We start from the raw sequence: 69,409 nt of genomic DNA, 5'->3' as shown, positions 1-69,409 counted from the left end.
TGGGACGTTAAGCCCTTGGTTCAATTAAATGGGTTAATATGCTTTGTCTGATTCTGATGAATAATAATACTATAATGTGATAATAGCAATAATGGTGCTATTAGCTGTGGTTATTACACGTGCCTGCACTGTTCCAGGCACGGAGGGGAGGTACATTCCCACACACTCAGGCCTCATTTTCCTCTCATAAAATCCCATTCTTCAAAGCCTCCCAGCCCGACTCCCCTATATCCATTTTCAGGACAAATTACCAACACTTAAAAAAAATTGGTCCATTTTGTGTGAAAGCCAAGTCCAAATTACTGTTACTTTCCCCTTTATGTTTTGAAGTTTAAAAATGGGTAGGGGAGGGGAGCTGAGGGGGACACAGGGGATGGAGAGAGGAGGAGAGGAGGGAGAGGGGGAAAATGTATGATCGAAGAAGAAAAAACAAGTCTTCTTGTTTCAGTAAAAATGTATTTCTGGAATGATGTTTCAGTTTACTCAGGCAGAAAAATTAGAAATGGTGTGCTTATTAGGCAGGCTAAGTAAGCATGACTATTTTTAGTAGTGTAGTAAAACCTTGGTAATTTGGACCTCTTTAATAAAGATTCCATGATCATGCTGGCTGGCAGGCACACCCTGCATGCATGTGTGTGCATGTGTGTGTGCGTGTGTGTGTGTATGCGTGGGCTAGGTAGCAGTGCAAAGAGGTTGCTGTGTTGGAGGATTGGGGCCAGGGATTGGGGTGCATTGAGGGGACAGAAGGGACAGGGATGGACTCCGTGCCTATGACAGCTGTTTTAAAAACGTGGGTCATCTTTTCCTAGCAAAAAAAAAAAAAAAGCATTACAAATTCTTCTTCTTTCGAACATTCCTCTTGGCACCTATTAATTTGACATCCGTTTAAAGAAGAATGTATTGAATGCAAAAATTTCGTTTCTGTAAAAATCTGGCCTGCCCCCTAAATGAGGCTGAATCCTGAGGGTTGACAAGTCATTTCAGGTAGGTGATGACTGATAACTTTGTGATGAGGATAGGCACCTGTGGGCCGGCCACTCCCTGTCCTACAGATCATAGGTCTTTGTATTTTTAAAATAATATTTGTTCATTTGTTCACGTCATCATTACAAAAGTAACACATGCTCAGTGCCAAACACTTAGGACAAAAAAAAATGCCTCATATCCCACCACCCCAAGGTAGGTGGTATTAACGCTTCGTGTACATTCAGATACTTCCCTGTGCATATGTAAGAGCAAAAATGGTACTGTGCTCATATATCCATATATATATGTATATATATATATATATACACATACATATATACATACATATGTATATATATTCCTAGATACATTCATGTACATATTCATATACATATTCATATACATACTCATATACATACTCATATATCCGGGGAGGACCCTGGAGTGGGCACTGTGCTGCAGGACCACTGCCTGGGGACCAGGAGTGGGCAGCAGAGTTTGGGGGAGAATTGGGAAACCAGGCTCCACGACTCCCCACTGGCCAAACACCCCAACCCCAGGCGGATGGGCAACCCCCAACCCCAAAGGATCTCTAAACCTCCGTGCCAGGATGCACCAGGTACCTGGATAGGGTGAGGATGGGCGAGGTGGGAGGACAGGTGTGGCACTGCCCACACCTCGACGCTGACCCCGGCTGCGGACAGATACTGCTGGCATGTGACAGAGGCACAACAGGCACCGCCTCACAGACCCTGCTGCCGCCACTGGACGCCATCATCGCCCCACACCCCAAGGACCCATTCCCTCTCCGAGGCCAACGGGGCTGACCAGCGGGCCCCATCCTCGCTTCTGAGTGCACTCCTGCCCAACACCAATCAACCCTTGCTGCATGAATATGCGAATATGAATATATATAAATATTCGCTACTGAGCACAACCCCACACAGCACCAAGGAACCCTTGCTGTAGGAATATGGGAATTTGAATATATAAATAAATATATATTCAAATATTCATTCCTGAACGCACCCCTGCCCATCACCAAACAACACTAGCTGAATAAATATGTGAATATGAATATATATGAATATATATGAGAACACATATATGAATATATGAGAATATGTATGAATATATAAGAATATATATGATATATGAGAATATACATATGAATATATTTGAATATATAAAATATATATGAGAATATATATTAATATGTATATGAATGTATATGAATATATACATGAGAATATACATGTGAATATATATGAGAATATATATGAATATTCATATATAAAGTATATATGAATATATATGAATACATATGAGAATATACATATGAATATATATGTATATATATAAGAATATATATATGAATATATATCTCAATATATATGAATATATATGATTATATGAATAGGTACATGAATATATATGAATATATATGAGAATATATATGAATATATATGAGAATATATATATGAATATATATGAGAATATATATACGTGAATATATATCCATATATATATGAATTTATATGAGAATGTGAATATATATGAATTTATATGAGAATATGAATATATATGAATTTATATGAGAATGTATATATGAATATATATGAATGTATATATGAGTAATATATATATGAATACATATGAGAATACATATGAATATAAGCATGAATATATATGACAATATATGAGAATAAATATATGACTATATATTCATATATATGAATACATAGGAGTACATATGAATATATATATATGACTATATGAGAATATATATGAATATATACAGGAATAATATATGAATATATGAGAAAATATATGAATATATATAGGAATAATAGATATTCATACATATGAATATATATGAGAATATATATATGAATGTATATAGGAATAATATATAGGAATATATATAGGAATAAATCTATGAATAAAAATGAGAATATATATGAATATATAAGAATATATTTGAATATATAGGAATATATGAATATACATGAGAATATATATGAGAATATATCAGAATATATATATGAATAATATATATATGAAAATGTATGTGAGTATACAAGAATATATATGTATATATATGAGAATCTATATAGAAATAATAGATATGAATATATATAAATATATGAGAATATATATGAATATATATGAGAATATGTATGAATATATAGGAATATATGAGAATATATATGAAAATATGAATATATGAATATGTATGAACATATATTCTAATATATATTTGAATATACATGAGAATATATATGAACATATATGAATATATATGAGAATGTATATGAATATATGTGAATATATTAGAGTATATATGAATATATAGTCGAGTATATGAAAATATACAAGGATATATATGAGAATATATATGAATATACATATGAATGTATATCTGAATATACATATGAATATATATATGAATGTATAGTACCTATGAATATATAGTATATTTTTCTGACAGTGGCAGACCTATTGTTTAATTTTATGCTAAATTTATAGACAAAAATCATCCACAACAGCTGTACTCTCTTGGGTGCATAGTGGATACCCAGAGGAAGAGGGTGAGGTGAGGGCCTGGTTGGGAGTAGCTGTCACTGGGGCTTCTGAGCGGTTGTGATAAAAGATAGCTGTAGGGAATCGTTTTCCAACAGACAGCAGACCACCTCCTGCAGTGGTCTCAGTCCCTCAGGGTCCTAGACACCAGCCTCTGGTCACCACTCTGCATAAGGTAGGGGCATAAACACAGATCTACCTGTTAAAAAAAAGGTAGTAGTAAAATACACATGAGACGTGAAATGTACCATTTTAACCTTTTTTACATTTTATTTTTAAAAATATATATTTATTATTGAGTGAGATATAGAACACAAGCAGGGGAGAGGCAGACAGACAGGCAAATCTGAAGCAGGCTCCAGGCTCTGAACTGTCAGCACAGAGCCTGATGAGGGGTTTGAAACCACCGACTGTGAGATCATGACCTGAGCTGAAGTCGGAGGCTTAACGAGCTGAGCCACCCTGGTGCCCCTGTAAAGTTTATAGTTCAGTGACATTGCGTACATTTACATTGTTGTGCAACCATCCCCACTATCCATCTCCAGAGCATTTCTTCATCCCCAAATAAAGCTCTATTCCCATCAAACACTAACTGTCCATTTCCCCTCTCCCTTGTCCCTGGCAACCGCCATCCTATTTTCTGTCTGTATTAATTTGCCTACTGTAAGTACCTCAGATAAGTGGAATCACAATACTTGTATTTTGTACCTTTCACTTATTTCACTTATTTCACTTTAGTATAATGTCTTCAAGGTTTGTCCATGTTGTAGCATGTGGCAGAAGATGCCGTCTGTTTTAACGCTGATTAGTAGTGCTTTGTATGTTTGTTGATCCATCTGTTGACGGACGGTTGGGTAGCTCCCTGGTTTTGGTTCTTGTGAGAAAGGCTGCTCTGAACCGGCGTATAAGTATCCTTTTGAATCCTTGCTTTTGTTTCTTTTGGTAAATACCCAGATGTGGAATTGTTGGATCACATGGGAATTCTAAGTCTTCTGTTCTCAGGATCCGCCATACTGTTTCCACAGATGCGGCACCATTGACATTCCTACCACCAGTGATCACGGGTTCCAATTTCTCCACATCCTTGCCAAACCTAATGTTTTGTTTTTGTTTGTTTGTTTGTTTTCCGTGATGGATGTGTAGGGGTATCTCACTGTGGTTTTGATTTGCATCTATCTACCTAATGACTTGTGATGCTTAGCATCTTTTCATGTACTCACCGGCCACGCGTTTATCTTCTTTGGGGGAAGTGTCTATTCAAATCCTTTGTCCATTTTTGAATTGGGTGGTTTGTGTTTTTTTGTCGATTCCCTTTTAAAAGCCGTGCCCAGAGCTGCTTGTGCTGAAAGGGAGGAATAGGTGGTGTAGAGGAAGGAAAGAAGCAAGAGAGAGGAGACAAAGGAGCAGGGAGAGGGAGAAGGGGCCAAGAAATGTTTTGTGGAGTGAGGGGGAAGGGAAGGTAGCTCCTCAATTCTTGTATTCAGGAAATATTTATTGAGCATGACCGTGCAGACACTTCTCCAAGTGCTGCTGGGTACACCTGTTGGCCTCTGCATCCTGGCTCTCTGTGACTGCAGCAACCGTGCCTCCAGGAGGCTGGGCTCATAGAAGCCAGTGCTGTGGGCACTGTGCTCAGGCTAGGATCTGAGTCCCTAAAACCTGTGCCCACTTGGGCATGTTACACGACATCTCCAAGCCCCAGCTTCCTATCTATAAAGTGAGACTAAGAAGAGAAATAAAATATGTACGGGATAGCACAGAGTGAGATACAGCCACATGACCCAGACAGCCAAAATGGCTTTCCTCCACCCCAGTCCCAGTGCAGCTTCCTGCACCTTGACTTGCTCCTCTGCAGTAGCTCTTTTCCCAGGGTCAGCACCCCCAGCCTGGCTGGGCTCTGGCGGCTGCATCTCCTGAAGTTCTTATAGCCATTCAGTAGGTGGACACCTGCTCTGGGCAACACCAGTCAATAGGGAGGCATGGTCTAGGGCCCTGCAAAGGCAACACAGGAGTGTGAACAGTGGGGTTCCAATGGTGAGAGGTGCCAAGGAGGCAGGCTAGCAAGGGCTGAGAGGCAGCCTAGGAGGGCTTCTAGAAGGAGGCAGACGAGAAGCACGCATCTAGGAAATAAGTTTGTAATACTGCATGAGACAGAAGTTTGGATTGAATGGTTGATACTCCAGGGCCCTGCCTTCGCCAGAGAGTTTCCCTATGCCCTCATGTGCTCGCTCCATTCTGCCGCCCTCATCCTGGGGCTTCCTCAGTCCCCCTGTCACTTGTGCCATCTGCTGCTGTCCCCTATAGCCAAGTGAGCTCAGTGAAGGCACGTCCTGGGGCCTGGGGCCTTTTCCTTCTCCCTCCCAGAGCACCCCTGAGCTCAGCTTCTTGTCAGGAATCTACATGAATTATAATTGTTTATCTCTCTGCCCCTCCCCCTGCCGCTGCCCAATACAAATATCAAGAGAGTGTAGTGTGCAGTAGATACGACCATGGACCTGGGTCAGAGGATCCAAGTGAGGTCCCAACTCTGTCCTTCATTAACTGTGCCATCGCAGGTGAGCTATTGATTCCCTCTGAGCCTCAGGGTCGAACAGTGTAAGGGCAGGGTGCCTTTCCTGCCTGTGAGGAGTGAGCACTGTAATTGTTATAAAATGCATCATGGGCCTGGCACTCCGTAAGGGCCTGACGTTAGTGGTCAGTAAGATAGCAGAACACAAAAAGAAGTGTCCGGGCCTCTTTATCCCATGATGCAGGGAGCCCTTAGAGGAGAATTCTGGGGTGACTGGCCCCTCTGCTCCCCCGGCTCGTGTCTCAGAGTACTGACTGCCAACGTGCCTCTCCTCAGGACCAGTGGATGGCAGGGATTGGACACAGTTCCTCTGGGCCTCCCAGGGCCTGGCCATAGGACACCGGGCTGGGTTCCTGAGGGTCCAAGTCCAGGATGGGTCCCAGGGTGGGATGCAGTGGGGAAGACATTCAGCGGGACAGTCAGTCATGAATCACATTCACAACACCCAGCAAACCTGGAGGGAATACCAAGTTGGGCCCCAAACGACACTTTCAGAAATGACCTGTTGAGAAACTTAGAGAAGCGTTTTTAATGTGGAAAGTGGGGAACAGGGCCCTCAAGGGGAGAGGCCGGATGTGTCATTTTAACAACAACATCACCAACACCATCAGTAATAACTATATGCCAGCACCACAACCAATGCCTTATGTGTTATCTCCTTTAATCCTTTAAACAACTGTGTGAAGTGATTGTTATTCCCTTTTATGGAAGAGGAAACAGGCTCACAGACGTTAATTGTCTCTTGTCCAAGGCAACTCAGTAGTGGAGCCAGAACTCAAACCCTTGCTCTCAAAGACCACACTGAAGCTTCCTATGGATGCCAGAGCCAAGAAACTGGCCCAGGAGATGGGGAGTTTCATGGGCATAAACCACCCTTCCTCTCATTTCCCACGCTGGCTCTCCTGTGATTGAGGCCTGCTGCTATCTGCTGCAATCTCACAGGAGAGCAACAGACTCAGGCATGTGGAGCCGAAGGACAACACAGAGCCACCTCCAGGGCCTGGACTCCCTGGGCAGTGCCCCCTTCGAGGCAGACCTTCCAGCTGTGACTTCTTCACCCTTCTAGATGACTCTGCCAGCTGCACTCGGGGATGCTGTGGCTCAGGCGGAGGCCTGCAGCCTGGCTGGGGCCATAAAGCTAGGGGAGGTAACTCGGTTCCTCAATGACCAGGCACTCTGGAGGTTGTGCACTTGGCTTTGGTGGCCCAGGGTGTCTGCAGACAAGTGCTGGGCACCAGCCTCTTGCCTCCTGTTTCTAATTCATAACCTCTCTAAACCTGCAGCTGCCCTTTGGGGCTTTCAGGACCAAGTGAGACCAAATCTGCTTTTCTGTTTCCTGGGGTTAGTCCTGTGTGGCCAGTAGAAATCACTTATCTCTTCAAGGTCAAACTCTGCCTTCTGCCCACCATGTTGCCCACGGTGCTTGGCATGAGGTAGTCCAATGCAGAAGGCAGAGTGGGCACTGACTGGGCTTGGATCTACTCCATCACTCCTGCTCTGGACCTTGGGCAAATGACCTGACCTCAGGGACTTCATCAGAGAAATGGGATAAGGAGAACTCTTCCTCATAGGGTTGTTGTGTAGGTTAAAGGGCCAATCAGCGAGGAGTGTGCACTTAGCCCTGGGCCCTGGACCCCAAACGGGCTCAATAAATGGTAGCGCTTACCCATTAAGACAGAGACAGAGCCACCTCTCCAGAGCAGCCTTGCCAGACAGAGCGTCCTGTTAAAAGCAGGACTCTCATTTTTTTTTTCTTATTCACAGCACCCTGTTCTCTTTCTTCAAAAGCACTCAGCTCAGTTTGTAATTATACACATTTTTGTTTACTTGTCCATGAGAGCAGGGACTGTCTGTTTTCCAGCACTCGATCCCTAGCACCGAGAGCGGGAGCACAGTAAATGTTGCATCAGTGAATGACACCCCCTCCCCAATCTTCTTCAGGCAGAGCAGAACTAGGACCTTCTGTTTTGTTTTGTTTTGTTTTGTTTTGTTTTGTTTTGTTTTCAGAGGATTGGGCTTCCAGAATCCCATATATTTCTCAGCCTCCCTTCAGAGATGATTCTGTAGCTGGTGCACCTGGGAAGGGCTGGCTACTATCTGCAGCCACAGGAGAGCTGGGGGGAGCCCGACGCAGGATCTTACACTCACCTTGTTGGCCATGGTTCTTGCTGGATGATGAGGTCATTCTGGGATTGCTTCTGCCCTGCCGCCTATCTGCAGCTGTTTGGTCTGTGGCCCCAAAGCCACACTGAGTCTCTACCAGAGCCCCTCGTGGGCTGAGTCACCTGAGGCGGGGCCTGACTTCCAGGAGAGGCCTCTCTGCCTCCCTTTTTCCTCCAGTCCCATCTCCTAGGTCTCTCCTGCCTTCTGCCCTCAAGAGAGACCAGGGCCCCCTAGCCTTGGCAGATGTGTGAGGCTGGGGGAGGCACTCTGAGTCCAGATGTGATTATGTTTATGTTTCCAGAGAATGAGGGGTCAGAGCTCTGGACTGGAGACGTTGGGGGAGGGGTGGTCTGGCTCCAGCCCCCTGCCCCAGCCTTCCCTCCACCCACCTCCCTCCTCTAGCCTGTGTATCTGGCCCTGTCCTTCTCAGAACCCCACAATGCAAATCCTACAGCATCATCCTGGGCCATCCTCCACTCCTCATCTTAATGTGGGAAGACCAGAGGAAAGATACTTTGGAATCTAAAGACTATTGACTCTCTGTGATCTTGGCCCAGTTGCATGACATGATGAAGTCTCGGTTCCATCATCTGTATGATAGGGACAACACTCCTGACCTCAGAGGCAGGGCTGATCTGGTTTGCGAATGTGTGCACAGGGCTCTCCAGCTATTAGCTCACGATCAAGCCCGTGGCTGTGCCCCACTCCCATCAAGGGCTTGCCTGGGTCCAGCTCCAGGGCAGCACCAATCCTAGTCACAAGGTGATTCTAAAGCAGAATACCAACCCCTCCTTCCTCCCCCGTTGCAGCTGCAAACATTTTGTTTTGCCATTGGAAGTGACTTACTTAAGGGAAGCAGAATTTTACAGGCAGTTTACAGGCTGGTCTTGTTCAGTAGTTTCCAAAGCCTGGGGAGGGTGGAAGTGCCCGCAGCCTCCTTCCAATAAGTTGGGGTGGAAGGGAAGTGAGAAGTTAATTCTGTGTGATGGTCACTTTCTCCAGCACAGCTTTGCCGGATGCCCCTGAGTGTCATTTCAGGAGGGAAAGGCTGAGGGAGGCCCTGGCTAGACACCGGCTGATCCTGCACCCTCAGTCCGCCTGGAGCAGTTAGGGCAGGGCTCCAAGGTGGGGGTACTGGGCCCACAGGAGGAAAGGCAACTCCCGGACCAAAGGGGCTCTCAGTGGCCCTCACCCCAACTCCCCCGGTGAACAAGGGCCACGGAGCACCCTGAGGGCTTCGGGGGTCCCCGCAGACATTGCTTGGGAAGAGCCTGCAGAGCCCGGCAGCCGGGGAAGTGGGGGTGCTGGCTAGGACGGCTGAGCACAGCGCTGAGGCCGAGCGGCCCAGCGGGCGAGCGCCTGGTGGGCGCGGACTCGGAGCCCGGAGCGCCGAATGGCGCCCTCTCGGGAGTCGGGCAGAGCAGGTCGGGAATTGCGGTGGGAAGAGAGGGCACCTCCCTCTCCACTGAAGGGCGGCTGCCTCGGCTCCTCTCTTTAACCCTCAGGACCCGCGGTGGCGGCGTTCCCTTTCTAACCCGCCTCCCTACCCAGTGGAATGAAGCAGTCGGGGCTCGGCAGTGGTTAGCACGCTTGTACTATGGTTTTAATAGACGTACATGGACAAGTCGATATAGACAGATTTATAATTCTATACAGTCAGTCCGACATACACAGGGACGCTGTAAACAGGGGCGCGGGCCGGAGAGCGGGTGTGCAAAGTGGGCGCGGCGCGGGGACCCTGGCCGCGCCCCGAGCTCTCCCGGCTCGACTCTTGCACGGCGGGCGGTGAGGAGGGGGCTCTTCGCCGGGCCAAGGGGGCCACCTCCTAGCCCGGGAGCGGAGCGGAGGACCTGGGCCTGCGGCGAAGCTCGGAGGCCGGGTGCTCGGAGACGAGCCCACCCCGTTCTCCTGCCACGTCCGCACCGCCAGCTGCGTCTCCTTAGCCTTAAAAGAGGACTCCGGGGCTCTGGGCGGCCGACGGCTCTTCCGGGCGCGCCGCGGCCGCGTGCGGCTCCACAGCGAGTCCCCGATCCCAGGCTGGGCACCGTCATCCCCGACCCAACGGCCGCTCCAACTCGGATCCGAATCGAGCTAAGGTACGCTCGGCCGGGGCCAGCTTGGAGGGGGCACCTCGGTTCGTACGGGGCCGGGGCCAGCCTGCCCGGGCTCCGCACGTCCAGTCCGCAGGCGCGGCCACTCAGTCCGGGTCCAGCGCGGCGGGAACGCGGGCTACGAGGGCGTCCTCTTCGGACCGCCCGCCTCCCGCGCCGCGTCCCCTCCGCGCAACGGCCCGCCGGGGCCCGAGGGAGTCAACACACACCACCCGCGCCATCCCGAGGGAAATTGCAACTCATCCATTTTTTTTCGCAGCACTTTTTCTCCGACGTCTTTTTGTTTTGTTTCGTCTCGTTTGGGAGGGCAGAGTGGGGTCCGGAAAAGCAAACACACAACCAGCCCGGAGGTGGGGAGGTGGGGAGGAGGGGGCTGCGCGGGCGCGGGGGCCGCGGCGTGGCGAGGTCCTCCGCGCCGCCCCCGCCCCGGCGCCGTGCCGGCCGCGGGCCCGCGGGGCCTGGCGGGGGCGGTCAGCTGTTGTACTGGCACGCATTGAGGCCCGAGGCCGGGCCCTGCAGCCCGCCGTAGCCGAACGACGAGTGCTGCTTGGACTTGAGCCGCAGGCTGGCCAGGCTCGAGTTGCACGTGTCCCGGTAGACGCTGTAGGGCGAGGCGGGCGTGCCGTACGGGCAGGCGCCCGGTGACATGGCCGAGTTAAGCGAGGAGCCGGTGAGGTTGTTGATGTTGTTGAGGCCCGAGTTGGGCATGCCGGGCACGGCGCCCGGGCCCATGCTCGACGGCATGGTCATGGAGGAGATGGAGCTGGGCGCCGAGAACATGGACTGCGACGACAGCGGGCTCATGGAGTTGAAGAAAGTGAAGCTCTTGGTGGAGAGCGGCGCTGGCGCCAGGCTCTTGGCGGCCCAGTTGTTGTAGGAGTAGCCGGCGGCGTACACGTCCTCGTAGGGCTGCACCAGGCCGCTGAACTGCGGCACGTAGCCGCCCTTACACAGGTCCAGCTGCTGGTTACGCTCGCGCTTCCGCCACTTGGCTCGCCGGTTCTTGAACCAGACCTGGGGGAGGGGGCAAGAGAAGGGTCAGGGCTGCCGAGCGCGGGAAGTCCCCTCCACCTCCACTCCCTCCACCGCCCCCCCCCACCCAGCCCTCCGCCGGGTTCCTTCTCTCCGAATTTCGTCTCTTTTCTCCGATATTTCCGCCCCTGCAGCCTCTCCTTAATGGTTCCTTTCCTGTCCCCAGAAAACATTCCTCTTTCCCCTTTTCTGATCTAGATCCTCTCCCCCCGAGTTAAATCTATTTTCTCTTCCTAATCCGGAGCGATCCTCTTTTGTTTTAGCAAATATTCGTTTGCTTTCTTCCTCTCTCAACCGGTCCATCTCCGGCCTTCTCCTCCAAACGGGTCCCGGTCTGTCTCCTAAATATTCCATTCTTTTTCTTCTCCCTCGAATACAAAAGGTATTTCTCTTCCCTGAAATATAAGATCTCCCGACTCCCTTCATTCTTCATTCTATTTTTCACTCCTCAGATAATCTGTTTCCATCTTTATCGGGAATGTTTGATATGCCCATTTCTCCTCCAAACGTTTATTTTCATTTGGTCCACCCTGCTATCTGAACTATTCCCCCCCCCAGTCCATTTTCTCCGTTATCCCTCATTTTTGATCCTTTTGATTCTTCCTCAAATATTTAAGTTTCTTCCCCGTCTTTCCAAATATCTGACCATTACTGTTTCTTAAATAGTCAATTCTTTATTTTCCTCACATGTTTGATCCTTTTGCCCTCCCTTAAATGTTTCTCTCCTGCCGCCTAAATATATGCCAAATATGTTTCTCTGCAAATATTTAATTTCTGTTCACTTCTCACTAGTTTCTCTCTAATATCCCCTCCACTTTCTCCCACAATTTAGTAAGAACCTCTTCTTTCCCAACTCGTGGTACTTGCCCATCCTCACCTATCCTCCCACTGTATGACCTCTACCCTCCTCAGCCCTCCTCCAACCCTGGGCTGAGTTTCCTGAGCTAGGCTGTGGGTCCCCTGCATCTCAGCCTTTTCCAATCCCCCACACTGACATTGCCTGATTCCACCCCCACACCACTCCTGCCACCATAAACCCAGGCAGGATTAGTGAGTTCAGGATTACTGAGTGCTGTCTTCACTCGAGTCCCACCGGGCTGGCTAGCCTGATGGGAGGGGTGAGAACTTGGGTTATAGGAGGGAGTCAGTAGGCCAGGTAGCACTCTGGGCTGGCTTGGGACTTGCTCACAATATCTGATTAAATATTTGCACACCCACAGAAGAAATGATTCTCTTGCTGCTCTGGCAAGAGAACATCGAATCTCTTGCTTTTACTGGGAACCAAAGGGTGAGGAGAGGGAGTGTGCAGACATCATGTGGTCATGGGTCAGAGATCTTACATCTCCAAAGGGACCCAGCCTGAGGGTCACTCTGGCACCAGAGCTGCTCCTCCTTCACCTGACCCCAGCCCTACAGGAAAGGGCATGAGGGAAAGGGTCGAGCTCGGCACTGGCTGAATGACTGGAGAGGAGTCAGGTGGGGACTATACTGAGATTCAGGAGAAGCAGGCTGTGGTTGGGATCACCGCCCCAGGAAGTGTTGAGACCCCCAAGCATAGGTACCCTTCAGGCCTCTCCCAGGTTGCCAGGCAAGATCTGCCTTTCCCTTTCGTTTTCAGGGGAAGGCGCCAGCAGCTCCGGAGGTCCTCATCGGCGGGGAACCCTCTGCGCAGTGTAGGGTAGTAACATCCCAGAGGGCCCTGGGCCCTGGGCCCTGCAGGGCAGGGGAATGTCCCTTGGGGCCACGGATCTTGGGGTGAGGCTGCAGGAGAGCCCGAGGGTCAGGTAGGACTCCAGGCGGGCAGCAGCCAGGGTCACTAATCACCAACGGGCTTAGCAGCAGCGGGGGCCTAAAGTGGAATCCTCTCCGGTGGAGGGAGGGAGCAGGTCTGAGTGGTGCCAAAGAGACAAAGTCTGAGCGCGGGTTTAAAGCTTTCGAGGACTTAGGACCGCGGCAGAGGTAGCCAGCAGCCCTTCTCGCAGGTCCCCTCAGACGCGCACCCTGCGCTCACCCTCACGCGAGGCTCGGTGAGGTTGGTCCACACAGCGATCTCCTCCCGCATGCTCATGTCGGGGTAGCGGTTCCTCTGGAACGTGGCCTCCAGCTCTTGCAACTGCTGGCTTGTGAAGTGCGTGCGCTGCCGCCGCTGCTTCTTTTTCTTGGCCGGGTCTTCCGCACCACCGCAGCCTGTGCCTCCTGCACCGCTGTCCTCCGGCCCCTTGACTTCCCCGCTGCGCTCCTTCTCTGAATCGGGCAGGACAGGCCCCGGTCACCTTGGGCTTCTGCCCTTTTGCACCCCGTCCCGGCTCCACCGAAGCGCCTGCCATCAGCGCTGGCGGCCCTCCCTCCCGCCAGGGGCCCTAGGATTGTCCCTATTGGAAAGAGCCCTCTGGGCGCCTGATCGTCGGTAGTCACCTTTGGTCAGCCGTGCCCCAGAGAAGAGCCCGGGAATGAGAGGCACAGGCCTAGGTTCCTGCCGGGCTGGGCCTGCTCTTGTGGCTGGGCTCAGGCTTAAGCCTTACTGCTTATGTCACCCGCAAATATATGACAATTTGAGGGCTCTTGGGCGTCTAAATCTGGGGGTCTCTGCTTTCCTGAACTAGGATCACATCTTTCTAGCCCAAAGGTAGTGTGTCCATGGAGCACGAACCAGGCTGTGGCCTGCAGCCCCTGCACTTTCTTCTCCCCAGGGCTGTGTGGGAGCCACACTGGGCAGGCACAACACAGCTGTGTTCTCGGCCTTAGCTCCAGGCCTCAAGTCCCAAGGCCCAGAAAATCCCTCAGGCAGCAGCCCAGACCGACAGACTCTGTCTAGGTGACCTGGGGCTCTAGTCTCTCTCTCTTTCAAGCTACACAAAATATATTCAATCATAGACACGTTGAAACAAACGAACAACAAAAAAATGAAAACAAAACACAGAAGCCCAGATAAACTCAATTCTGTGCCTAACACCATAGAAAGGGTCACAAACTCTTAAAAATAGGCAGATAGGGACACAGGGCAAATGCAAATTAAGAAGCCAAATACCTCCATGCAAACACACCCTTAACTAAATACAGTGCTGCATGTGTATAAACTCCAGGCAGACACAGGCATTTATTTCTCTGAGATTAAAAAAAAACCACCACCACCAACTTACTGTACTGTTGTAGATAGATTTTTTAACCCCTTCCCAATAATCCCCTTCTAGAGATAATTTTTAAATCCCAGGAAAATACAACACTATAGTTAGGTAACTGAAATTACCAAAATAACACCACTGCAAATGGATTTTGAAAAAATCCTGTAGAAACGCGCCATTTTGGATTGACTTTTAAAAATCTCCCCAAGAATAATGTTGCATGTAGCTATTTTAAATTCCAGAGAAATATGCCTAGTGTAGTGATTCTTTCTATATTGAAAAATACGGTCAAAATGTTAAATATATCCACAAAGATTTGGTTTTAAAAAGCAATCTATAACTTTATATTTCTCTGGATTTTAAAAGTAAAAACCAACCAAAGGCCACGCTTAAAACTTTTGAAAACAAAAGTACAATCCAGCGTTGATTGTTTTTAAGTCAAGCAAACAGAACCTCTCAGAGAAAGTCACTTAGGGATGCAAAACAGAAATAAATAGAGATTAAAAACGTGTAGAGAAACACTCAGCGGTGGATTAAGAAACGAACACAGCAGAGGCGCCCACGGCCCGGGAAGCAGAGAGCTCTGCGGCAGCGCCGAGTTAGGACGCCGAGCCCGGGAGCCAAAAGGAGACCCTGGAGGCCGGGACCGGCCGAGGATTAGTAGCGCCACTGCCCGCACCGCCCACCCGCCGGCCCAGCTCGCGGCCAGCCCGGGGGGGTAAAAAGCTTGAGCTCGGACAAAAAGGCAGCGCGGAGGGAGACTTGCCCGAGCCGAGTCGGGGCCCTGGCTGGGCGGCCTGGCGGCTGCCGCGTCCCGCGGCCCACGTGGGGCCCGGCTCCCTCGATAAGGGGGTCCTACTCCGAGCCGGGCCGAGCCCCTCGGCCCGCTCGCCCTCGCTGTCCTGTGTCTTCTATTTACTTGAAGTTGTCCCCCCCCCCACCCCCCGCCTCCCAGTGTGTTTTTCTGACTTTTCCCGCCACCCATTCTCTTCGATTTCTCCCTCTCGATCGTCGCCCACTGCCTGTCGGGGTGTCTGTCCCATCTCTGTCTCTCTGGGCACTTTCTGTCGCCCGCCGCCCCATTCCAGTCTCGAGGGACTCCTCTCCTGCGGTCTGAGAGGCCCATGGGCACCCAGTTGCGCAAACCGAATTTTTTCCCCGTTCTGTTTGCTGCGGATCCAGAGGGGCTGTCAGTTCGACCTTCCCTCCCGTTGTAGGTTCGAGCATCTGCCGGTCTCTTGGCGCGTGGGGACCGGGTAGAAGTAAAGCACTGAATTTCGATTTATAAAGCGTGTAAATTTCCGCGTACACCCCCCCACCCCAGATCGAGAACGGGGAAAGAAATGGTCGTGACGCCCCTGGAGCGTAGAGGGAGACTGACGGCGCGGCGCGGGGGCCAGGCCCTGCTCCCCGCTCCGTGCGCCCGGCTCGGCTCCGTGCGCGCCTCGCGGGGAGCAGCGCTTACCTGGCAGCTCCGTGTCGGACGACTCGCTGGCAGAGTTCTCGAGCGGCTCGCGGGGGTCGGCGGCGCGCGCCAGGTGGAAGGCAGGCCCCATGTCGTGCGGCGGCGGCGGCGGCCGGAGTCCCTCCGGCAGCCGCTCCAGGCTCATGCCCCCCTTGAAGGCGTCCATGGAGGCGGGGACCGCGGCGGGCGCTCCAGGGGCCGGGGCCGGACGCGCCCGGCCGCCCTGGCTGCGACCTGCGGGGACAAGAGCACAGCGCCTAAGCGGCTGCCCCCCAGGGCTGCCCACGCCCGGAACGACGCCGCGCCCGCCCCATGGACTGCCCGGGGCTGCGGGGCCAGGCGGGCGGCAGCGGCAGCGGTTTCTCGCGACCGGATACCCGGCTTCGCGTTCCGCGCTGCGCTCCCGCCGCTCGGGCCTCAGCCGCCCGCCCGGCCCCGGCTCCGGCTCCCGATCCGGGGCCGGTTTCTAAGGCTCCGGACGGCGCCGGCAGAGGCTGTCTTAAAGCGACAGTGCGCACCGCCAGGTTCCAGCAGTCCCTGCGCCAGGGGTGGTGGGTGGGGTGGGCCTGGGTGGGAGGGGGCTGGGGAGGGAGGGAGCCAGCGAGCGAGGGAGCGCGGGCGGAATCCAGCCCCGAGCCGCCCGCCCTCCCTCGCCCGTGCCCTCCCCCTCCGCAGCCACCTTCCCGCCGCCTCCCCGCCCCCTCCCCCCCGCGGCCTCGCCGCGCCGCTCCCTCCTTCTCCGTTGACGCACCGACTTCTCCCTCGGCCGCACAAAAGAAACGCATCTGGCCTCCAAGTCCCGCGCGGCTCGTGCCCACCTCAAGCCCCAAATGACTTGTTTTGTTCAGAATCGACTCCTGTCTGGGCCGCCTCGAAGTCCCCAGCCCCTGGCGAGAACAGCCCAGGATGAGAGAATGTTCTCGGAGCAGGATCGCACCGAGCGGGCGCCTCCGAGCCAGCGCCAGGGCGGGGGCAGAGCCCGGGGCCCGTTCCGGCAGCTCCCAGAGGCGTCCTCGTCTAGGGGCCGCCGGCCCCTCCTTCCTCGGCCTCTTCTCCCGGGACCTGAGCCCGGCTGAGTGACAGCAGCCTGCGTTCTAATGGGCCCCCGGATGCTGCCTGCTAATTAGCTTGGACCCTGTCCTCCAAGGCTGCTTCTCAGGCCTCCCCCTCTGCACCGCAGTCAATTTTCCGGGATTGGGATAGAACTGATGGCTTCTAATCAGACGAAACGTTTCTGTTGGCTCCAGGCCTCTGGCGAGTGCAGCAGGAGACCCCAAGAGCCCCGCCAGGCCCACAGCCTCTCCTGTGGGGCCCTCTCCCCTTGTTTTGCGCCAGTCCGGCCAAATCAGCCAGGCCCAAGCCTTGGCAGCCAGGGGGTTGGCTTCTGCCACCTTCAGGGCAGGTTTGCAGCGATCTGCGGCCTCTGCATTGGCTTCCCAGAGCTGCAGACACCTGGCCTAGGCCAGGTGCCTGCCGTTTGTCAACCCTGGGCCGGCAGTCCCGGAAGCCTTCTGCCTTCAAGTCTCTCCCTGGTACGGTGGTAGCTAAGCTGCAGCGCCACTGGGGCCTCCATGGGTGCAGGCAAAGAAGTTCCCCTCCTACCCTTCAGAATGATCCCCTCCTACTTCAGTGAAGTTTGTTGAAGGATTTTGCTCAGCAATTGTTAGCCGGCTCTGAGACTGCAGTCTTGAGCAAATAGACGGCAGATGGGGTGGTAGGGTGCGACCCTGACCTGTTCCTCTGGCCAGAGCTGGACCCCATGCTGCCCTCTGCTCCTCACCTGCGGACCAGCTCCCAGATGGGAGCAGCGCTGGGTAGGACAGCACCTGGGGGAGAAGCACTGCCCTACACTCCAGACCCAGCACCTCACCCCAGGGCCTGTTGCACTCCCCATCTCTCCTGGGAGTCTCTGCTTGGGACTGTGCAGGCTGAGGATCTGGGATGTTCTGCAAGCACTGCCTTCCATCCCTCACCCTGGCTCCTCATCAGGAGATCCACAGCCTCAGGCTGAGTTCTTTGGTGAGGACTGCAGGGATGCGGTGGGTACAGGGTGGAAACAGGCCTGCCTCTCACTCCCTGAGTGTCAGCCCCAGGCCCCCAGCTCTGGGAGCTGGGAGAAAGCACAGCTCCTTGGGATCTGGCACAGCCTCACTGGGTGCCTGTGACTATAGGAGCAGGGGCTGGGGCTGAGGCCAGAGGGAGGATGTATCCCACGGGTTTGAGTTGGGGAGGCTCAGCGACTCTTGCCCTTTCCTCCCAAAGGGGAGTTTCTCGAAGTTGAGCTCCCCAGGATGAAAATAATCTTGGGTGTGTGTAGGTGGGGGAAGGGTGGCAGGAGGGGGACGTGGGAAGTATGGTTGTCCAACATTTGCCCTCAGCCTCAACTTTTACCGTATTTCTTGGCTGAGTCTCCTGCAGCAGCAGGTACCTCTTTTTGCGACCCAGCCTGCCTGGGTACAGACAGGACACTGGAGCAGACACATACACACATGTAGTGCGTACCCACCTAGGTGTGTGCTGTTCACACATATGCACACATGCTCCCTGCACATCGTGCACACACAGCCAGGCTCTGGGTCCCAGAACACTGCTCGGAACCAGATCGGGCTGGTAGGGGACAGGAGGTTTGTTCTCAGCCCGCCAATGTGGGAAGTATAGTGTTCTTCTGGGTGGGGACCTGGAATAAATGTTCTGCCTTTATTGTTCAGAGGTGTTCAGAGGCTGAGGGCCACTGCTTTTCACTATCCACGGAGTGTAAAGAGTCAGGATTTTCATAGATGGGGACTGTTTTGTGACTCTGTAGCTCTAGCTGTTCAGTCTGAGGGGCTTGGATCCCTCACTATTGCATTTAATGTAGTTATTGAGCACCTGCTGTGTGCTCCTCTGGACCCAAGCCTCTGGCAGTGTTTTGGACAGTCACATTAGTCCCTATATTTGGAAATCTTGATGCCTGCTATGTGGATGGAAAGGCCTTCAGACTATTGTGGGTGAAGCCCCAAATCCCCAGAGGCCCTGGGCCCCAGAGAGAGACTGTGACTAGTAGGGACTGCCCGGGGGAGTCTGTTCTGCTGGGCCCAGGGAATGGCTGAATGAGAGGAGCCGATGAGGATGCTGGCCGGATAGGGTGTTGGCTGGAGAAAGGACCTGGGCACTTTCTTCTTCCCCAGCCTCACCCTCTACTGGCCACTATCCCCAGCAGGGAAGGGTCTTTCTTCACACTCACAGATACATCACACACACGGGACAGCAGGCAGCTCCCTTGCGGGAGTAAGAGCAGGGGTTCAATGTTCTCCCAGCTTTGCTGTGTGACCTTGAGCAAGGCTCCACCTGCACTGTGCCCAGTTTCCATGTCTGACACAGACTGGGCAATCCCTACTTGCTGCTTCAACTTGCAGCTCACTTGACGATGGGGACGCGAGGAGAGGAGGGAAGGGGCTTACTGGGGCTGGAACCAGGTGTCCTATTCCCTATCCCTTTGGGCCATGCGGAGCTAGCAATGATTCTGTGACTTTCAGGAAATTTGGAGGCTTAGAGTCCTGGCTGGGTTGAGTGGAGGCGTCTGGCCTGTTGTAGGGTTTGAAGTAGTCACCATAGGGACCTTTCCTAAGGCTGGGCTCGCTCAAAACAGATTCTGTGCCCAAGAACGGGTTAGTAGTTTTATTTGGGAATAGTGGTTGGAGGGTCCTCATGGGGGGCATCCTTCCACGCACTTATATGGGGGTACGCTGCCCTAATCTCTGCACCAGAATCAAGGGATTTTAGGAAAAGGGAAGGAATGTGCCGTGGCTTGCCCTCGAGGCCATCCATGACTCTCTGGGACATTCCAACCCTAAGCCTCTTAGGCCGTGGAGAAGTTCAAACTAGAAAACCCAGTTTTGGAAGTGCATCTGGGACCACCTACCTCCTTCTGTCTGTTTTACTCCCCCCCTCCAATAAAAGCTCTTGCTTCTTTGAATATAAGCAATTACTGGGTGAGGGGGGAAAGGGGTGCTCAGGTAGGGGCTGGGAACCATCTCACCGGATTCTTTAGGCTTCCAAGGACCCCAGCCTCAGCCTTCCTGTTATTTGGGGTTCCCCAGCCTGTCCTGGTGGGAGACCTGGGATGTACTCAGGCAGGATGGCCGAGTGGGGTGCTTCAGGGAGCATGCAACTCGGAACTTTGTCAGCAGCTGGCAGGGCTGGCCTCATGGCTCACCCGAGTCCGCTCACTGGTCGTTCTCTGCTTCCTGAGAATAGCTGAGCGGAGGAGAAGAGAAGGCTGGGCAAGTGGCAGAGACTGGTCACACAACTGGGGGAGCCTAGGGTCAGCTTATGCTGTTACCACAGCTTCCCAGGAGTGGCTTTTCCGAGAAAAGCACACTCTGAACCTGGCTGGAAGAGCAACAAATTCTGTCTCTACCTTCTTGAGTCCTGGCAGCCAGGTCTCCATGCCCCCCGTCCACGTCTTTTCCTTTTCCGAGCAGAGCTGAAGAAAGGGGAGGGAGCCAGCAAGCCCCCTCCCGTGTCGCCCCTGCTGCTCTAGAACCGTGTCTTTGGCCAAGTGGACAGCAACCTGGCCTTGCTCTAGCCTCGATCGCTGTCAGAGGCCCCTGGGGTGCCAACGGGACACCCAAGCCTTAGTTTCTCAGTAAAGTGGGCTCAAATATTTTTAGATTCAGGGAATTCCTAAATCGGGAAACCTTGGAACCAGGATTCCAGCCTCGGGTTCCCTTTTCTGCGATTCCGGTCTCGGGGCCATCGCTTTACTACCGCCGAAACGGCTCAGATTTGGGAGGCTGGTCAATTTCAGAATTCCGAGACCCGGTTCTAGAGAAGCGGCTGTGTGCCCGGGAAGCCTGCGTCAACAATCAAACCCCGGAGAAGCCGCGGGAATGTCTTTATTGGATTTTGCGAAGAGCATTTGGGGTTCCTCTCTGGGTAAGGAAAAGCCCGACCCGTGCGGGCGAGGGCAGGCCGCCGTGGGCTGGGGGCGCCTCCGAGCACGGGCGGCGAAACGTCGGGGTCCTCGGCGAAGAGAGCCGGGGCTCCGGCCGATGTCTTTTGCTTTTCTGCGGCATAGCTGCCCGAAGGAACCAACGAACGAACGAATGAAGCGGTATTGTTTAGAAAAAATACCCTCTTGACACGAAGCTGCGGCTGCAGTCCCCGGGCGTGCAGAGGGGCCCGCGCTTTCGCTCGTTCTGGGGCCCCCATTCCGGGGCGCAGCCGGGACAGCGGGCGGCCCTTTCGGCTGCCCAGTGTCCTGGAGTTCCCCAGCGACCTGCGCCGCCACGAAAGGTTGCGAAGGGCGTGGGGAGCTATGCCCTTCGCAGGGCTGGGACTCGCGTCCCCGGGGCTGCTGCCCTCTTGGGGTGCCCGGGGCCGAAGCGTGGGGTGGGCTCACCAGGTAGGCAAGGTAGCGCCTGGCGACGGCAGCTGGGACTGCGCGCTGGGCGCAGGAACGAGCTCCTCGTGCTGCCTCGATGGCGCCTGGCCTTTCCCGGGATGCGCTCAGTTGCGCGCCACCGGCTGGACCTCACAAACGCCTGGAGCAAACAGTGCGGAATCCGCCACCGCCTCCCTGCGCCCCAACACCGCGGAGACCCAGCGCTCCTAGCCCAGTGACTCTTACCCCACGCGGGTTGCGCTGCGTACTCGGCTCGTCGGCTCCGGGCTCGCTCGCCACGGACTCTGACTGAGGTTTCGACTTCGGCTGGGGCCCTGGTTCCAGCTGTGTCTCCGGCTGTGCGCGCAGCTTCGGTCCTCGCTGGTTCGCTACATCGCAGCGCGCAAGGTCGGGGCTGCCTCGGCCCGGCCCGCTCCTCCCGCCACCGCCGCCGCCGCCGCCCGTCGCCCGCGGGGAAGGCGGGGACACGGGCCGGGGAGGCGGGAAGGGGGGAGGGGAAGCGAGGCGCTCGCCTGGACCAACGGGGAGGGGCGGCGCGCAGTCCTGCCGGCTAGGGGTCCGGGCCTCCCTCGGGTCGCAGGCAGGGGTCCGCGCGGCTCGCCGCCGGGGTCCGAGGCCGGGGAGCGCGCCCCGGGACTGCTAGCGCGGAAGGGGGACCTGGCCGCATGCGGACGAAGCCGCTGAGGGTACCGGCCTGGCCTCTGCGCTCTTTCCCACCTGGCACACGAGGGGTCCAGCCCGACCTCGGCTTAGACGGGCCCTGGTCAGAGTTTCCCCCCGTCCTGCCTGACGCCAGTTTTAAGATTCGACCTTTCCCCTTTCTGCTCAGCCTTCGGGAGGAAGCTGGTCTTGCATTTTGGCAGGGAATGTCCGCAGCGCAGATTTTGGCAGCCAAGGAGGTTTGAGGACAGACCCCAGAGTTTCTGGGGAGGGGCAAACGCTGACCCCTGCCCTGCTTGGAGGATACCCCCCCCACCCCCCACCCCTCCCCACTTCTCCTCCTCCGGGGGCTGGGCTGATGAGCAAAGAGTAGACCAACCCTATGGAGCACAGACAGTTCTGCGGCCACTTGTTCAGCCCCTCGCCTGCACACCCTCCAGCGATAGCCCTGTTCGGCCCTTGCACAGGGGAAGACTCCATCCATATGGCCCCGTTCGCCTTTTCAGGGGAGATGGACAGGACTAACGGGAACTGGGTCCCACCCGTGTTGCCCACGGACAGATAACCCCTCACAAAGCCTTGTGGGGAAACCAATTGGCCGACCAGGCTCCTGCCTTTCCCAAGCCCCCGGTCTGAGCCTGCTGCTGCCAGGCCGTGGTGGTAGGGACAGGGGGTCGGGCGGATCAGTACATCAGGCAACCACCCCGGGGACAGGAGTCACTGAGCCTGTCTGTAGACGGCCACCGGGCTCTGGCGCTGCCGCCTTGGCTCAAGGTGCCGGGAGATGGCAGTGCGGCGGCCCGCATCTATGTTTCATGAGGTGCCGTCATCGGCGGCGCCTCCCTGCCTGGTTCTAGCCGACAGCTGCCGCCGGAGAGGCCACGGCCCCGTGCCCGCTTGCTCTGACGCTCTGCTTGCCCGCAATCTCCAGGGCCACCTGGTCAGGGAAATGCAGAGACAGGAACCCTTCCCAACTCCCAAAGCCTACCCGACCCAAGCTCGCAGATGCCTCACGCTCAGGCCCCGAGAAGTAGCCTCTGTGCCCTGTCTTGCTGTTTGGGGATTCCAAGTCTCCCCTCGACTGTCAACAGAAGGAATACCTCTCTGGTGGCTGTGTATGGTTCTGGTGCACACAGGGTCATAAGGGTTAAGAGCTAAGTCCCCTGTGTGCAGGATTTCAGACCATGACCTGGGGGTGGCCTGGCAGAAATGCAGTCTCCCAGCTTGGACGATGGACTTTGGGAATTCTAGCTTCTGCTTCTCCACTGCCACGATATTGGCTGTTTTATGTGTGAAACTGGTTTGCTGGCAGATTTGGCCCCAGAGGCTGCTAAGCGGAGACACTTCCCACCTTGTCTCAGGCAGCCTCCCCACACACCCAAGGTGTCCCTGCATCGTGGCCATAAATGCAACTGCCGGGCCTTTACTCTGCATGGAGGGTGCAACAGTCACCTAGCTGGGTGGGCAGGGGTGGGAGGGGCGCTTACACTCTGGCACCTGCCCTGGGATTTCAGACCTTCTTACCCCTGCACATCAGCTGTTTTCCAGGTTTTCTTCTCCAGCAACCACTGGGCGCGCGAGTGTGATTCTCCGTATGCCCTTGTTTCCAGGCAGACCCTGTGGTACCATAGAGCTGCCCCTGCGACCTGAGGGCCAGAGGAAGAATCTTGTCTGCATCTTTTACCAGTCATGTGGCCTTGGGCAAATGATATAACCTCTTCTAGCTTCAGCTTTCTTACCTGTGAAGTGGGAATAAGAAGCGTTTTCATTTCATTGAGCAATCTGTGAGATGATGGGGAGGACTGTCGCCCTGTGTGGGGATGGGCAGCTGGGCTGGATGTTCATGGTGAAACCTGGCATGTTGCTTTTCTCCTTAAGATGCTTTGCTCATTTTTGTTTCCTTCTTTGCGGTCTTGTTGTTTCAGTCAGGCAGAAGAAGGCTCCTTCTCTGATTTAGTAGACCTGCCCCTCATACCCCGCTTGCCATCTAGGAAGTCTCAGACCAGGGAAACTAGGCAGGTAAATGGGGCGGGACTGGGGCCTGAAGTCCTCAAAGTTCTTGGTGAACTGGGGTGGGGTGAAACCCTTTTGTTATGATCTTATTTTCACTTTCTCCACAAAGAATTTTCCACAATTTCCCTTTAGGTTGTGACATCTTGGGGGCACATACTTTCCACTTTGGAGGCAGAGGGATCAGGCAGTCAGAGAGAGGAAGGTTGGAGCTGGATCAAGGGAGAACAGAATTACTTCTGTTCTTATAGTACTTACACAGTCTTTGTACCTGAGTATCACGTTCGCTTTGAGCTTTCCTGGTACCTACCCAAAAAAGATCAGCAGAACTGCTGGTGCATTTGCTTTGTTTTTCCTTCCAAACTGATATACTTCCTCTAAACAAAAGTTTTTTCCATAGCATGAAACTCTGACATGAATTTGTCACACGGGTTCATGTTAAACACAATGGGCAAATGTCTTCAGCCCCATTTATGCAGAAAGGGATACATATTCTTCAAGCAGTTTATTATCTTAATATCCAGGAAAAGTAGGGAGAGTGTCCTTTCTCTTTATTGCTCTTATTGCAATAGTATTGGTATCAACATTTGTGTAATGCTTGATTAAAACCTGTTGCCCCTACCAGGGTCCTAAGCTCCTTAAGAGCAGGGCTGAGTCTCTCTTGCCAAGCATAGGACCCTCCCTAGGGTGGGCAAAGGGATTTGATTGTGCTGATTGGCTGGATGCAGCTCACATGCCCACAGCTGAACCAATTACTTTGTGGGGTAGAGTGGCTCAAGGCTGTGGTTGGCCAGGCTAGGGTCACAGTCTCCACCCCAGGAGGGTGGGAGGGGGAGCTCCACCGTTTTAAGGAATACTCACCACTCTACCCCAAGAATACTGGCTGCTGTCCTGGAACAAGTTCTCTGAGCTCCTTGTGGCAGGGAATGGGTTGGTTTTCAAAGAGGTCCCTGCCCTGTGAAGGTTCTCAGAGGGGTGCTCGTGGTGTTGGTAGGGTGTCCACTGCAATGTGATAGGGAGGCATTGGTTCTGTTGGGAGAGTTTGAAGTCCGTCAGGATTGTTCCTGCACTCATCTGTAGAAAGAGTTGGAGGGCTACCAGAAAGTCTGAGGGGGAGCTTAGAGTCTATTGACCCTTATATAAGGATGGATATGCAGAGCAAAGGAGGGACCTATTTATACTCTTTTTCATCTGTGAGGAGAGAATTAGAGGCTCCAAAGGCAGAGAGGAATCCCTACAATCAGGTAAGATAGAGGGGAACCCCTACGTTTAGGTATGATATTGATTTATTTGAACATAATTATATTGTACTCTGAGCATCCTGGCAGCCAAAGCAAAAATAGAAACCATTGGGACATCTTAAGTATTTTCTTTCATTGCAGACCTCCCGGCATCTGCATGGAGTAGTGGAAAGAGCCCTGACCTTGGGACCTTCCTGGACTGGCTTCTATCAGGTCAGCAAGTTTAGAGAGCAAGTATTCTGTGCCTGTGATTGCAGAGGTACAGAGATGAATGGCTCCTGCTTGTTTGGGCTGAGCCAAGGAGGCAGACATACCAACCCATAACCATGTTTGGAGCACAGTGCTGGAAAGGAAAACTATAGCCTGATGTTGAAGGGCCTTGAGTGACATACAGGCCTTGAGATTGCCTGGAACAGTTTTTCCACTCCCCATTTCTCACTGGAACAGCACTAAAGTGGGAAGGCATTGAATGGAGGAAGAGGAAGCTGGAGAATTAAGTAGGAACCAGACACCGCAGGGCTTCATAATCCTTGCTAAGAGGGTGGGACGCTATCCCGAAGGCAAAGAGGAATAGACGGCAGGTTTAAACAGCGGGAGATCTGGTCAGATTTATATTTTACAAAGATCACTGAGCTTGGAGAGTGGAGGATAGGTATGAGATGAGATAAGAGCAGATTAATTCGGCATCATCACTCAGCCACTCTGTCCATCCTTTTACGTGTCTGTCAGTCCATCCATCTACCATGGCACAGGAGGCCACGGTTTGGCCTGAGAGCTGTAAAGGTGAGAAGTTATGACCCCTGCCTGCCTGGAGCCTTCCCTTAGACCCCTCACATCACCCTCTGCAGGCCTGGTCTGTCCGTCCCATCCTCACAGGCTTTGTGGTTGGGGCCTCGGCAGCCCTCCAGATGTCTGCTTGCTGCACGGGGAGACAGGGTGCCCAGGGCCTGAAGGGGCGCAGCCACTACTGCAGACAGACGATCTGGGGAGCCAGCTCAGGGCACAGCACTGTCGGAAGCTTTTAAAATAATTACCCCTGCCTGCTTTGGCTGACTGGCTGATGGCAGCCTATTAGCCCTGAGTTGGAAATTCTGAATTGTTTCATGACAATTGAAAACATGATTGGAGGCCAGGAGGAGCTGCCCATGAAATATTGATGTTTCTCAGTGTTGTGGGGCTGTTCCCCCTCAGCTGGGCAACCCTGGGTGCAAAGAACTGGTTGCTGCAGAGCAACTGTCCCTGGGCTCCGCAGGCTGACTGCTCCGAGGGGAGACGGGAGTGTGTGTTTGTGCAGGGTGGGGAGGGTGGTTTGGGGACCTGTACCTCTAATGCCTCACTCCAAACTATGCCCCCCCCCATTCCAGTTTCACTACCAGGGCCAAGCAGGAAAGAACTTGGGGACTCGAGATATTCTGCGTGTTCATGTCTGGCCTAGATTCTTCCTGGCACTCAAGGCTCATTTAGAGTCAGCCTGGGAATCCCAGTTCTGCCCCTTAGCATTGTGAGTCGCACTTTCTCAGCCTTTCTGTGGGGGATACTGAGTTCCTACCTCGCTGGGCTGTGAGGTATAGGGAGGCCCTTGTGTACGTGCTGGTGTCAGTTCAGGGCCAGCTAAGGGAGTCCCTTCCCTACTGGGTGCCCAGGGCTTCATGGCCCTTCTCCTTTGTAGAGTGCTTTGAAGTACTTTGTGTTTTCCCTTCTCTGTAAATTCTAAATAAGTAGTGCTCAGAAGAGGAGTGCTGGTCTGGCAGGCACCTCTGATCGATGAGGTGCCCTGGAGTCTTGGGGAGGGATTCTATGCCCAGCCCAGGCCTTTGCTCCTGGAGGTGAGGCTCTTCTGTAGCAAAGGAAACTGGTGGGTAATGGCTGCCTGGATTCCTGCCCTTAGAATCTGCCCAGGACACCAGGGCCTCTGTCTTTATGAGCCCTTGATTTGCCAGGCACAGTACATGGTTCATTTTCTTTATCCTGGGAGGTGGTATTCACCCATTTCATAGATGAGGACAGTGGGGGCCATAGTTCATTCCTTCCTTCAACAGACAGTATTTAAGCACTGCCCTATGTCCTGGCACTGAGGGACACAGGGGTAATGGACAGTGCCAGTGCAATCCTTCATGAGGCACTGGATCTAAAGATGATCCAATCCTAAGAAGTATCCTACAAGTAGGGCAGGTTAGGAGCCTTCGGAGCCCGAACAGGGGCAGCAAACCTAACCCAGGGATCACAGCAGATTTTTTCTGGAGGAAGTGACCCTCCCACTGAGCTGTGGGGTAGCAGGAGTTTGCCGTGGGGCTGGGGTGGGGCAGGGTAATGACAAAACTAGCGAAGGGCAGGCTCAGTGTGGATGTTCTTATGCATCTGACGATGGGCACAACTCATATCCACCTGCTCTGCTGCCGTGACGGTAGCCTGAAGAGGCACCACCAAGAGCCCCACAGCTCCAGGGTGCTGGGTTCATTGCCTATGGGCCTCTCTGGGCTTTATTGTCTTCATGTGAGTAACAAGAATTTAGATTAGTTGTAGCAGCTGGGCACATTCGCAAATGCAACTTTACCAGGACTCCTAGGTAGATAAATGTAGCAGTGCCCTGGCTGAGGGTGGGTATACGTGTGGGCTCGTGTGCCCTCCTCCTGTATCCCCATCTGGAGGAGCCTGATGAGGAGGAGCTCCAGGGCTGAGGCTCCCCTGAGGAGCCCCAGGGCTCCCTGGACCACAGTTTGCAAGCAGAAGGGTAAGGAGCCTCTCCACGGGGCTGTCCAGTCCTAGCCTCCTGGACCCAGGGGGTGGCCAAGAAGCTCCCTCTTGAACCCTGATGGCAAGACCCCCATGGACCTGCTATTCCTTGTTCCTTTTCAGTTTCCTAATAGCCATTTGTGCTTCATCCCAAGCATCTATTAAATACCTATTGGATGTGTACAGAGGGGCTAATGTTTTTGAGCATCAACTGTATGCTAGGTCCACGCGGGGCTCTTCATATCGGGTCATTTCCTCATCACAGATAGCTGTCAGCCCGTTTTACAGATGAGGGGGAGGAGAGCTAGGAGAGGTTCAGTGATTTGCCCAAGATCACGAATCACAGTGACACTACCACCAGCCTCCATGGATGGATTAAGCGCCTGGTGTGTGCCAGGCCTTTGCTGATACATTCCTGTGCATTAGCAACATCGTCTCTCAGAGCAAATCTGTAAAACAGGCCCTATTTCCATCTATAAAGATTGAACAAGTGCAAGCCTGGAGAAGGGAAGGGGATCTGCCTCGGCCTCTGGACTCTGCCCGCCCAGCCTCTCCCTCTGCCCTGCCCTGTGCTGTGGGGTCTGAGGCAGCTACCCGTGTGCCCCCAGGTGGGTGAGCTCCCTCCCATCTTTGTTTCCGCTGTGAATACAGGGAAACTGAGGCCCAGAGACTCACTTCCCTCAGAACATCTCCGCCCTCTGGGACCCCCATCTGGCACAAGCCTCCCTCTGCTCCCTTGACAGTGACCGTGAATTCCAAGTCTGGCTTTTCTGCAGAGTACCCGCCTTTCTGGGGGCTGTCTGCCCATCTGGCAGCATTGGTCAGGGCACATTGACCTTGGCTGTCTGAGCAGCACCATCCTGAGGAGTTCAGGACACATAGAGGGAGAGCTGGGGGTGGGGGCGGTGAGCCAGTTGTGGCTGCTCCTACGATCCCTCCCCTGTCCTTCGGTTGGGTTCTAGCTCATACTCGGCACCCCCACCACAGGGCCCTTCCTCCCCTCTCCAGACACCTCAAACTCACTGCCACTTAGGTGTGACTGTCCCATGGACAGGGCCTGCATGTGAGCTTTGCCCTGGGGGAGAATGCGTGACATTGAGGACAGGGTGGCATTTCAGACAAGGTGGAGGGAGGCTGGACTTTTGGTGGATGGAGGGACACCCCCCTGCTGTACCTGCAGGTGGAACCCCAGAGGATTGGGCTCCCTCTGAGCCTTAGGGGCAAAGCTTGTCTGTGCACAGAGCCCAGATCTCTGCCGAGTAGACAAACACACAGTGAGGGGACGAGTCTTGACAAATGTTTGCCAAGTCCCTGGCTGACTTGGAAGTCAGGAGTGAGCTTGTTTGGCAGAACAAAGAGGAGAGCAGCCTGCAAAGGGCCATAAATAGTGAGGAAGGAGAAGCAGCCTGGCCTGAAGGCTCCATGGGAACTTGTCCTATGCTTGTGTCCTCTGCTGAAGGATTCCCGCGTCCTCTCCCAGAGCTCTGGGCCTGCTGGCCACCGCCTGGACCACGCGAGTGGCAGCTTCCTGACCCTTGAGCCACATCTCTATGGGAACCCTTGGGTGCTGGGTCACCTGCTGGGAGGTCAGTGTGGCCTGCACATCCCAACGTCCCCTCCCTCTACGAACCAGGAAGTTTGGTTATAGTCAACAGTGGCAATACTTCCGAGACAGAGCCGGTCTGGCATTAGACCCTGGGAGATTGTGACACCTGGATGTACCCAGGCTGAAGGGATACAACCCCCTCACCACTCTGGAAGGGTACAAGGTGACCTCCCTCTATCTGTCCACAGTCCAGGCGGATATGGCCACCCATTTTTTCAAGGAGCAGGGCAGAACAGGAGAGGTGGAGGGTGGAGGGCAAGATACCCTACTTGGGCCTCAGTTTCCTCAGCTCAATATGAGATCCTTATCTTTGGCTAACCTCCAACCCTTGGCTTACTGTGGGTATCAGGTGAAGGTCAGCAGGCCTGGGGAATGGAAGAGGCAAGATTTTCTCCAGAGCAGATGGGGAGGCCGTGTGGGATAGGTGGACACATGCACATGGGAAATATGAGGGCTGTGTGGGAATCTGTAAATTAGTTTGGTTCAGTGTGACCAAACCCAGAGGATGATGGGGGTGGGATGGGAGCTAGGCCAGGACAAAGGATCCCCTGAGGAAATGGGGAGCCCTGGAGGGTAACTGAGCTGAGAAGTGCTCTGAGCAGGGCTCTGCTCTAGGATGGTGGGGAGGGGGCAAGAGGCAGGTGAGGCAGGTCTGGAGCGAGAGGCCAGAGGTGGACTGCAGAGGGCCCCTGGCTCTCCTCTCTGGGCTGGGGAAGAAGGTCCCAAAATTGGGGAAGCCTGGTTGCTACCTTCACTCAGATGATCTGGCCTGTTTCCCTGGGCCAGGCTCCTCTCTTTCTCAGTAGAGGTGGCCCAGAGCCCCAGGCTCTGAATCCCCAGACCCCACACCAGGGACCTGGCCTGAGCGTCTAGGGCCTTTCTCTGACTTCCCATGCTTGCCCATTGATTCTGTTCCCCCGTACCCACTATTCTCCAAGGAGCCTGATCCAGGGGTCCCTAGGAAGGGGAGGGGTGGGCAGCAGGCCTGGTAGACAAAGTCTTGGTGCTGAACTTTCCCTGGGCCCACCTGGAGTTACTGTCTAAGCTTCCCTGACTGTGCACCTCACTTTGGGGGTGGGGCTGGGGGCCTCAGGACCTAAGGGGGGAAGGGACTCAGTCACCGTCATATACTCTCTTTCATTCAGCAACCTTATGGGGCTCCCACTTGGATGGGGTCCATCTGTGTCATTGGCGAGGCCATGGAGAAGCCCCCTTCAACCTTCAAGGAAGGGCAGGAAAGGACTTGGGCAGGAGGTAGGCTACTCACTGCTTCAGGAAAAGGGGCAGAGGCCACCTGGAAGCCTAGTTGCGCACCCTGTTGGCGGGATAGAGAGATGCAGGGCCCTGGCTTTTGTGGGGCTGGGTTCTGGGTCCATGTGTCTTCTGGGTTCCCCCCTGTCTGCTCATCACTCTCTGCTGGGGCTGGGGTGGGGCTGGGGGGTAGGAGGGTGGGAGGAGGGAAGCAAGGTGCCTACCTCTTTGTTCAGGTGTGGAGATTTGACCAGTGTCTGTGATGCTAAATCTCTTGAGCTCAGTCTCTAGTCCTCATCCTGATTTGCTTTTGGTGTGTGTGTGTGTGTGTGTGTGTGTGTGTACGCGCGAGTGTGGGGGGAGGGGTAGTTTTATTGTATGTACTTAAGAAAAAAGGCCACAGCAAAGATCAGGTTGATGGAACAGCTTAGTATCTTGATTTTGGTGGTGATCCCATGAGTCTCTACATGTGATGAAATGACAGGATGCTACACACCCTTTATAGCAATGTTGGCTTTCTGGGTCTGGTGATGTACTAGTGATGTGAGATGTAGCCATTGGGAGACTTGGGGGGAAAGGCCCACAGGCCTGTCTGTACCATGTTGGCAACTTCCTGTGAGTCTGTGTTATTTTATTATTTTAAAATTTTATTTAGTTTTGAGAGAGAGAGAGAGAGAGAGACAGCACGAGGGAATCCCAAACAGGCTCTGCACGATCAGCGAGGATATAGGGCTTGATCCCACGAACTGTGAGATATGACATGAGTCAAAATCAAGAGTCAGACGCTTAATCAACTGAGCCACCCAGGCTCCCGGAACCTATACTATTTTAAAATAAAATGCTAAAAAGCCAGTTTGGGGTCCTGTTTGGGGCAGAGGGCATCTCTCCACAGAGCACCGTAGGAGCTGGTAGGGGGCCCTTGGAAAAGAAGGAGGGCGAGGGCCAGGGAGATAGAAGGAGGGATGGACGATCATTGGCGTAAGAAGCTAGAGGGAGGCCTCACCTGGGCTGGAGCCCATCCAGGGGTGTGGCTGGTGGGACTCACAGATCCTGGGTGGCTACAAGTGCCATCTAAGGGGACTGGGGGGCAGCTGGGCTGAGCTGGGCTTGGAGAGGAGCAGGGAGGAGAAGGTTTGTCATTGTACCTCCACACATACCTCAAGAGCAGGTGCTTGGGTGTCATCCAGCAGAGGAGAGGCATACATGGGTGTGTGCACCTCTAGGTGCCCAGGTTGCTCGGCGGCATGTGTCTGTGTCCAGGCCCAAGGAGGCAGGTGTCAGAGCCCGCTATGGCCCCTGGGAGCTCTGGAGCTCTCAGGGCTGAATTCTGGGGGCCTAGCTCTGGCCTCTTGGTTGCCCTCGAGGAACAGGTCCTTGAGAAAGTGCCAGCTGTGGGAGCAATTGTCTGGCCACGTGGATTTCCTGAAGTGCAGGCTCTCTGGCCTCGCATAGTTGACACCCCATGCAGCTTCCATGAGCCAGATTGCAGGTCATTCCCCCAGCTGCAGCTGCCTGCTTGTCAGATCTTCCCTGACCCTCCCCGACCTGCTGTCCTCCACTGTGATCCAAGAGAAGTTCCCCCGGAGCACCGTAAACTGATGTCACCACCTTGCCCTGCACCCTTCACTTGACCTGGATCCCGCATGCGGCACATTCAGCATCAGGCTGGGGCTGCCCAGCCTGCAGCAGCGGCTCTTGCTAATTGGATGCCGGCCACCATCCTCTCTCAGCCCCTGCTGCCTGTGCCCAGCTGTCTCTGCCTCCCCTCCAGGGGGCTCGTCAGCTACCCAGTACCAGCCATTAACTGCAGGCAATGGCTTCCTTCTCCTCTTTCTTTTGGTAAACTCCTACTCACTCTCTCAGACCCAACCCGGCCGTGCTTGTGTCTACTATCCTGCTCTCTTTGCACAATCCCGGAGTTTTGCTCTTAGCGTATCCTGTATTTGTAGGTTTAGTTTTGGCTTCAGCCTCTGGACTCCTTAGGGGTTGGGCTATGCTTTTTTCCATTTCTATAACACTGTCCCTTACCCCCAAGCACAGTGGCCCATGTTAGGAGCTCAGTAAGTTATGCCACATTGGTGGGGAACAGGGCCACCATCATTCAGGTGAGGCTGATATGAAGGCTTCAGGCTTCCGGGGCATGGCCAGTCTGGGAAAGTAAGCAGTGAACACTGGCATCTTGGCTACTTTTGCTGGTGGGAGACCCAGTCACCTAATATGAAGACTGCTGCTATCTTTTGAGTCCCTTCAGTGTGTCCTATTTTGCAAGGTTAGGGACTGTTTGCATGGGCCATTTTACAGATGAAAAAACTAAGGCCGGAATGAGTTACTGCCCTAGAAAGCAAGGGAAGGAGCTGGGATTCAGACAGACCTAGGTTGCTTGATGGGAGAGCTCCCCAGTCCCCATTTTTTTCATCATTACATAATCCTGACAAGTTCGGGAGGCTGAGGATGGCACAGTCCCAGCCCTAGCCTTGGTGTGACCCTTGGGAGGCTGTCATGTCCCAGGCACAACGGGGAGCACATCTGGGGAGGAGCCCTGAGACTCAGTGGGTTTTGCGACAAGGGATCCAGAGGGGCCTGATGGGGGTTGCTTAACTGGTCTCAGGAGAACCTTCGTCCCAGCCCTAGCCCCATTTTCGTGTGGCTGCAGCCCAGTCAGGACTGCCAGGAGGGCCTGGCTCTGCAAATTTACTGCCGTGCTCAGGAATTCCTATCCAGCCCAGATCAGGGTGTCTGGGGCACAGCCGCCTGGATTGGGAGGGAAGCTGGGGTTATCTTGATCTCCAGATGAGGTGGTATCTGCTCGTGGAGTTGCTGGGGAAAGCTCTTCGCCTTGGATCTTGCTCACTCTCTCCTTCCGGCTCCTGATAAAGAGCCCCAAACACAGGGCTGTAAAGGTGGCCATAAAAACGGAGAAGAAATACTGGCGCAGCTGGCTTATCAAAGCACATCTCAGACACCAGCCAGCTCTCCTACTTCAAGTTTATTTCTCCTCCTCTGCTTTCTCTCAGAAGGTGTCTCGTAAACAGCTAAGAGGGTCATTTATGAATGTCTTCTGCCTTCCCCTCTCAGCCCAGGGGCCGCTGCTTTGCTCTTTCTGTTCCTTCAGGCACAGAGATGGTGCAGGCACTCCCTTCTCCCAGGTGCCCGCAGAGGTGAGAAGTGGAAGTCAGAAAGGTCCTGCCATCTCCAGACAGGGGTAAGGCTCCCAAAGGTGAGTGAGGATGACGTCTTTGTCCTGGTCCTGTCAACCTTCCCTCCACCCCGAGGGCCATCCCATTGATGGGGGAGGGGGTTGAGCTGGCCTCTGGGAGGGAGCTCCCTGCCCTGGGCTGGCCTCAGGGCTTGACCCATGTCACAGAGTGACTCCTATGGCATCAGAACCGAAAGGGCTCAAGAGACGGCCTTATACAAGTCTCTCCTGATTCCACGGAGCCCAGGGATGGCGGTGGGCGGGGGGGGGGGGGGGGGCAAGTGAGAGGTGGAGCCAGGAACAGAATGTGGACTTATAACCCTAACAGCAGTCATCCCTTCTCCTTCTGGAGCCTGTCTCAGGATGGGAAAGACTTCCATGTACCCCCATGTTGTCTGATCTCCGCAGTGACTCTTCAGGCAGAGACTGTTATTCTCATTTTACAGATAGCGGAAAATGGTGCTTGCGGGTGCTGGGTGGCCGGCTTACCTGGGGAGAGGGGGGCTCTCGTGACCATGACATAGCTGTGTTCTCTCTTTGCCCCTTCAGCTCCTTAAGAGCTTTGCTTGTTGAACTGATCCTCACTTTCAAGACGTCACTTAAACACAGCCCTCAACCCCCCAGCCTTCCAATTCTAGCCTCTTGGCTTATCAGGCCCACAGCTGCAGAGCCACGAATGAAGCAGAGTGGGTAGTTTCCTGGGCCTTTCCCCCTTCTTCTCTGGGGGGTGTTTGGGTTCCTTCCAGCTGGGAGGCTTGTGGATGTGGTTGGGCAGAGCTCCCCAAACGGTCAGAGGCACTGAGCATTCTGGGTCATGGCTGAGAGAGCCCGAGATTTGGAAGGTGCGTGGGTGGGGGTGGGAAGGGCCCCCGGCTACGGGAGTGTGAACCTTGTCGGAGTCCCTATCTCCCTGGCAGCAGCCCAGGGCTTGGTGGGCAGCAGGAAATGCTAATTGCACAAATTAGCTCAGTCTACAGTGGCCAGAGAAATTGCACCTGGCTTGACAACAGTGGCTTCCTGTTTTACCCCTTTCTGTTAAAAGGTATCTGTGTATTATAACATGTTCTATCTGTATTATATCTAGAACCCCCTCCCCCCAGCCCCTCCCAGTCAGATGAGTGTGTTTCCACATTGGTTGCTCCTCAGCCCAGCAGGACTTGGAGGGTGTTGCTGTCTGCTGGAGCGGAGCTCGCCTCTTGCATGGGGCCAGGAGCTCATTCTGCATTTCTGCACTTCCTGGGTCATGACCTTTCCACAGCTGATCCCTTCATGTGGCCTGATTAGATATGTGAACAGTCCTCCAGAAATAGTTACTGCCTGTTTCTAGAGAAGAGGCACTGCCCTTCATTCAGAAGGAAAGAGAGGCTTCACGTGGGCAGGTGACTTTCCTGAGGTGGGGGTCCCAGAGGGCTGGCGGCAGAGCTGGGGCTATAATCCTGGGCTCAGTGTTGCCTCTTGCCCCTTGTTTCTTGTTCTTCCCCGGTAAAACTTGCCGAGTGGTTAGGGGAGTGTGCAGAGTGCAGGCTGCCTTGGTGAGACCCTTGTGAGGCCATGTGGGGGAGGCCCGGGAGCAAGGGGAGGAGGCTGGAGTCTGTAATATATTTGAATTATCTCTGCAGATGAGCCCTGATTTAGCAGACAGTCTAGAGTAAACCGCAGCTTGAAGACAAATACAATTGACACTGGGCTTGAGTGGTTCAAAGGTTATTGGCACAAAACTGTCGGCTTTGTTTAGCCGAGGGGCTGTATTTATGATGGGTCATACGGCAGTACCATCTATAACTTGTCGGCAGCGCGGCTGACGTCGGACCAGAGACAGGCTATTTACACTGAGCCTGGAGTTTAGTTTCTCTGCTGGGAAGTGAAAAGGCAATTCTATTCTTGGCCAAGTTGCTTTATGGGTTGCTGGCTTAGGTTTGGCATCATGATTTGGGTCGTCAGTGAAGCTTATTGGGGATGGACAGCACTCTAGGGAATAATTTCCTGGGTGTGTGAAGTCGGGGGAGCTGGGGTAGGAGAGGTCCTTGGGGCTATCTGGAAGGACCCGGTCAGTGGGTTTCACTTTGACCCCTGAGTTAAGGTCCACATACACAGGAGTAGGAGCTCTGAGTCTCTGAGCCCCGGGGTCTTGATTTCTTCCTGTGTCTCCCAGATGCCGTGGTTAGTTTAGGAAAAGGAACCATGGGTAAGCGTTGCCCTGAAGAGATGCATTTGTCTGAGGTGCTAGACAGGCATGTGTTATGGACAGAGAATTCCTTTGGAGAGAAATTATCCCAGGAGTGAGGAAACTGTGGATGGAAGGAGCCATGGCCAGAGCTGGCAGAGGTATGTGTGGGGTGGTTTTTTGGAAAAGAAGAGGCCGTCTGTAATCAAGGGCCTTAACATGTGCCTCTCTTGTGATCCATTCATTCCACTGCTGGGAATCCAACCTGAGAAAATCATCATAGATGTGGACAAAGATTTGCGTACCTAGATGTTCACTGCGGTGTTATTTATAAAAGCACAAGGGGGAAACAGCTTCTATGATAGGGGATTTTTATTTCATTAGTTATAGCATATTAATAAAATGGAATATTATACATAAAGTGGATTAATATGAAGGATTAAATTTTGTTTAATGTTTATTTATTTATTTTGAGAGAGAAGGAGAGTGTGTGCTCTTGCACACACGAGCAGAGGAGGGGCAGAGAGAGAGAGAGAGGGAGAGAGAGAATCTCAAGCAGGCTCTGTGCTGTCCCCACGGAGCCTGATGTGGGGCTTGATCTCGCAAACTGTGAGATCATGACCTGAGCCGAAATCAAGAGTTGGATGCTTAACTGACTGAGCCACCCAGACGCCAAATAAGAGGATTTTTAATGATTTTAAAAATGATTCTACATAGAGGGAGAAAATCTTTTACAGACTGTCTTTAAAGTGTATTTTCTGTTGTGTAAAACAAAGGAGGGAAATACACTGGACTGTGAGTGGAAGTTAGCTCAGATGATGGGGATGGTGATTTTCAAATTCTCTTATCTCTTCATAGAATATATTTTAAATTTCTTCCAGGAGTATGTCTTACTTTTTTCCTTAGGGACAGTTACCGAGCGAATAAACAAAAATCCAAGTTCCCACCCCTTGAGTGGTCCTGCTGTTCTCTAGGCCTCAGTTTCCCTGGCATAAAAGGGGACTCTGGGCTGCTCTTGTTCTGCCCTGGTTCAGGTCCTGAGCAGGGATGACCCTCTGGGCAGCTTTGGCAGCCTGCCCATGATTGCCGTGTCCTGGGTCTGACGGGTCACCTAATTTTAGTGCCTGCTGGGGCAGCTGCCTAAGTGTGGCCCCAGCCTCCAGGCAGACGGTCAGGGTGGTGCCCACAATGTTGGCAGCATCTCTGCCAGGCTGGTGAAGTCACAGCACAGCTTGGGACCCGGGCTGGTTAAGTCACAGAGCCTCAGGGGGATTCTCAAGTGTCCGTGACACAGAACATCACAACCTGTGTTGGGGAAGCAATCCACTAGCCAGGATCCCTGGACTGAGTGGAGGAGTAGCGGCCCTTTGGAGGGCTGAGAGAAGAAAGGGCTGTAGGCCCTAAGTACTTGAAAAGTCAGTGCTCTGGAATTCCAGAAGCCAGTCTGCCATCAGGGGTCTCCAATGTATGTCAAGAGCTCGTCTCTCAGCCCAGTTCCATCTGTCAGCTGGGGACTTGCATGGAGACGTGAACATTTCCCCAAAGGTCTTGGCCACTTCTGATAGCAGACAGCTGTGGACACCGTGTCCTTAACTAGAATAGCTGCAAATGTGGGGTCGCTGGCGGTGTGAACTTGAGAACATCTCTACCAGGAAGAAAGTTCAAGGGTAAATGGAGACCAGAGCTCAGTTGGTGAGGGAAGACAGGCCACCATGGCCTCCTCCATGGTCTGCTGTCTTTAGTGCCATGTCACCTGCTTTGCAAGTCAAATAATCTTTCTAAACCCAGTTCTTAATTGTCACTCCTCCTCTGACTTGGCCCTGTGGAGTTGTGAATAAAGCCAAGAACCCTTAGTATGGCATTCAGACCTTTCCCCAAGGTCTTTGTCTCAACCTATTTCCTGCTTTTATGGCCACAAACTTCCTGTTCTAGCTAAACCATAGTCTATCCCTTCTCTATCCTTGAACAACCAGAAAACCTCAGTTCCCTTGGCTGGAATGTGCCTCTTCTACTCTGCCTCATTTAGTCACTACCTATTTGTGGAACACCCCCTATAGGCTGGGTGAGATTCAGCTGGTAAACTCCTGTTCAACCCTCAGAACCCAAATGGCTTCTAGTCTGATACGCCTTCACCCACATGACCTTCCACGTCACTCTTCACTGCTCATGATGCCTTGTATCTCATTTTCTCAGAATGTTGTGTCTACTTTTCCCACTGGGCCTTGGTAACTTTCCTGTGTGTTCCTGGCACGAGGCATAATTCTCTGTAAATAGCTGCTGGGTGTTGTCATACAGAGAAGAGCCATTAGTGAATGCCAGCAAAGCCAGTGGGAGGATCTATTCCCTGGAGTTGTAAGGACATGGGATAATGATAGCGAATAGTGTCAGCTTACACTTACCAAGCATGAACCATGTGCCAGGCACTGTACTGAGTGCTTCCCATGTGTTAGCCCATTGGATCCAACCACAACCCAAGAGATTGATGTGGTTAGCTTCTTGTTTTACAGTTGAAGAAACAGAGGCACAGGAGGGGTAAGTTGCTTGTTCAGGATCACACAGCCAGTAAGCCGATGAGCTGGGATTTGAACCTAGACAGACAGGCTCTTAAGCTCAAACTCTATTGCTTCTTCCTTACCAGGTATCAAGGTGATGTTTGACTCCTGGGAGGTGAAGGGCAGCCCCATACCAGGTGGATCCTAGTGCTGATGTCTGTTGGCAACCTTGCATGGATGCATAGCTTGTGGGGGATACCCACAGAGGGTGGAGAACTTTCCTGAATTTGTCTTAGTGATATATCTGGACATGTTTTTACATCTCTTCCCCCCCCCCCACCCCACCTGCCATGCAGGGCACAGTAGTACCTTTTCCTTTGCCTCTTCAGGAAATGGATTCCCTTTATACACATATATGAAGCTTCTCATGCCTGTCAATCCCTTGCTAGGCCTTGAGGGTATAGCAGCCCTTGCCCCGATGGAACATGGTCAAGTCAACTGGCATGGCTTTCATGTGTAGTCCAACATGGCACAAATCCCAGGTGATGCCCACTCCTTCTGGCATTTACCTGGAGCCCTGGGGTGGCCTGGACATGTCTGAGGACCCCATGCCTTCCTCACCTTCTATCTGTTTAGGGCTATATTTGCTTACTGTCTGGACAGAGGAGGCTGAGCTTTCAGCTGAGTGACATACTCAACATTAAATCTCTGGGGAACATATTTTAATATTGTGGCAGAGGGCCCAGCTGGTGACAGCAATCCTCTAACGAGTTAACCTGAGTAGTTGGGAGCACGTTGGTGAGAGAAGGGACCTGTCTCATCTTGAGACCAATCGTGAGCTTCTCTGTGCCCAGTTCTCAGTACCTGCCCCCTGGCTTGAGCCAGCGTGGAGATGCCTAGATGAAGCAGTTGCAGGTGGCCATGGACTTGGAATTAGTGTCCTGGGGCCATCCTAAAAATGTACTTCAGACAAAGTGGTTTAAAACAGCAGAAATATACTCTCTCACACTTCAGGAGGCCAGAAGCCCAAAGTCAGGGTGTCACCAGAGTTGGCTCGTTTCAGAGGCTCTGAGGGAGAGCCTTTCCCATGCCATTCTCTTAGCTTCCAGTGACAACCTTGTCATTCCTTGGCTTGTAGATTTATGGTGCCTTTCTATGATTCCATCTTCACATGGCGTCCTTCTTGAGTGTCTGTATCTGAATATGTTTCTTCTTCTAAGGCCAGCAGTCATGTGGGATCAAGGGCCTACCCTACTCCTGTTTGACCTCATCTTATTTACATCTGCAATGACCCTATTTCCACATGAGGTCACATTCTGAGGTACCAGGGGGTTAGGGCTTCAGCTATCTTTTTGGGGAACACAATTTAATTCATACCACACTCCCTGAGGGAAATGCTTGGGGACAGCTGGTCTTGTAGCCTTGTTGTCCCTAACTCCTCAGGGGCACCCAGAAGAGGTGAGCTGCCTGAGGGGGCTGCTTGGTGTTGGTCCAGAGCCCATCTAGGCCTCAGCTGGAAGGGTTTCCTGCAGGGAAGGCCTTGGGAGAGACAAGATGATCAAAGATGATGGAGAGGTTGGGGAGCCTTTCCTCTTAGAAATGCAAATGGCGTCTGTGGAGGAAAGGGATGAAAGCAGTTTTAAAAAAGACATTAATCTCCTCACTCATTTCCTTCTGATGGCTGGAGATGAGTGACAAAGCCTCATAATTGAAGATGGTGGGGCTGATAATTCAGCTGTAGCCTGGGGAGGGATGTCTTGGGCTGTGAATCACTGCGCACTACACAGATTGGAGTGTCTCACTGATGGTATCTCCTGGGCCCGTGGAGCCTCTTGCTGGCGCATGAAGGCCACATGCGTGTGAAGGCTTGAGCTGAGCTGGTTGTCAGGCTGCCCAGATGCAGCTTCCTGGCCCAGGGAAGTTTTCTGGGGAGCAGCTGCTGCAGCAGGCAAGAGATGAGTGCCTACTGTGTGCAGGCACCTTGCAAGGGCTGGGGAGAGTGCCTGGTATATAGTAGGTGGTAGGTGTCTCTGGACTGGGAGCGTGAAAGACTCAGGGTAGGAGCCCCAGTGGTAGGAGCCCCATCCCTCCTCACAGTGGCTTAGAGGGCCCAAGCAACTCAGCCCATGGGGGTCCCTCTGCCAAGGAGGGTGCTGGGTCAGTGTGGGTACTCAGGGCAACTTGACCTTTCTATTGTAAACGCCCTCAGCCCTCTGCTTGAGCAAGTACATTTGGATCCCCTACCCTTGACCAAACTCATGCAAGAGGTTGCTTCAAAGGCAGGCAGGCAGCAGGGGGCAGAGAGGAAGCTGAGGGAGGCTTACAGACGGGGGTACCCCCAAACCCTATACCCCTTTCAGGGCTTCTGATGGCCAACACCTAGTTGGTGTTGCTAGCACCTCGGACAGGTCCAGTCCTGAGCCGGGCAAGGTCTGAGCAGTGGAGAGGAATGGGTGACTTCTCCCCTACCTCCTTCCCTGGAACACTTCCAGTGTGGGTGCTGCGGGGCCCCTGAGAGTGCAGCTCTTGGGTGTGTGCTATGGACAGTGTGCTGAGAGGCTGGGGAGAATATTTGGGGCTACTGTGTGTGTGTGTGTGTGTGTGTGTGTGTGTGTGTGTGTATGTGTGTGTGTATAGGTAGGTAGGTAGGTGGGTAGGGAGTATTCAGTAATTTGTTCACTCATTCATACAATTATTCATTCACAAGTGCCCATCACCTTGTTTGATTCTGGGCTTTCAAGGTGGGAACAAAATCAGCATGGTCCCCACTCACATGGAACTCACAGCCCGTATAGGGGACAGTTGTGATTCCAGCAGTCACACCAGGGGACACAGATGCACTAATGCCGAGTGTGAGATTGGGGGGACTCTGCTGAGTTTTGTCACTGATTTGTGACTTTTCACTTCATGCCAAAACATTCACACTTCTTATTTATCTAAAGCCCCTTTGCTGAAGTGATCTCTTGTGTATATGACAGCAGAGCAGCTGGGGGCATTCTGGATCCCTGTTTACTTGCCTTTCAGACTGTCTCCCCCAGCCCCCAGAGGCCTCAGCATTCTGGGGACCAGTTTGGATGTCACAGCTCTGGGCACTGGGGAGCTGGAGAGAGTCTTGCAGCAGGGCAGTGAGATGTTGAAACTGCTGTATCAGGAAGATGCACATGGCAGGGTGGTCTCAGCTGGACTGTGGCTGAGATGACAGGCTGGGTCATCCAGACTCCTGCAGGTGGAGTGGCCTTGTGCCAGGAATGAGGGGTCTGAGCTGGCTGATGGCAGAAGGTTCTGCCAGGAAACACAGGCCTGCCAGGGGGCCCCCTGGCTCCCTGTGGGCTTGGACCTCTCTAAGCACAGACTCTGGCCCTTCCTCAGAGAGCAGGCTCCATCAGACACAGGGCTGAGGCCCTTCAGCAGCCTCCGAGGGGAGACTCTTCTGTTCAGAGCCTAAGGAGTTGGAAGGCCAGGGTGGCTGACAGCTGTGGGGCAGTATTAGTTTTCTACCGCTGCTGTAACAAATTACAACAGACTTGGGGGCTTAAAACAACACCCGTTTATCATCTTACAATTCTGTGAGTCAGAAGTTAAGGGTCTCACTGGGTTACATGAAGGTGTCAGCAGGGCTGCGTTCCATCTGGAGGCTCTAGGGGACAATCTGTTTTCTTGTCTTGTCCAGCTTCTAGAGGCTGCCTGCATTTCTTGGCTCACGGCCCCTTCCTCCATCTTCAAAGCCAGCAACGTCACATTTCTCTGGCTCTCCTTGCACTGCTGCTTCTCTCTGACCACAGCTGGGAAATGTTCCTCGTTTTTAAGGACTCCTAGGATTGGACTGGGCCCGCCCAGGCACTCCAGGATAATTGGCCCGTTTCTGGAGCCTTAAATTTAATCAGGTCTGCAGAAGCCCCCTTTTGTTATGTAAACGACGCAATAGAAAATTCTGGGAATTAGGACATGGGCATTTTGGGAGGGAATGGGGGGCTCATACTGCCCACAGCAGAAGCCCAGGGATCTCCACAGTCAGGAGCAAGGAAGCATGTGACTTCTCTTTGGCTTCCAGGGTGGGGGGTCCCCACATGACCCACAGCCATGGAAACCTCCCAACCAGAAATGGGTGTAGAAGACCCCTCCTCAGACAGCCCTTTCCACACCTCACCTGTCTCCTCTTCCATGCCCGTACCCCATTACCTGCAGTTCCCCAAAGTTACCAGCCTCTCTCTTGCTTCTGGACTTTGCACATGTTTGCTCTGCCTGGAACCCCCTCCTCTTTCCGCTTGCCTCTCACCCCAACCTGGTGGAAACTGCTTGCCCCTGGCTAACCACCCCCGGAACGCTGCCCTGCCTCCTTGCCTTCCTGCCTCTGCTTCTGGCTGGGTTAGGCAGCTGCTGTGCTCCCTGCCCGCGTCGTCAGGGCCCACGCGTGTCTTCACCTCCCCCTGTGAGTTCCTGAAGGTAGAGAGGGACTCTTCATCTCTGAGGCTGGTCTGGGCCCTGCCCTGAGCCTGTAACCAATGAGCTTTGTGAAATAAATGCATAAAGGAATTAATCAGCGGAGGGAGTAGAGGGCCTGGACTGAGGCAGGGGCATCAGGAATGATGATGGGGAAGGTGTGTGGGTGTCCCCAGCTGTCTAGGGTAGGGGCTGTGGTGGGGCAGCAGGAGACATGGGGCTGGGAGGTCTCTGGGGGCCGTGCGTCCATGTGGCCTCGGTCACATGGTAGGGATGCTGAGGGGCTTTGGGCAATGTGGGTGTGGCCTCACCATCAAGGGTCAGGTGCAGGCATCCTGACTGTGAGTACTGCCCTTCCTTGGCTTGTTCTACCCCCAGGTGGGTTTTTCTTCAGGCTTTCTCTGCAGCCGGTCTGGGGAGAGGAAGGCGAAATGACACAGGACCTTGAGCAGCAGGGCACAGTGGCTTCTGAGCTCCTAGGTTGTGAACCCATTTCTGACATCAGGGAAAGACACAGGTGCGTCAAGGTACGTCTTCCCCCTGTCCAACCCCTGGATGCTGACAGGCTTCTGCTGAGCTCTGCATATTTCCTTCTCCAGAGAGGCCCTCAGGGGTGGGTGATGACCTCTTTGTGTCCTCACATAGGGAGACGTTGCTACAGGGTGGTGGAGGCCCCTCGGATGGAGAGGATGGGCTAGGGGAGCATGCCTGCTCAGAGTGGCCTTCCTAGCAGTGCTGTGTTGAGCCGTAATGGAGCCTGAGGCATTGGAAAAATCAGTAACACGGATCCTGTCTGTACTTAAAATTCTGGCATTTTATTGATCATGGACTTTTGCCTTAATTTTGATTTTAAAAAATACTGCGTGGAAATATCTCTAATCTTGACTACTGGATTTTTCAGCACTTCCTTAAATTTGTGTCCCTTACATTTTGTGGCCTCGCTCGCCTCCCCCTGGTCTCGGCCCTGCCTCCAGGATAGGGCCCTAGGGTTCTCCATACCCACAGGAGCTCTCTCTGGCCTCCAGTCCTCTCACCTGAGGAAGGAGAAAGGGAGTGTTCGCTGGGTGCCCAGGACAGGAGGGGCTGGTGACATGGCCACCGGCAGGCATGATGGCGGGGGCTGCTCCTGGGTCTGCCCCAGCCCAGCACTGAGCGAATCCTGCCCTTCCTCCTGTGGGGTTGGGGGCCCAGGCCCTGGAACTGCCGGGCTGCCCAGTTGGAAGACGTCTTCCTCCTGCGGTGGGCGAGAGGCCCAGGGGCATGTGCTGCTGAGCCGGGAGGACAGGAGAGGAGGCTCTCGGGGGCTAGGCCCCGAGCAGCCAGCCGTGCAGCTGTGGGTGTATCTCCGTCGCAGGAGAGCCGTGCCGTGTTGGCTGTCTGACGGCAAGCCGTGTTGGCAGGGCCTGGGCTCCCAGGCCTGATGCTCAGCACACTGTCAGCACTCAGCAAATAATAAATAATAATAATATCTCCAGCATGTCGGGGAAGCCCGAGGAGGGAGAGAACTCAGAAAACATGTGTTCTGTCTCATGGCGGGTGCCGGGAAGCTGAAATGTGTTCAGCGCCTCTCTCTGGGCGGTGTCTGAGGGGCGCCTCCCTCTCCCCCACAGCTTGGCATGGGAAGATGGTGAGCAAGCAGCCGGGGCCTGCGCTGGGGACTGGGGGCTCGGGGAGAGTTGTCTGGGGTTGCCCTGAACTGTCCCTTAAAAAAAAGGCTACGGGGCGCCTGGGTGCCTCAGCCAGTTTAGCGTGCGACTTCGGCTCAGGTCATGAGCTCGTGGCTTGTGAGTTCGAGCCCCATGTTGGGCTCTGTGCTGACAGCTCAGAGCCTGGAGCCTGCTTCGGATTCTGTGTCTCCCTCTCTGCCCCTCCCCACTCCGTCTCCCTCTCCCCCCCCCTCAAAAATAAATAAACATTAAAAAAATTAAAAAAAGAAAAGACTCCCACTACCCTCAGATGTCCTCTGGTATTTGGGGGTGAACAGACTTGGGCTTACATCCTGAATCTACCCCTTCAGACAAGCCACCTTAGCCTCTCAGGACCTTCTTGCTTCTCTCACTTATAAAATGGGGTGGTTACAGTAACTGGTAGGCTGGGTTCAGTGAGAGTGGCTGCAAAGTGCTAGCACAGGGCTGGGAACTGGTAGGTGCTAGCATTGCTGGTGTTGTAGCTCAGTGGGCCGTGTGTCTGGTCCTCGGTGAGAGGCCCGAGTTTGGTCCTGTGTGGGGAGGCCGTGAGGGGCAGGGCTGGTGGGCGGCTGGCACTGGCCCTGGGTCCAGGGGAGGATTCTGCAGACCCTCCGTGTGTGGCAAGTTGCCCCAGTGTGCTGGCCCCTGCTACTGTTTGTTGACTGACTGACTGTGGGGCCCCAGGGGCTTTCACGGAGCCAAGGATGGAGGTTGTGTACTTGGCGTGGAAGCCCAGTGGGGACTCAGTGGCACGGGCAAAGTCCCTTCGACAGCTTCTATGCACGGCGTTCAGTGCCGACACTGTGGGCTGCAGCTTCTTGGGATGTGGGAGAGCTGATGGGGGCTGAGACGGCAGGGCTCCGGAGGGCTCAAGCCACAATCTGCCATGACCCCATTGCTCCCTGGCCTGCTTGCTCACGAGGTGGAGAGGGGCTAGGGACCCACTGCAGGAGTGTGGGGAAGTGGTGCCTGCTGTCTTAAAACAATTTTTTTTTAATGTTTATCTTTGAGAGAGAGAGAGAAACAGCGTATTGAGTCGGGTAGGGGCAGAGAGAGGGAGACACAGAACTCTAAGCGCACTCCAGGCTCCACGCTGTCAGCACAGAGCCTGACGCGGGGCTCGAACCCACGAACTGTGAGATCATGACCTGAACTAAGTTGGATGCTTAACTGACTGACCCACCCAGGTGCCCCTGTGGCGTGCTGCTTTCTATCTAGCGAGGCCCAGTCTCCCTACCAGCTCTGGTCTCTGGGGGAGGGCACCTTGCTACGACCCTGAATCTGCTCCTGTGGCTGCAGGTGGCCTCCCAGCCTCCTTCTTCCCAAAGCCCTTGTGGTTCCCCTTCTCCCACTCCTCACTTCTCCCAGATAGGCCATTGTCCTACTCAGCCTGAGCCTCCTGCCCCCTGCCTCCTGCCCTGAGGTGAGGGCTCTCCCCGGGTGGGCTGCTGAGGCCTAGTTAGCTGTCCCCATGCCTGGCTCAGCGTGGTGCCACAGGGGATGGGCCACTTGTCAAATGTTGTTGTTTGATTTTCCTCGCTCAGACTCTGCTTGTTCCAACACCCTGCAATGACACGGGTGTTAACCGAGCACCAGGGACTATAATTACAGGGGTTGAGAGACAAGAATCTCCTGGTGGTGTAGCAGCTGCAGGCATGAGCCCCGCCTGATCTGTCCCCAGAGAGGAGCCGCTCCGGTCTGACTCGTGTCTGAAGAGCTGTGGGGTCCACTCCCCTCACCTTGGCATTTGTCTGACTGTAGCCCCACGGGGACTTCTCCCTCAGGGGGCCCCCACGTGCTTCTCTCGGTGGGGCAGATACATGGATGTTATTCAGATCGAGTGTGACGGGGAGGCACTGTGAAGGTGTGGACAGGACAGGCACCATGTGTGGTCTTGCTGACTGGTCCAGGCTGCCAAGCTGGGAAGGGGCAGTTTGCACATGGGTACTTAGCAGGCGGGGGGGCGGGGGCAGGGTACAGCCAGTGACTGGGGGCTTTTCTCAGGACAAATGCAGTGTTCGTGAATCAGTTCCTGAATGCTGTCTGTGGAAGGACAGACCAGACTCAACAGCGGGGATTCTGGCTACAGAATCGGAGTCAACTTGTCACATGCAATGATTGCTTAATTGACGTCTATGAAGGCCACGTCCAAATGCGCTAATAGACGTTTAGTGTGTTGGTTGGGTGAGGGGACAGCATATCCTCTTGGGGATGGGTGCTCACCGTAAGAGGCACGGGTAGCCTGGAATTATGAGGGTGCTTTGGGATCTGAGAATGGCCTGGGAAGTGACACTTACCTTTGTCCAGGTATGTGAAGGGCATGTGTGAGGGGATGGCAGCAGATAGCTGGTTTTGTATGGATTTGTATGGATTGTCACGACTGCTGATAGCCCGATGACCCAGAATGGAGAGGATTGGGTTGCCAGGGACCAAGGTCCCAGCCATCAGGGTCCCCAGGAGGCAGACATAAGGTAGTTGCTGTTGACATTTGGAGAGAATGTCAACATTCTACCTGGGGAGGGGCTCAGGCCAGGTCTCTGTGCCTGAGCCTGCGGGCCCTAGCCCTGAGGCTAGTCTTGGCTTTGCCACTAATGGACACCCACCCTCTGGGTTGGTCCCTTCCCTTCTCTGTGCTTCTGGTCTTACTGTCTGGGACAGGGTGTGAGGTCCTGCTTCCTTCCGATTTTGTCCTGTGGGTGGGGAGTGGGGTGTAGATGGGGGCTCTGGAAACTATCTGTGGGCACAGGGCATGGGCATGGGCATGGGTGCTGTGGAGCCCATGGAGGTCAGCATTTGTGGATGGGCCAGTTTTTTCTAGGACTTCGGGCTCCCAACGAGACTTTGGGACGCTGTGGCCTCGGGAACGTGATGTTCCAGTGAGTGTCTGTACCCCTGTGGCTGATTTTGGGATCTAGGACTGTGAGCGCCATCTGAGGCTGGAGGGCTGGGGGAGGAGCAAGCCCTCATCAGGTCTCCTCCTGGCCTAGCTCCAATGAGCACTTGCCTGGGCCAAGTGCACAGTAGGCTCTTTCTCGGTCAGCATATCCAGTGGGCTTGGCTAAGGGCACAGTTCTGGCTGCGAACAGGTGAGCCTAATTTGTGGGAGCCAAAGAAGGACTTGTTGAGGGTCCCCCGGCATTCTGGGCTTGCTCTGGGGCAAGGGGACAGGGTCTAGGGGGGAAGGAGAAACTGGAGCTCACGGGGAGCATCAAAGGGCTGGTGCGAGGTTTATTGGGGCCTTTACTGCCCTAGTTTTCATTATTTACACCCTGTTGATTCTAGGAGCTCCCGTTAAACGTGTAATAAATATAAAAATATTTTACAGGCCAGTGAAAATTCCACAGCAAAAATAACTCTATAAAGAGGGATTTCGCCCCGCTCTGCCCGCTGCCGAGTTCTGTGTGGCATTGCTCTGAGCCTGTGGGCTGGCAGCAGGGCAACGAGGTGGCTGGGTTCCCGGGTCATGGGGGGCGTGGGCTGGGTGTTTAATTAGCCCCTTTACCAGCCTGTGAATGAAGTTGCTCCTCCCAGGCCAGGCCTGCCAGTTCTCGCAGGTGGTGGTGGGTGAGAGCCGCCCAAGTGCAGCCGGTGGAGGGCTGGGCTGTGGAAGCTGGGGAACGACGGCAGGGGGTGATGGTGAGGGGAGGAAGAGAGCAGCTTCAAGCTGCCTCCTAGCACTGCCCTGCCCTCCTGGACCGCTGGAGGTTTGGCCCAGGGGTGGGTGGAAAGGTAAGGCTGAGGAGACAGGGTAGAGCAGGGATTTGGAGCCTGGACTGTGCGTCCAGCCTGCCTGGGTTCCAATCCCACCTCTGCCACATAGTAGCTGTGTGACCTTGGGCAGATGACTTGCCCTCTCTGTGCCTCGGTTTCCTCCTATGTAAAATCCTATCTCACATGATCGCTGTGAAGCATGTGCCTGACACATAGGAATGACTCAATGATTATTATCTTATACTCTATAATTAAAATGACTTTTAATCAAAAGCAAGGCATTCATGGTTCCAAGCTTGCCAAACTAAGTATAGGGAGAAGGACTTCTGCCGCCTCTGTGAGATCTGGACTCTCTAACTTAGGAGCCACTAGCCACATGATGGCTGTGGAACCCTGGAAATAGAGCTAATCCAAAGTGAGAGGTGCAGTGAGCCATGCCCAGGGTTTTAAAATCTTACTGTGAAAAAAAAAAGTCTGTAAAATATCTGATAGCTTTTTGATATTGATTACATGGTGCAACGATATTCTCTATTATTTTGAGTTAAACAAAATATTACATCTTATGTTTCTTTTGTTTCTTTTTACTTAAAAAATTTTTTAAGTTTATTTATTTTGAGAGAGAGAGAGAGAGAGAGAGAGAGAGAGAGAGAGAGAGAGAATCCCAAGCAGGCTCCTCATTATCAGCACAGAGCCTGACGCAGGGTTTGAAACCACAAACCGTGAGATCATGACCTGAGTTGAAACCAAGAGTTGAATGCCCAACTGACTGAACCCCCCAGGCGCCCCACTTATTTTTTTTTAACTTGTTTTATTTTTTAAAATTTACATCCAAATTAGTTAGCATATAGTGCAACAATGATTTCAGGAATAGATTCCTTAGTGCCCCTTACCCCACCCCCCCTCCCACACCCCCTCCAGTAACCCTCAGTTCGTTCTCCATATTTATGAGTCTCTTCTGTTTTGTCCCCCGCCCTGTTTTTATATTATTTTTGTTTCCCTTCCCTTATGTTCATCTGTTTTGTCTCTTAAAAGTCCTCATATGAGTGAAGTCATATGATTTTTGTCTTTCTCTGACTGACTAATTTCACTTAGCATGATACCTTCCAGCTCCATCCACGTAGTTGCAGATGGCAAGATGTCGTTCTTTTTGATTGCCAAGTAATACTCCATCGTGTAGATATAACACATCTTCTTTATCCATTCAGCCATCGATGGACATTTGCACTCTTTCCATACTTTAGCTATTGCTGATAGTGCTGCTATAAACATGGGGGTGCATGTGCCCCTTCGAAACAGCACGCCTGTATCCCGTGGATTAATGCCTAGTAGTGCGATTGCTGGGTCATAGGGTCGTTCCATTTTTAGTTTTTTGAGCAACCTCCATACTGTTTTCCAGAGAGGCTGCACCAGCTTGCATTCCCACCCACTTATTTTTTTTTAATGGGCTATTAGGAAACTTAAAGTTATGTATGTGGTTTGCATTGATGGCACCTGTTATATTCCAGCTGAACAGCTCCACCTTCCTCTGGGAAGGTCAGGCCAGAAGCCCATGGACTCTCGTGTCCTGGCCTGGTCCAGCCACCCGTTTTATGGAAAGGGGGACCCAAGCAGGAGAGGGCAGTGGCCTCCCTGACATCTCCCAGTTGTTGGTGGCAAAGCTGACCCACAACTGCAGACACTTGTCTCTGTGGATCTCAGAGATGTGGTGGCGGTTGGCGTTCCTTCCGACCCGTTTAGGTTGTAGGGAAAGATCGGTTCCAGGGAGTTACGACTGGAACGTGTATTTGCAGGTTTGTTCAATGAGGTCTGTGGGATTTGGTGAACTTCATGACATGTCAGGGCCACGTCGCTTCAGGGTGGGGGCTGAGAGAGAGATGCAGGGGGCTCATCTGGCCTGACGGAGCACACTCTGGTACTGCCCCTCGGAGGCGCAGCGAGAAGCCACCTATGCCTCCCTGAGGGCCCTGCAGTTTGGGCCATGACGTGGGATGGGCAGACAGAAGTTTCAAGAAGGCTGGTAAAACCTTGTAATTACTATGTCCCGACAAGTGCCAGGCCTGCTGAGTGCTCTGAGCCTCGTGGCAGCGCCACTGGGGCTTGGGATTAGAGCATGTCTACTTCAGAGGTGAGAAAACTGAGACTTAGGGTGGTTAAGAGGTGGCAGACCTGAGACTTGAATCCTGGTCTGCTGAGTTTTAAAGCCTGTGATTGGAGTTCAGCTCATGCTACACCTGCTCACCTTCTGAGGGCCCCTTGTCCTCTCTGGTCCTCGTGGCCACAGACGTGTCCCGGTGTCCGGGTGTTTTGGTGTAGACTCTAGAGTCAGTGGCTTTACCACTTCTTGCTGTGTGGCTTGCAGTACGTCACTTCACCTCTCTGAGCCTTGTCTTCCTTCTCTGTAAAGTGAGGGAAACAATAATACCTACCTTCAAGTGCTGGTTAAATGAAATACTGTGCTTCTGGCCCAGAGTGGGCACTCAAAAAAAAAAAAAAAATCATGGCACAGTGCTCATGCTGATGAGGTCAGCAATTTGGTGAGGACCGCCAAGCATGGAAGTACTCTACTTTTCAAAAGTAGTCTTCAGAATGGAGACAGATTAGAATTTTCCTTGAACTCATTTGGGAAGTGTGTCTCATGTTTGCTCCTCTCCCACTGGTGGAGGGCCCACGTGGTCCAGAGTCATGCTCAGGTAGCTGGCCAGTGGGCATGAGGGTTGCTTCTGAGTATGGCTGTGGCATCGCTGTCCCTCCTGGTGCCCACTGAGCCTTGGTTCTGTATGCCCTGGGTGGTGGTCACTCTCCTCCCCTCCCTGTTTTCTCTGATGGGCACAGAAGCCCATTCTTGAAGGGCACAGAAGAGTGAGGCCGGCTTTGAATATGCCTGCAGGGCAGGACTGGACAGCCCTCACCCCCACAGCACTGCTTAGGGGACCTGGCCTCAGTTGGTGCCCAGGCCAACAATGGCTGTGGAGAAATGGCCCTGCAGTCGGGGAGCTGGCCAGATAGGTCTCAAGGCATTTGCCATTTGTTGCCTCCTTTGGTATGAGGTACTGTTCTGGGGGTTAAGATAAAGGGTGGCTGTTGTCCCATCTTGTAGATGAGGAAACTGAGGCCTGGGGTATGACTGTTTCTGGGATATATTCAGGGAGGAGTATTTATCTGGGAAACTCAGGACCCTTCCTTTTAGGACAGTTGCTTCCTAACTGTGCAGAGACTCAGGGACCAGCTTGGATTCTTCCCTCACTTGGGATGACCCCACCATAGGACCCTGGACCCCTGTCCTACAGATCTTGGCTCATTCTGTTGGAGTCTTCCAGACCCCTGGACCTGCTCCTCTTTGGAGAGGGACAATTTTAGGATGCTCACAGGTGATTGGGTTTCCTCCCTGCTGTCTCTGACTTCCCTGCCTCTGCCCATCCTAACTCTCAAGGAGTCCTGCATGGGGGCTCTTCCTGGTTAGTGGGGACCGGGAGCAGGGGGCAAAGAGTGGAGGCAGCATCTTCATCCCTGACCAACAGTGGGGCCAAACCCCTAAGCCTGGGAGTGGGGAGGAGAGAGGACGGCAGGATGCCAGCCTTCCTATAGCCACTGCCTAGAGACCAGCGGCCCAGCATAGGCCCTTTGGTATGTGCGGCAGGGATGATGGTGTTGGGGAGGCTGGTGTGACAGCCAGTGATCCCTGGGCTGGACACGAGCCAGGCTCTCTGCCACTGGCTTTACACACTATTTCTCTGTATACATATTCAACCCCCAGCGGCAGGTGCTATTGTGACTCCCATTTTAGAGATGAGAACACTGAGGCAGGGGAGTTTAGCAAAGAAGTAGTGGAAGCACAGTCTGAAGCCCGAGGAGTCTGAGCCCAGAGCAGGCTGCTCCACCCTGGGCTGCTCTGCCTGCTCCTGGAGTGGTGGGGACTGCCTTGTGCCTAGCAGTGCAGCTTCAGGGCTGTTTTCCCCAGCACTCTGCTCTCCCTGGCCGTGGCCAGGCCACCCACCATCTCTACTCACTTGATGCTCTGCCTTTTCCTTGCTGCGCAGGAAAGCAAATTGGAAGGCCAGTGATGAAAGGGATGTTGCTACAGGAACTTCCTTGAATCTGCTCCAAATCTACAGAAATGGTAAATTGTTACCAAATTTTGGTACTTAATCTTAGCCACAGATTGGAGACACATATACGGGGATTAGAGCCTACTAATGAAAAGGAGCCCCAGGGTGAAAGCCACATGTGTATTTTGAGCAGTGTGCTACACACTCCACTGTAATGCTTCCTCCTTTCTCTTTGAAGCAGGGTTACAATGGTGACCATTTCACAGATGGGGACACTGAAGCCCCGCAAGGTTATTTTATCACTCTTGTTACAGTGGATGGAATGATGCTTTGCCACACTTCCCAGTGGGTGGAGCTAATGTGGTGCTTCGGGTGCTCTCTTAGCTCCCAGAGTGGCCTAGACCACAGACAAGAGGTGACCAGCCCAGAGTTCCGCTCCCTGCTGTGTTGTCCACCAGAAGGGACAGCTCTGGGGACACTAGTTTCTGGGGCAGTGAGAAGTGCTGGTTTTCTGGCCTGGGCAAGTCTCTGAGCCTGGTGTGTGCCAATTACAGCCTCAGGGGGTCTGGCTGGGGCGCCACCAGGCCCTGAGCACAGTGACAGACAGCACAGATGTAGCCCTGGGACCTCAGCAGGGCTAGGAATGTGGAGAGCATCTCAAGGCAGCTGAGCTGGCACGTACATCAAAGGCGGCACGGACGAGGGCCTCAAGTAGGGCTTAGGGGCCGAGGGGTCTAGCCCCCTCAACGTGGGGGTTCGCCCTACTCCAGGGCCGCTGCTGCTGTTCCAGAGACCCTGTGCTCAAATCTGTGGTCCAGGCTTTGTTGCCGTCTGTCCTGTAGGCTGGTGGGTGGTGGGCCTACCACATTTGTGGGCGGGGCAGGACCCGACGGGACATGTGTCTGTCTGACCCTGCATCTTCCCGTCCTCCTGGTCCCTGCTTCTTCAGGGCAGGGCAGCAGCAAGGCTTGGGGAGACCTTTCCCTCTGCCAGACCATTCCTTGACTGGGCTGCCCTGCTTTGCTCCCTCCCCTCTACTGACACACGTTGGAACCACCCATCTCTGTTTGAGGGATTGAGCTTTGCTGCTGTTAAGACTCAGCCATGAGTCCTGACTCCGCACTGGGGCAGATCCTGGGCGGGTGGCAACCCTGTCCTTCTCTCTAGGCATGAGGGCTGGGATTGGGGGCCAGTCTAGAGCACTGGGGTGAAATGACTCAAACAAGATACCCGGTCCACAGTAACAAAAGCCTTTGTCATCCCTTCTGCCCTGGGGCACACACATCAGCAGAAAGGCCTCATAAGAGAGAGCATTTGGGCTGCTCTGGGTTTCCCTGACGCTGTCCCTATCTTTTTTTTTTTTTTTTTTTTAATGTTTTTTTATTTATTTTTGAGACAGAGACAGACAAGCATGAGCAGGGGAGGAGCAGAGAGAGAGGGAGACACAGAATCTGAGGCAGGCTCCAGGCTCTGGGCTGTCAGCACAGAGCCCGATGTGGGGCTCGAACTCACGGACTGTGAGATCATTACCTGAGCCGCAGTCAGACGCCCAACCGACTGAGCCACCCAGGCACCCCTGCTGTCCATATCTTTAGGAACTGACCATAGCGCTTTCCAGATGTGGTTTGGGAGGGCCAGACCCACCCAAGGCAGAGGGTTGGCAGGTGTGGGTGATCAGTTTATGATAAGAGCCATGGCCATCAGGTCGTGGCCCCACAGAGGCACAGTGAGTCCACTTTGGCCCTGCCTCCCCCATCACAGCTGGTAGCTTATTCTGTCCACATGACTTGGCCTTAGCTGCAGAGAAGACGGCAATGTGAGGTTTGTGGCCATCTTTTGGGGTTACGGCCACCAAACAAGAAGGCCTGAACTGGGCAAGAAGTCTATGGGCACTGGGGCCATTGAGAAACCTGGAGCCTTCTGTACTAGAAGGCCATCATAGTCACAAAATATTGTGGAAGTAGATGCAGAATTTCACACAGATCATGGCGGCTGAAAACTTGTCCACCTCCTCCTCCCTCTTGGAGCCACATTCGGCTCTGGTCTTCTCTGCTTTTGGGATACAGTCTTGGCCTCCTTGGCCTGCGGCAGGCCGTGCTTAATCTCTCCTTTGTGTCGTCACAGGCTGGGGTGAGAGTTCACGGGAGAGGAGAGTACCTGGGCTATGTAATTAAGTCACATACTTGGCACAGAAACCTGGCTTTAATGCATGTATCCCATTTGCTGGCTTTTCCAGGCCATTGTCCCCAGCTCGGGCCCATGGACTAATTACAAGGTGTGGGCCCTGGGGCGGTTCAGCGGCCTGGCTGGCTGTGCTGAGTGCTGTCCCTGGCCTCTGTGATGGCTATGCGGTGACTTGGCAGGCCGGAGGACTGGGGGCTGCCCTTGGGACGGGCATGGGAGCCCAGTGCAAGGGGCCCTTCGCTGGGAGAGGTGTCTGAACTCTCCCATGCACTACTGGTTGGCCTGGCCTTTGGGGTGGGCTGCGGCTTCCCATGGAGGAGAGGGAAAGAGCGGGGGGAGCAGAGCTCCTGACGGGGCTCTCTGGGGGACACAAGAAAGTGCATTCTGGAGATGTGGGCTCTCTGGTGACCACGATGTGGCTTCCAGAAGTGTCTGTGAAGCTCTTGGTGTCTAACGCATCTGGCTGAGCTTCTCTGTTTGAGGCTTCGTGTCCTGGTTCTTGGTTGTGGAGGAAGGGACTCCATTCATACAAAGAGGCAGGTGCAGAGGGAGTTGAACATGAGACTCGACGGCCTATCACAGAGGAAGAGCCCACCCGGTCGTCATCATGGTGAGTTACAGGAGTCCTATGTGGATTCCAGCTGTACAGACAGGGATCGATGTCCACACTCGCTATCCATGGTGAGCCCAGGAACCACGAGTGTGCACGGTGCACCAAGAACAGCTCCCCTCCCTCCCAGATTTGGTTTTGGATGAATATGTTCATTGTGATTCATACTGTGCTCTACAGCCTTTACTGTTTGACTTGCCTTAGATTTTAAAACAGATTTGAGGGATGGTGTGCTTGGTGCTCAAGTCTGTTAAAAAAAGTGCCCATAAAAATTATGAATGAATTTTTTTCTCCCCGAACTTCCTCTTCTCCCTGGCAAACAGGAGATGTCCAGGGTTGTTTCTATTAGCCCCCATGTGTCCAAGCAGTGGAGGACAGGAAATGCTACTTGGGGAGGCCAGTGACAGCTTCCCCACTGGCATTGCCCCTCCGGAAAAGTACTGGACTAATAATGCCTAACATTACTGAGAGCTGGACTATGCCAGGATCTCCTGGACCCTCGATAGTCATTAATTTAAAGCTTCAAACAACTTCTTGGGCTACAGGTGATTAGGAAACCTATTTATGGGTGAGGAGGCTGAGGCGCAGAGAGGGTGAATGACATCCTCAGATCACACGGTGAGGAGGTAATGGTCCGGGATTAGACGGTGGGCTGTCAGCTGGCAGACATTCCCCACAGGGAAGGGCTGACTGGCCTTCTCACCTGGCTTATCCTGGTTGTCTGAGCCATGCAATGAGTGGCTTAGGGCTAGACTCTGACCATGTCAGCTAGGATGGATGTTGGTGGCCCCACTGTCAAAGGTCCAAGTGGACCCTTGCTCGGTGTTCACAACCTACCCCGTGGTCCCCTTGATGGCCAGGCCCAGCTCTCCTGCTCCAATCCCTAGCTGCCTGCCTCTTGCAAAATCAGGTGCAATAGGGCAGTTTACCTATTCTGAGACAGGCTTTAGAGCAGAAACTACAGAAACGAACTCTGTTTTAAAAATATGAACCCCCGGGGCACCTGGGTGGCTGTCAGTGAGTGTCCTACTTTGGCTCAGGTCACGATCTCCCAGTTCATGGGTTCGAACCCTGCTCTATCCTGACAGCTCAGAGCCTGGAGCCTGTTTTGGATTCTGTGTCTCTCTCTCTCTGCCCCTTCTCTGCTCACACTCTGTCTGCCTGTCTTTCTCTCAAAAATAAATAAACACTAAAAAAAAAAATATGAACCCCAAACCTCAATCCAACAAAGGGCAGTTGGCCCCTACACTGTGCAGCAGGTATTTCTGTCTATGAGGTAGCAGGAACCCTACCTCCATGCCAGGTGACACATTGGCAGCAGGCTGCTGTGTGTATGTGTCAGAGAGAGGCCATCAGAGGCACAGGGCAGGCCCCACTGGGGGTCCCGGGGGGCTCTGGGCCCACATCTGTAAACATCTCAGCTGAGGCAGGCAGGTTTTGCCTGAATTCCGTGGTCTGAGTCAGGACCCTGGGATCCTGGAGCCAAGTGGAGGGTCTTGCTCTGCCCATTTGTTCCACTGGACCCAGCCCAGAGCTGCCTTGAGCCTCAGTAAACACTTCTTTCTAGCTGTTTATTTTGGAGTCTAATGAAAAACAAACTGGATAATTCCTGCACCTGTACAGGGGTAAAGTTCTCAGTGCCCTTTGGCAGGCAGTCCCCTTCATCCTCACAGTGGTCCATTGAGAGTGTCCCAGACCACACGTCCCTCACCAGTCCATGCTGCCCTTCTGGCCTCTATCTGTGAACATGTTGTTCCACCTGCCTGGACTGTCCTCCGTTCCCCCTCTTCCTTTGGCCTGGCCTGGATAGCACCTGCTTGGCCTTCGGGGCTCACCTGGGATGTCTCTTCTTCCAGGGGCATTCTCTGATCCCCATTTTGTTGGGCAGGGGCCCTCCTCTGGGCTTTCCAGCAATCAGTGACCACTGTGCAAAGCAAGCACCTGGGCACTTCTTTCCCCCTTGGTGACAAGGACTGTCTTTTCTTCACTGTTGGATCTCCAGCATGTCATAGGATCATAGTAATGAGTGGCTACAACAATAATTAATGATAATAAGCACTTAGTAAATGTCAGTTCTGTGCCAGGAACTGTTCTTAGCATTTGACAGGTGTTTGCTGATTTACTTCTCACATCAGCCCTGGGAGGCAGGTGTTCCTCTTCTCTCCATTTGGAGTCTAACTGGTCCACAGTTACATAACTAGTAAGGACAGGAGCTGGGATCCCAACCCAGGCAGTTGGGATAACCTTAACCACCATGCCGGGTGGCCTCCCGTGGATAGCATCTGGAGGTGTTCGATCAGTATCTAGTCACTCAACGATAATGAGTGGCTATCCAGATAAAGGCTGGGACTACAAGGGGAAGAGGCATGGCCAAGGTTATGTGCTGGCAGTGAGCCTCAGGGTGACTCCTGCCCACACTACACCACAAGTTCCTTGAGGACAGGGACTTGGACCACTTTGTCCTTTCACGTGTCACCACCTTCTGGCTTGGAACCTGGGACATGGAAGGTGCTCATCTCTATAAATGACATCCTGTGAGACTTCTGTGATTGCCTGTCAGTTACACCCCCAATCTCAGTACTGGGATGTGGGCCTCCCAAAACGGGAGCCCCTATAAATCAGTATGTGAGTTGATGGCTGTCAGATGGCAGACAGGCAGGGGCAGTGGTGTGGGGGTCAGGGGAGGTCAAGGGAGGACCAAGGCTCCTTCTTCCGGCTTTGTGGGGTGCTTTCCTTCCGCACGGCCGAGTTCACTTTTGTCTGGGGAGCAGCGCCGTCTGGGATCTGGGATGTAGACTCCCACAGAGTCCCCCATGGGAAAGGAGGTGCCTGCCTCAGAAGGTAAGGTTTTGCTTCTCGTGAGCTTCTCCTGGGCCTGGAGGCCCCTCCTGCCCGTGGTGAGCAAACAACGGGCGCTGTGGGTAGTGGTGGTGGCGTTGCCTTTTGTTGGGCACACCTGGCTCAAACATCTCCCGGGATGGGAGTGACTCTGTCAGTCCCTCCTCCCTGCATAGCAGCACGGAGTCAGTGCAGATATTCTCATTTGGGCTCTGACAGCTGTGTCAGCTTCTGGCCCCACTCAGAGGCAAAAGGCACGTCGAAGATGAGGTTTAAACCTGTTGCCAGCCGCCTTCCTGCCTGTCCGAGTCTTGCCGCCCTGGCCTCTGCTGCAAATCTGTTCTGCTTGCCTGAGCACCAAGGTCCAAGGCCCAGCTCATGAGATGTTTCCTGATAGCCCCTAGACACAGAGTGGGCTTCTATGTCATGCCCCTTTTCTCCAGAGAAGTCCAGAGCCCTCTTTAAATAGGCATTGAGAAATTAGTGTCGCCAGATTATTATACCCAACGCCCTGTGGGGGGACACTGACCATGGCTAGCTTGGGTTTCTTCATCATTTGTGTTGAGGTCAGTAGCAAGCCAGAAAAAGGGTAGATCAAAGGCTGTTATTGCTGGCCCTTGAGCCTAAATTGAGAAATCCACAATTAGGCTGTTCAGTAAAATTATTTTTGATAATTCTCTTTTGTACTAGTAAGTCACGTCACCTGTGAAAAACTCAAGCTTTGCTCACCTTAGGCTTGTTATACAACAGTAATTAGAGGTATCTAGTCCTCTTTGTAAACTAGTAGCACAATGGCTATTAAATAAAAAAAGGGAGCTATAATTTATTTTAAGATTCAGGGATTTTGTATGTGCAAGTAGGCAGTAATTATGGAACAAATACTATAATTATAATCACTCTGGAGAAGTGAACGAGGTGGTAACTGGCTGAGATGTATTTTCTGGTTAGAAGATAAATTATCTCAGTTCTGAGAAAACTCTGCTGAGTAGCCCTCCTGTCCCTAGATTCTTGGGAGCTGAGTTGGAGAATGAATAAAACTTGGAAAAGCTCCATCTCTGTCTGGAGATTTGCCCAGGGATGGATGGACCTGACGCTTTTGCCGATGAGCCGAGATGTTCCCTCAGAAGTGAGGCAGGTGAGAGGTCCAGGCTGAAAGACAGTCCTCCTGTACCCCACAAGAGAGGCAGGTGTGAAGACTGCCCCTGTCCCTTATTTTGTCCTTGGGTGTCTAGAGCTGCCTCAATTTGGAGCCTCTGATGGGATCTGTCAGACCAGATCTCCTGCCAGGGATACATGCCTGGGACAACACGGCACTTCTTTCTTGACTCGCCTTTTGGAACATACTTTGGAACTCACAATTAGATCCTTATCCAATGTGACTGGATATGACCTATCCTTATCCAGTGATGTATTTTTCCAAGAGACGGTTTTAACTCTCGGGTACTGCTTTCTTGAGGGCATCACTGAAGCGTCTCAGGACTTGCTAGATGTTTTGAGACCTCTCTGGATTCTTGGTAGGTGGTCTGATGCTCAAAGTTTTCCCACAGCTGGATGACAACAAGTTCAGAAATGTTGAACATAGGCTGACATCTGACCTGTCTGGGGAACTCAGAAACAGAAGATAGGACCCCATGTTGTAATTCACGGATGTCTTTTCTCAGCCTAGAACTGACTTCAGGATCATGTGGCCCTTTTAACAGATACATTGATGGAAGCCAAGGTTTAAAAATTTGAGAGAAATCAGACTTGTTGTTAAGAGAGAGCACGAGTGGGGAGAGGGGCAGAGGGATGGAGAGAGAGACTCTCAAGCAGGCTCTACGCTTAGCACAGAGCCTCATGTGGGGTTTGATCCCACGACCCTGGGATTATGACCTGGGCCAAAATCAAGAGTCAGATGCTCAACTGACTGAGTCACTGAGGCACCCCAAGAAAAATAAAACTCTTGACAAAAGTGTGAAGTTAAAAGGATTTTGTCACCTTTATTAGGAAGCAAATCAAGCAAAAGCAAAAGGGTAAGGGTAAGGGTACTAAAATGTGAGCTCCATGAGGTTAAGGATATGCCTGTTCTGTCTGCTTTGTTCATTGCTGCTTTTCTAGGCTCTGGAACAGTATATAGATCGTATAGATGCTTAATAGCTAAGATCGAATCTCAAAAATAGCTGGGCTTGCTTGTGTTCCCTGGCAGAATGAGACGTATGTCATAGATATACATTTGTGGTTAGGGCCCACCAGGTCTCCTGGAAAGTACTTCCTTTTTGGGGACAGAGAAAAGACCAATCGATCTGTGCTCCAAAGGAGACCTACCCAGTTTCGCTGCTCAGGAACACACAGAAGCAACAAGTGTTGATTTTTAAGGGTGTTGATTGAGCGAGAACCACGTTACAGGTTTTTGTTAACACTTTCCAGCCTGTTTGGGTAGCGTTGACATTAGGCAGATTTTGTACATTAGCTACATGCCTAAATGTGTCTGTCTTTATTTATGTACATAAATAGCAAAGATCAATACACACAGAGAATTTAAGGCATAAAGTTTCTAAGTATCGTAGTGGGATGTATTATACCGTTTGCTCATCTGAGCTCATGTCAAATATGTAACTAAGTAAATGCACCTCATTTTTCATGGACAGAAGTGGGCCTTGCCTGGTGTTTGTTGCTGTGGAAAATCAAAGCATTGCTTTGATCCTGATTCATTCTCCTGAATCCAGGCTATGATGGGCGCATGCAGCCAGATCCCTCTTGTCCTCTGGGTCTTGTGCTCTGAGGCTCCAAATGGGTATGTGTGTATTTTCTTTTTAAAGTGGACTTCTAGAAAAGATTTCCTGTGTGTGGGTTAAGTAACTGGCTTGGAGGGCAGCTGGTAGCTAGTTGCTGGCTGCTGATCCTGGGTTATTAGGGCCCCACTGTCCCTTGTGCCCTGGGAGCAGAGTGAAGGTCCCCTTTGAGGTTTTGCTGGCGCTGGTGCTTCCTGCCAGGGTATCTCAAGCCCCTTAACTGTCTTCTTTCTAGGGCAGATGTGCTGGCAGAGCAGTGGTTTCCGAACCCCCAACCTTTGGTTGGGCTGATGGATCAAAATAAACACGTCATGTATCGTCTCAGTTCCGGAGGCCCCTTTCCTCTCCCTCTGAATGCTCGGGGGTTCATCATCATTAGTATGGCTATTGTGGGCCTGATCTATGCGAAAGAGGTGGCCACAGGCCGGAAGGCCCTGTGGTGACAGACGCGGCCTGTAGCAGGCACCGCTCCCGTGGTGTGTACACAGCATGGGTTCGGGCCCAGGTGAGTCAGCGCCAGCCTGGGAAATGCACAGGCGATGATGGATGGCCACGGTGCTCGGATGCGCCCCTGACACTATTTGCACAAACAGGGAACTCAAAAGAATGGGGTTTTCATGAGCTTATGTAAGTTAGTTGGCAGTGCACTGAGCCCCAGCTGTGTGGCATGACGGGACAGAGCTTTGCGTTCCTGTTCAGAAACAGGTGCTTTAAGAACCAGTTTGCCTATGTCAGGACTTGAAATGGTTTGCTCTGCCCTTCTGTTGTCGTTAACCCGCCCCCCCCCCCCTTTTCTCTTTGCCTTTCTCTTTGTAAAAACTTTCTTTGCAAAGGGATTCTTATAACTGGGACAGTAAGGCTACTGTTGCTTCCAGAAGCCGCCCAAAGGGTTTGCTTTTCTTTGGGACTCTGACTTCCTTGAAGACGCATCAGGGAGGGGACAGCAGGTGTGTGTGGCTGAGCGCTCTGCGAGGTGGCGCGGGGAGGGGGGATGGGTGCAGTGGTAGGAGTGGGGGTTGGCTGGAAACCTACCTCCTCAGCTTCCTGGGGGCATCTCCAGATTTATGTCCTGACTCTGTGAGAGTCAGGCATGTAATCGAAGAGGAATAAGCTCATTCACATGTATTCCCCTGGTGCCTGGCACACATTAGGCCTCTCATTTGCTCCTTCTGTCAGTCCTATTGTAAGGTAGGCAGGGCAGGAGTCATGGTCATGTATAAAGATAACAGTGTCAGAGAGGGGCTGTGGCCCTTGCAAGGTCCCCCAGCATGACAGAGCAGGTCTGGCCTGGACCCCTGACACAGTGCATTTGGTGCCATGCTCTGCTCCCCACTGCCAGCCTGGGGCTAGCCTCCTGGGCTGCTGACCTCCTGTAGGCCCAAGGGGGCAGAAGGATAGGGACTTGAGATGGGGAGCCTGTATTTCATGACCACGTCCTAGTGTGGGTACCACCTATTGTCAAAGGTGGGGTACCATTCTTTCCCTGGGTGCTGTGAGACGTGCCGGTAGTGAGTTACATCCGATGGCACCCCATGATTGGGTGTTTTCATCACTCGAGATTATGGAAACCATTCAATGTATACAGAGGCAAGCATCTCACCCAAGCCTTTGCTCTAGCTTTATCATGCACTTATAAAAGTTTTTTTCCTTATTAAAAAGCAACATATGATTATTCTAGAAAGAAAATACAAAGGAAAAAAGTTTAATAATCTCACTATCTCGTTATAAAAACCAAAATGGTGTCCAGACCACCTTTTTGTGACTGAGATTTTCCTCTTCTTGTACTGTGTGTGCATGTGGGTCTCCATGGGTATTCCTGACCATCTGCCCTGAGGCTGTGGCTCCTGTTCACAATGGTACTTTGTGGATGGAAACATAGGTTGCTTCTTCCTTTCTTCTTCCTCCACATGGGCGAACACCCTCCTCACTGGCTTTACGCTCACATTTATTATTCATCAAATATTGGGGGAGAGCATGGCACATTTTTCTTGGGTAAATTCTTAGAAGTGGATTTTCTGGCTTAAATCATATGGGTACTTTTTTGTTGTTTTATTGTCTTCTTTTATTTTTTTTAATTTTTAAAAATTTAATTTAATTTTTTAATTTACATCCAAGTTAGTGTATAGTGCAACAATGATTTCAGGAGTGGATTCTTTAATGCCCCTTACCCATTCAGCCCATCCCTCTCCCACAACCTCTCTGTAACAGAAGTGATCATATGGGTGCTTTTATTTTTTCTTTCTTTCTTTTTAATTTTTTAACAATTTATTTATTTATTTTGAGAGAGAGTGAGAGAGAGAGACACAATCCCAAGCAGTCTTTGCACTGTCAGTGTGAGCCCTACGTGGAGCTCTAACTCATGAACCATTAAATCATGACCTGAGCCAAAACCAAGAGTCGGACACTTAACCACCTGAGCCACCCAGGTGCCCCTTTATGGGTGCTTTTAAAGTTACCACATTCGTGGTTAAAGCTTAGAGTGCAGGAGGGCATATAGTGAAAACTTGAAGGCTTTCAACCTCTGCTCCCTAAAGTCACCTCTCTTAACAGTTCTTAGGGATCCTTCTACAAGTTGTGTGTGTGTGCGTACCTCTTTAATATAAACTGACTCATAACTTTGATAACAGCGTGAACGGTGATTGTTCTACTTAAGAGTGGATTCTGGGTAACTTTCCACATCCACATGACAACTTCGTGGTGGAGCTGTATCATGTTAAAAAATGACAGAGCATGCCGCTGTGAACAGCCTTACATCTTGGTTTAGTTGTGCAGGTGAAAATGCTGGGCGTGGAACCACTGAGTTGGAGAGTCATCCATTGAAAATGGTTACAGCTATTGCCAAGTCAGTGTGGGTGTTTGAATGGTCACATGTATTGCTGGTTATTTTATAGAAAGGCTCTGCTTACACTCTTACTGGCAGAGGTTGAAAATGTCTGCTTCCTGATGTCTTTTACTAACTCTGGATTATCAATTAAAAAAAATGTCTATTGATTTGGTAAAAAAAAAGAAGGGGTTTAGTATTTTTAAAAAATGTTTATTTATTTTTTAGAGAGAGAGAGGAGAGAGAGAAACAGAGCACAAGAGGGGGAGAGGCAGAGAGAGAGGGAGACACGGAATCTGAAGCAGGCTCCAGGCTCTGAGCTGTCAGCACAGAACCTGATGTGGGGCTTGAACCCACGAACCGTGAGATCATGACCTGAGCCAAAGTTGGATGCTCAACCAACTGAGCCACCCAGGTGCCCCATAGGGATTTAGTATTTGTACATTAATTTGCATTCTTCTGTTACTGGCATTAGGTCCTCTGTCCACTGGGACAATGCTGTGGAGCCGACATCTGTTATTTTGTTTTTAGAGGCTGAATTCATCTACTAAGTGGGTAACTTTGGGCAGGTTACATTGAACCTAGTTTCCTTATCTGCAAAACGGGGATAATAATATCTACCTCTCAGAGTTGTGGAGGCTTTCTGACCAGCCTTGCTGGTCTCTAGGGAGATTGCCTTATGGAGTTCAAGGAAGCTGTCCACTTCCTCATGTGTGCCTCTGGAAGGCTGTTCTGGTTAAGAACCCTCTGCCTTTCTGGTAAGGGACCTGCTGGTGTTGTGTTTTGACACAACACTGTCATCCTTTGAAGTTGTGAGCTCCTCTACTCACCTCCACACCCTCCCTGATCTCCCCTCTCCTCTGGTGCCTGAGGCCACAAAGGGAACCAGCTGTGGCTGGTTTTGAAGGAGGGTGGGCAAGCGATCTGCCCTGCTAGAACAGGTCTTAGGACCCCTCTCTGAACACCAGATAGGGATTAGTCGGGCACCTACCCGCACCAGGAACCTCGCTGACTACTTCATGTGGCTCATTCCGATGAATTCTCCAGCGAGCATCGTTATCTTGGCTGTGGAGGTTCAGAGTGGTTGAGGGCCTTTACCACAGTCCCATAGTGTCAGCAGCAGAGCCCAGAGCTCACTGACTTGCTCCCAGGCCTGTAGTCATTTCATGCTGCTGAAGACAGGGGGATCCCTAGCCCATGCCTGTTAGGAGTTTGGAACCCCACCACCAGAGAAGTTCTGTTAGTCAAGATTGCAAAGGTGCTTGGGGCCTTATGCAGGCTGCCAGGGCTGGCTTCCAGGCACCAGATAATATTCCTACTTCATTGTAGCAGAGGATTCCTAACTGCGTTTAGGCCAGCTAGGTTGCTCTCCTGGTCCCGGCCAAATGTCCCAAAGAGCCTCTAGGGAGCAGTGACATTGTGCCAGGGAGATAGAGAGTCCTGTTCCCATGGGGCCGACTGTAGGGCTAGTGCAGTTCACCATGAGTGTGGCTAAGGCTCCCAGCTCAGGAAGAGGGAGAAAGAACCACTTACAGATCCCAACTTTCTGCACTGGTCCCTTTCTAGCCTGGGTTGATTGGATCACACGTCCTTTTATATTCTCTGGGTGACATTTTATTTCATAAGTGAGAACAGGGGCACCTGGGTGGCTCAGTCGGTTAAGCGTTTAACTTTGGCTCAGGTCATGATCTCATGGTTCGTGGGTTTGAGCCACATGTTGGGCTCTGTACTGACAGCTCAGAGCCTGGAGCCTGATTCAGATTCTGTGTCTCCCTCTCTCTCTGCCCCTGTCCCACTCACGCTCTGCCTCTCTGTCTCTCAAAAATAAATTTAAAAATGTTAAAAATTTTTTAAAAAATAAAAATGAGAACAAGTTTTAATTAATCATTTAAGCATTTATTTTTGTCTTACTTCTAAATCCTTGTTTATTTTCTGCTGATTCTTGTGATAAAAAGTCCAAGTACTATAGTACATACCATATTTAGGTGCTCAATAAATATTTGAATAATAGGTGAATGTAATATAGAAAGTGTCAGTTCCCTTGGTCTATCTCCCAGAAACAACAACCATTGTTATCAGTTGGCTGACTAAAGCTTTACCATTCTTTTCTAGGTGTGTGTGTATACACACACACACACACACACACACACACACACACACACACACGTTACTTGCATAAATGGACTCATATGATACATAATGGTTTGCATTCATTTAATAACATGTCTTGGGCATTTTTCTATATCATTAGCACACACAGTTCTCCTCTTTTCAGACATCTGCTTTGTGTTCCATTGTATGGAGAGCCTGCAATTTGTTTAGGTCCTTTATTGGCGAACATTTGGGATGTTTCCAGTTTTTCACTTTTTCAAATACTGTTTGCAAATACTGTATTTCGAAAAGCCTCTTTGAGATGGACAGAAAAATTCTGGAGCATGTAACTGTATTGGAAGTTACTGATCACCTGCTTTTCAGAAGGCTTTGCTGACCTTTGCCGCTCAGAATTCAGTCCCTTTCCTCCTGGGTCCCTCTTCCCATGACCTGCTTCTTGATCCTGTACTTGTTTTTCTGCCTGGCACGGATGGGTTTCTTGCCTGCTGGTTTTTGAGCTCTTGATAGTGGCAAGTGCACTTTCTCTGGCTTTTCTTTCCCTTTTTTGAGGGGGGCAATTTTTTCTTTTTAATTTCCACTTGTTACCAAAGTTATACACTACCATGAAGAATTAAATACTTACACAACACTTGTTTATGGAAAAGAAGCCCTCCTTCCCCCTATACAGTTATCTGTCCTCAGTTTCACTTTCCAGAATCAACCAATTTCAGTCCTTTTAACTGATCTTTTTCAGTATCCACTTCCATCATTGTACAAAATGTGTTTGTATTGCTACTTTTTAGTTTTTTATTTCTAAGCATTATCTATTGACTTTTCACTGTGGAAAGTGAGCATCTAGCTTCTTTTTGTACGTCTTGTCCACTTGTTACACACACACACATGCACACACACACACACACACACACACACACACACACACACTCACACACTCTCTCATATGGTTCTCCCATGCTTCCAGGAGAGTTATAGTACATGTTTTAATGATCAGTATTCATTGTTTACATTAAATGGCCTATGTCCTATGAAACTGTGAGTATTTTCCTTTGGCTACAGAATGTTTTGTTTTCACCACAGTTAATAAGTGCTGCTGTTATTTGCTTAATTTCCTATGCCTCTATAATGCAATTTTATTTCTACACTACCTCCAGTTGTACAAATCTCCCTCAATATATGCAGACACGAATATTCTACCAGGTTTATCTTCCTGAGAAAGTCTCTCCTGGAACCTTCTGACTTGCCCTGTTCTGGACTGGTTGCTCTCTCTGCTGGGTATCTAAACAAATTCTTGAGCTTTTCCTTCACCTTTAGCCTGGGAATTGGCTTTACTTCTCTTCTGGGTAGGGTTTCCTGTTCCCTGTGTCCCTCACCTTCCTCCTCTTTGGTTTACCCCCTTTTTTGGCTTCATATTCTCCATGGCTTCCTGAGGAAACATGCACTGGAGGTGAGGTTTTTAAACCTTGTACATGTTAACAGCCTCTTAATTTTCCTGTCACACTTAATTTGATAGTTTGGCTGGGTATGGAGTTGTAATTGGGGAGTGTTTTCCTTAAGAATTTCAAAGATGTTATCCATTGTCTTTTAGCTTTTGAAGTTGCTGTTGAGAATTCTTATGACATTTTGATTCTCCAAGTTTTGTATGAAACCTGTTGTTATTTTTTCTCTAGAGTCTTCTGGGAACTTCTTTTTGTTCTCAACAATCTGAAATTGATATTTGGTATGATTTTATCTCCTTTCATTTGGTAGGCACTCAGTGGGCTATTCAATCTAGAAAATCATGTTCTTTAGTTTTAGAACATTTCTTGGAATTATGTATTTTACAATATCTTCCTATTTTATTTTCTGTCTTTCTTATTTATTTATTTATTTATTTATTTATTTATTTATTTATTTATTTAAATGTTTATTTCTGAGAGACTGCAAGCAGGGAAGGGGCAGAGAGAGATAGAGAGTGAGAAAGAGAATCCCAAGCAGGCTCTGCATTGTCAGCACAGAACCCGACACGGGGCTTGAAGTCATGAACCGTGAGATCAAGACCTGAACCAAAGTCAGATGCTCAACTGACTGAGCCCCCTGGTGCCCCTCTATTTTCTATCTTAAAAAAAAAAAGTCTGACTTGGGTTGATTGCAAAAATAGCCTCTTCCTCGAATCCATATCCTTTTCCATATAACATTGTGGTCCCCTCCGTTCGGATTCTGGGGTGACGCATGTGGCTTGCTTTTGGCCAGTGGGATGTCATAATCATGATACAAGTAAAGGTCGGAAAGTCCCTTGTGTGATGGGGTTTGCTTGCCATCATCACCATGAGAAGAACATGCCCAGGTCAGCCTACCATTTCCAGGAGGAAGATGAGAAACACGTGGAGCCGAGCCAACCTCCCAGCCAAGATCGCCAACTACCCCAGATGCATAGACAATACATGCTTGTTATCATATGCCACTGGGGTGTTTGAGCTGTTTATTTAGCATTGTTGTGGTAATAACTGATTATTTAGATGTTGAACCTCTTAGCATCGATTGCTCTTTCTTTTTTTCTATTTGCTGTTCCTTCTGGGAGATTCTCTCAACAATATCTTTCATCCCTTTGACTGAATTTTTCATGGCCATCATCCTATTTTTAATTTCCAAGAACTCTTAGCTTCTTTGCTTGTTGTCATTGCATTGTAGCATCGTATTGGAGTTTCACGGAAGCATATAATTTGACTGCATGAACTATTATTCTTGAAAGTTTTACTCTCCTTGCTTTGTGTGTTTTCCTCCAAGTTGCTTTTTTATTCTTTTTATTTTGTCCTCTATCTTTCATATTAGAGAATCTCTTCCAATGTCTGATAATCCTTGCCTGTTTATTCATATTCATTAAAAAGTGGGTTGAAAGCTGTGTGTGTGTGCTGTTCACAGAATAGCAGTCCTTTTGGGGAACTAATGACTCTTTTTCTAGGCCTGGCTGGGCGACCCAGAGAAGCCTCCTCCATTCTGCAGCTTTGAGGACATTCGCCAGGCTGCCAGCATTCCGAGAATCTGATGGGCAAACAAGCAAGGGGGTCTTAACATTCAGAGTATAAACTTACCCTTAATTCCCGTTTTCAGTAAGGTATCCCTGCTCTCAACTGTGCCTGGTGTTCCCAGACCAGAGTCCTTCTGCATAACCCTTCAGAGAAAATAATCCTCCAGTCTTCTGCCAGGAAGGTGAGGGGCAGTCACCTGGCTGCAGGGAGCTGGAGAGGGATCTGTGCACCTAAGAGCTGATCACAAGGGCTTTCTGCCGGCCCTCCTGCTCCATGCCCCGCCTCTCTCTGGTCCCCGGTGCCTGTAATTCCTAAGGCTTTGTGTAATTCTCTGGTGAACATCAGGTGGCTTTTTGGCTTTCCTGACTGCTGACTTAGGATTTAGTTTGCTTAGGTCTGTTAAGTCAGCTCCTCTCATCTACGCGCTTCCTAGTTC

At 52.0% G+C, this 69,409-nt stretch overlaps 2 protein-coding genes across 2 annotated transcripts; both read right to left on the bottom strand.

Annotated features, from left to right (window-relative positions):
• Window positions 1-9,859: 9,859 nt before the first annotated feature.
• Window positions 9,860-16,884, bottom strand: PITX1 (paired like homeodomain 1). The gene is made up of 4 exons (XM_019421949.2): window positions 16,763-16,884; window positions 16,012-16,245; window positions 13,436-13,668; window positions 9,860-11,406 (listed from the first exon to the last, which is right to left on the bottom strand). The coding sequence occupies exons 1-4, from the start codon at window positions 16,794-16,796 to the stop codon at window positions 10,864-10,866; spliced, it is 1,044 nt and encodes a 347-aa protein (XP_019277494.2). The 5' UTR covers window positions 16,797-16,884; the 3' UTR covers window positions 9,860-10,863.
• Window positions 16,885-20,870: 3,986 nt separating this feature from the next.
• LOC109250801 (basic proline-rich protein-like) lies at window positions 20,871-42,913 on the bottom strand. Its single transcript, XM_019421922.2, has 8 exons — window positions 42,898-42,913; window positions 40,553-40,689; window positions 32,056-32,148; window positions 30,813-30,866; window positions 29,011-29,116; window positions 28,717-28,901; window positions 21,623-22,036; window positions 20,871-21,536 (listed from the first exon to the last, which is right to left on the bottom strand). The coding sequence occupies exons 1-8, from the start codon at window positions 42,911-42,913 to the stop codon at window positions 21,309-21,311; spliced, it is 1,233 nt and encodes a 410-aa protein (XP_019277467.1). The 3' UTR covers window positions 20,871-21,308.
• Between the last annotated feature and the right edge of the window lie 26,496 nt (window positions 42,914-69,409).

Source organism: Panthera pardus, unplaced genomic scaffold (assembly GCF_024362965.1).
Source record: "Panthera pardus isolate Hobbes unplaced genomic scaffold, ASM2436296v1 HiC_scaffold_2, whole genome shotgun sequence".
Classification (NCBI taxonomy): Eukaryota; Metazoa; Chordata; class Mammalia; order Carnivora; family Felidae; genus Panthera; species Panthera pardus.
The sequence above is the reverse complement of the archived record's forward strand: the minus strand, read 5'-3'. Positions and strand labels throughout refer to the sequence as shown.

Bases quoted from the DNA above. Each gene is read 5' to 3' on its own strand.
- PITX1 (XM_019421949.2), bottom strand. From the start codon at position 16,796: ATGCGTTTCTTTTGTGCGGCCGAGGGAGAAGTCG. The intron at 16,246-16,762 runs GTGCGTCAACGG...TTGTCCCCGCAG, and splicing joins TGCGGCCGAGGGAGAAGTCG to GTCGCAGCCAGGGCGGCCGG. The intron at 13,669-16,011 runs GTAAGCGCTGCT...TGCCCGATTCAG, and splicing joins GTCCGACACGGAGCTGCCAG to AGAAGGAGCGCAGCGGGGAA.
- LOC109250801 (XM_019421922.2), bottom strand. The intron at 28,902-29,010 runs GTATGAGCTAGA...TGAACTCCTCAG, and splicing joins CCCTGTGGTGGGGGTGCCGA to GATGGTGCTGCTCAGACAGC. The intron at 22,037-28,716 runs GTGAGTCTCTGG...CTTCCGCGCTAG, and splicing joins GCGGAGATGTTCTGAGGGAA to CAGTCCCGGGGCGCGCTCCC.